We start from the raw sequence: 72,089 nt of genomic DNA on the forward strand, positions 1-72,089 counted from the left end.
GCAAGAGATTTTCCTTCGGCAGTGCCTCAATTGTGATAAATACGTAATGATCCTGAATACTTTTACAATCACCTTCACCTTGTTCCATTACTATGACTGTCTGGAGCTGTGTGTAGTCATGACATCAGAGATTAGACAAGTTGGCGATGTCAGCACTTTAAGCTCCGGCTGTAAGACTCGGAACAAAAGAGTCAATGGGAGAGAGGAGGACATCGTTATGCATGTAGAAATGTATGTTTCTGAAGGGTCATATGTCAGATTTGTTTGTATTGACTAGATAGTTTATGGACAGTTTAGATTCATTAAATTAGACAAAGAAAACATGTTCTGTGTGCACCAGTACTTTTTTTAGAAACTGCTTACAGGGATATCTACAAGTCCACCCACGGGTAACGTTTCTTTCATTCACAGAAGTTTGCCCTCTACAGTCAAGTGCATTTTCAAGTCAAGCACACAATTTAGTCAGCACATTGAAGGTGTTGCTGATCTGCTCTCCTGTGGTAAAAAAAAAAGTGGTAAACTCCTCTTAGAATAGGAGATTACAGCCTCAAATCCCAGTTCTGCATGTATGTACATTTCCTTTAGTCAGCTTTACCCCTCAGTCATTAAACCACTGATGCCCGCTCTCACCGCTTCCCTCACCTGCCTCCCATTAATAAGAAATCAAACAAAACCTGCATGAAGAGGCTGCTGCTGCTCATACCTGATCACACCTCCGGATGGGACGAAGGAGACCTCCCTCCTTCAGCATGAGGACAATTGGGTCACTGGGATGAAGAGAGGGGTGTTGGGTAATGATGGGAGGTCCAATTGATTACATTTTGTAATGAGCTTTGGTGGGAGATAATCATCGGTGAATGACCTGATGACATCAGTTGGACTATAAGTCTTTTAGCTGCAAAGTAGAGGAGAAACCATTCCCAGCTGAAACCCCATAGATCCGTCAGTTACATACAAATGTATAAAGTTCTGTTTTGCGTTGACATGCTGGATCACATCATTTGTAATAATATTTTTCATAAATTTGTAACCCATACATGTAGAGCTGAGTTGTTTACACTACCTCTGTGGATTTTTTTTTAGCTGTAGTACCAAAGGGTCTCAGTTCCAGGGGCTGAGCACCAACCTCCATACTTTTATGGCACTTACTAAAATGCTTCGGTACTGTCTAGTATAAAAAAATTTGCCTTGTCATTCAGTACCAAATTCCAATACCTATGCTGCTTACACACTGACACATGTTCCTTTTTAAAACCCATAACGTTTACTCTGTTTATGCTGGAGTAAATCTCATGAGTGAGCCATAGCATTTCTTATTCATAAGATGTACTTGTACCGACCGCCCACATAGACAGAATCACTCATTTCCATCGAATGCCGTATTTCACTCTTCTTAAACTCATTTTTGCCCTCATTGTCTCACTTGCGTGCTTTGCAGGAATAGAAGGCTTCCTATCTGCAACCGGCAAGCTAGTGTCTACTGATAGCATGTGAGGCGTTTAGGGGACACATATTAATTGTAGCTAAAGAAAAACGCTCTCCCCCTCTAAACTGCATGAAAACTAAAGCTTTGTATGTACTGTATGTATGAATGACACCCAGCTCTTCCAGGGTCAGTCACTGTAGAAATCTACTTTTGCGTTGATCAGCATACAAAAGTAAAGCCTGTATAGCCCCAGTTTTTTTCAGATCCTGACATTTTTAAATGTGAAACTCATGAAGTCTCGTTTTATTTTGTCTAAATACCAACAAGTTAGAAGAAATGTTTCAGTTTCAGTAACAAGCTCTAGTTTGTGCAACATGTAAGAATCAAGCCAAGAACATCAATACTGGATGATCGTGCAGAACATGACAGCATTCATGAAAATGTCCTTTTATGTCGCGTGCCGATGCATTGGCATTTTTTTCTTTATCTTCCGCAAAACTACACATCAAGTCCTTAGAATTAAATAAATTGCATTGTTTCTATAGTAACCGCCTTGCAGGATAGCAAATAAAGGTTTTTTTGAATCTGGTACTCCTATCAGCAGGGAGATGTCAATTATCTGTGGTTTCCTTAATTGTTATAACTCACTGCTGCAACCATTGTCTGAGTTTGGTTAAGTTTGTTGACTTGGTTAGGAGAAGATTCAATTAACTACTTGGGTAACATGCTCTGTTGAAGTTTGGAGAATTTTTGGGTCCTGTTGACAATAATAATAATGTGGTTAAGGATAGAAAACACTACCAATGTTATTTGGAGTAAACAGTTGTTGCTAAACAGTTTGCTGCTCATATTTTCCTCTGTTGGGCCTGAGACCTAACTAGATAAATCATTTGAACATAAACAGATGCTCTTTAATGTTTATCACAGGAGGATTATGGGTACAGTAGGGTTGTGGCAACCCTTTCTCCTCCAGGGTGTCAAATACTGGCACATTTAGTCACTACAAATCATGTGGTCAGAAGTGAGAAAAGATCATGGTTTGGTTAAAAATAAGTAATTTTACGTAAGTAACATCGTTAGTAAAAGACCCGTCTTTATCCAAACATCCCCGACTTCATCACTTCACTGTTTTTACTCTGTTAGCTTCTTTGTTTCGGTGGCTAAAGAGAGCCCCCTACCTTGTGTGTATCTCTGTGATGCCAACAGCTTTGATGAAGTGGCAGTATTTGATGCCCCTGGAATGAGAACGGGCTGGTTGGGGTTAAGCAACCGAAACACTTGGTTAAGGTCAGGAAAAGATTGTCAAACGCTCTGATCTCAACACCGTTTCTGCCTCTGTTGGCACTGGATGTGAATTATGAGGTGCAAAAGCATCCAGCATGGCTGTAAAGACCTGTGTTACTTACTGGGCTGGTAGAGATGGAAATTCTCGATTATGTGTAGAACCCAATGCAACCAAAAGAAGACAGTCACACTACCAGTCACTGCTCCTAGCATGTTTTTAGTCAGGTAAATATGGATAGCCAGGGCTGCTGCAGAATAATCTGAAACCAGAGCTTGAGTTTGGATCTTAACTGTCTGCAGAAAACATCTGCCTTTAGTTCACATAGTTCAGTGTCATTGCACCAAAGGCCCAGACCAGACACTCGTAGAACCTAGTAAAAGTTGTGTAAGACTACACAGCATCTCTATGTTATGGCAGAGACATTTACAGTCAAATTGAGCAACGCAACAGTCCTGCAGATTGCAGATGCTGTTGTGGATGGAAAGGTACTCTGGAACTTCTGAAATCTTCTCCCATCTGGAACAAATGTAACTACACGTTTTATGAGTGGCTCTATATGGAGTCAAATTAGGGTCATAAAGATTTTGTGCTTGTGAAATGATGTTCACAAATAATTTCACAGTCTGCACTTGTATTTCATGTTTTGTGTGCTCGCAAAAAATAATTGCATGCTCGTATCTGAATGCATAAGCCTCTTGATGGAATAGCAGCTTTAGTAACTAAAATCAACCAAAATCCAACACTAAAACATTTTCTGCTAACAGACGTCCATCGAATCATGACTTTGAATCTTTAGCCAATTGTCCATGAGTAGAAGAACAATATAAAAACTAATTAAAAGGTCTCCGAAGTGCATAAAAAACTATTGTTTTTACGTGATTTTTTTTTTCCTTCAAAAGCCAAAGACGATGTGTGCCAAGCCAATCCTCCTTTTAATAACTCAACAGCAACCCTGTGATCCTTTCAAAGACACTAGAATTTCTTCATTCCAAAAAACACTTTATTTGTTTTGGGAAATTGTTTATTCGTGAGAATGAGTACAATTTGAAACACCATATAATCTGCTCCCAAATTGTTGATTTCATTGCTTTGACTGAGACTCACAATCGTCTGTATTGTTTGGCTCCTAAACTAGAAAGCTTATTCTTTGCATCTTCATGTCTCCTTATAAATAATGTGAAGTATACAGTATACTTGTACTTCACACTTCACTTCACACTCGTGCTACTCTGTGCTCCACAGTAACCTCTGAGGAATTTAATAATGACTGATTTATGTCTCAACCATGTTGTCTCTGGTATGTTTCTGCAGCACTGCATAATTTGATTTGTCTTTGACTTGTCTCTGCAACTGCTTTTCTGTGTTTTATAATTCTAACTGTTGTTACTAATATTAAATAAAATGGTGCCATAGTGATAACAATCAGAGAGGTTTAACTGTGAGTTCATCCTGCATCAGCGCTGCACACAGTTGGAGCCATTGTAGTCATGTTTTTAGACATCTCCAGCATCTGTTCTGCATTAGTCCCGCCGATAATTGATTTTTGCCATCTAGTTAGAACAACACTTTGTGCAGTGTCAGTGAAATGAGGAGTTTGAGCTGTGAAAGCAGCATTGTTATCGACACACGCACACCTGGATGCGCTTTTTTGTCATTTTTTATGTGTTACCGTTTGGCCACTTATCCCATATGTTAAAGATTTAGGTCCATTTGATACCTTTGTTCTCTCTGTGCTGACTGAGGTGTAACTCGTCTGATCAGAAAGCAAAATAAGTGATTGTGGATTTGATCTCTGATCAGTCATCTCTGACTGAATTGTGAAAATGAAATCCTAATAGTTTCAGAGGTTTCTCATTGTGCCTCAGTTAAAAATGTAAAGGATAAGTTTGGTGATAATATGTATCCTTGTTATTATCAATTAAATAAAAAAGCTGACCATGTGGCACTTAAATTGTGGCATTCAATCCCAAACTGACTTATTAAGACATACATCCTGAAAAACGTGTCCCCAGGACCTGACATGATTTCCGATAGCAATGGGTGTCTATAGTTTCTATAATGTTGAACAGTCATGTCAACCAGTACAACAATGTGGCTCACTAATGTGCTTTTAGTAGTTTTTAGACAGTAATGGATCTCTATTGCACAGGGGAGCCAGAGAGGTTTGGCTACCCAGACGATGCTTTTTACATGAACCAGTTTATTGTTGGTTTTGGTCTTTTAGTGGATCACTAGTCTGATCTCAAACCATTACTTAATTTGACCTCACACTCTGTTGAGTCAGAACGTCCGCTGGGGGATTTCCAACTCTTCAGTGTAAATGTAAAATGCAGAGGCTACCAAACTAAAACTGTAACAAAGCTTTTTCTCAAAGTGGCATTTTAGTGATTCAAGTTTTAAACACAACAAGAGGAAGATGTTAATAAATAATTTTGCAATGGCTGCTACTGTACAACAACTAATTAATGTCTAAAGGCCAAGCCCGGTATCACACGAAAGCGTGTAATACACCCTTCAGTCCGCTAGAAGATACCGTGGCAGTGTCACGTTTTGAGTTGCCTGAACGTGAAAAGTACACACGAGTATGATCGAATAAGGAAGTCCTATGATGTTTTTTTTTTTAAAGAAATAAATACATTTGAATAAATCCAACCACATGGTTTTGGTGGGTAAAGCTGTCACTTTACTGTTCAAGCTTGGTGAGGCAAAACATGACCTTGACTCAGGTCTCCTGTGGACTGACAGCTGTGTTACAAACTTTGTTGTGGTACCAGATTGAACAGCCTTTTTAGGGAATGTATCAACCACCACAACTGAAGGTCAAAGCAGATTTTGAATGAGGACTGTATTAAAGCAATGCAATATGACATAACATATGAACTGTACTCTTGGGCACCATAATCATTTGAAATCAGTATTTGTTTATGAAATGTTTCCAAGTTTAAGAAATATAGGTTTTTATTAAAAGGAAGAAACAAAAACAGAGTAAAACTTGGTGAACAGAGTCAAAGTGGTCTGTGGAAAACCAAACCGTTTAATTTTCTTCAATTTCCATCCGTCACTGCCAGCAGATTCCACACAAGGAATTTCACTTTTTTGTTTGTCAGGACTGTCTCCCAAGAGGAATGAATGGACTTGCTGTGCATTACATCATAAACGTTGTGTCAGTTGTGAACACAGTGTAAATGTATACGTTTGGTCACAAATCTCAAATCTGTGTTTTCGTCTGATAAGAGTCATCTGTGTCATTAATGCTAAGAATTTGGGCTCCATATTGGTCAGCAGGACAGGACAGGTCCCTTCAGCTCTGTCATGTTTTAGGTTCACCTCCCCCCCACACCCCAAAAAACAACATTTGCGGCAACTGATGTGTGTGAGTTACCATGTCCTACCGCTCTGCTCTGCAGCCACACTGGTCAAGGCACATGTAAAGTCTTACTGTGAAGCACCTTTGCAGCTCAGCTCTATGTTGTAGTCTCAAAATGAGTTCATCGCTTGTTTCATTCCTTTTTATAGACATGGTTTTTTTTTTCCTTTTGAAGAAGACTTTCAATAAATAACACAAATATATTCATACGTCATATATAGATAGATAAACATGTATAAACTACATGCATTTCATATAACTTAAATAATTTATATGTACAGTTCTCCCTCTCACGCTCATCCCCTCCCTCCCCAGACCCTCTCAAACGAGTTCTTCCGTAACAGCAGTGCTGCCACAGCTTGTGGATGTGCAGCACGTCAGCGTGAAATATCCTTTAAATGGACCCCAGATTTCGTCATTCAAAGTATAATTTTATAGCAGAGTGTTGCCGTTCACCACCGTGACACATAATCCTGTGGTTGGGAGCACTGTGAGCAGGAAATTAAATCCTATACAGGAAGTAGAATTCCAAACTGGTAATTCCCCCCAGCAGGGCCTTGTTTACGTCCTGTGACGTTTCCTCGACAGTGCGCAGACACAGGAAGTGTCTATGCGTATCCACCTCCAGCCCACTGAGTTGTGATACTGCGCCAGCGCTCGGACGTACGTCTGCGTCGTCTTGCACTGTGAGTTCCAGTTCTTGTCGTCGATGCCCCTGCAGCCTCCCTTGAAGGGCCTCGCGGTCCGACAGCGCGTCTCGTAAAAGTACTGTTTGATGTCCTGCGTGGCACTGGTTTTAATTTTGGCCAGAACAGTCACGTGGTCCCCCCTGGTGTCCACCGCGTGGGTTTTATCCGTCACCCACTGGCTCTCGCTGTCACACACAGAATATTCCCCACGGTAGCTCCTGTGCTCTGCGTTGCGCTTCTTTCGCGTCTTGTTTCCCGCCGCCGCTCCGTCCGCTCCGCCGCTTACAAAATCATCCGCGAGGTACAGCGGCGGCGGCTGCAGCGGGGGCCGGTCGCTCAACAGCACCCGGGGTGAATTGTACCGCTTGTGTTGCCTGAGGAGGTCCGAGTTCAATAGCATCACCTGCTGGTCGATTAAACCGTCACTGCTCCCGCCGCTCCGCCCCCCCGCCCCCCACTGCTCCGCATTGCCCTGCTCCTCTAAAGGAAAGGTCGCACTCAGGAGAGGGGGAAGTGTCTCCTGCGGCTCCGTGTCCCTGCTTTTCCCCTGCTGGCTCTGGTTCCCCCTCGTCTTCCCCCTCATCAGGTCAGCCTGAAGCAGCTGGATTATGAGAGAGTTTAAGGGGTCAGGACTTGGCTGCTGCTGTTGCCCTTGGCGACCGCGGTCCATGTTGGTTGCCTGGATACCATAGAGGTACACAAGGACCATCACATACAGCAGGATGGACATCACTAGATTCACCTGTAATATCTGTGGAGACAGAAAGAGAAGAACTTTTTAAAGATGCTGTGGTTTTTGTCCTTGTGGTAAACAGATTATTTCCTTTCTTGATGACCAACATTAGTCTCCCTACATCAGAGGATCTGTAAGGCACACCTGTAGTTTGGCTGACTCAACCCACTTCCAACAAGATCAGGGGTCGTATTCACAAACATTATGAAAATATGCATCCTTCTAAAAGGCGTGATTACTTGTTTCAGAAAAAAGGGCAAGTTGTGATAATGGGCACAGGATGGACGTATGAAAGTAGTTTTGTGTCTTTTTTATGCAAGCTTAAAAAAAATATCACAATAAAAAACTACTATCACGTTTTTATGTCAAAATATATGAACTGAGAATCAAATTATTTGGATTGCAAACAAATTCTCTTACAGTTTTGCTTCGTTTATAGACTTAAGAATTTTGCTCGTCACAGAATTTTTTTGCTTGCAAATCAAACCTCTTTGCTTGCGAGTCAAACGTTTTTTTGATTGCGAGTCGAGTAGGACTTAATTCCCGGGACCTCCACTGATAAAGGAGACAAAAGTTTTTATTGATGGGTTTGACTTGGATACACACCTCATATATAGACACATGGTCTTTACAAAGGGAGTGACGTGTGTGCAGTGTTTACAACCATGCCATGGATCCAAGTAAAACCCACCAATAGGAACTCCTGTTTCATCCATGAGCGCAGGTCCTGCCCACAACATCCGACTCGACATGTAACCAAATATTTGTGACTCGCAACCAAAGAGGTCTGATTTGCAACCAAAACATTTCGTGACACAATCTTAATTCTCAAATCTGTGACCAAAACCAACAAAACTTTAAGGTAGAATGTGTTTGCAATCTAAATGATTTTATTCTCAGTTTATATACTTTTGCTTACAAACTAGATTATTGATTGCTGTAGAATAAATTTTGTCTCAAAACAGTTTTTTTTATGCTTGCTTAAAAAAAAATAAAAAAATAAAAAATAAGACACAAAAGTACCTTCATAGAGTGACATCCAGGGGAAATGAAAGGAGTTGTGTCTCAATACAAGGCTGGAATAGCACTGGAACTATTTGTGCGATCACTCTGCAGATGGAAAGTTGAAACCGTCCCGAGTCATCACTGTTGAGTTTTTCCAGGTGCCAGATATCTTAGTGCTGTCATCACTTTTATGGCGTTATTGTGTCATGGTGAGATATGAATGTGTTTAATAAAATCGACTGCAATCATCATGTCTGCATGATGGCATTGTTTCATTAACTCACTGTCATTCAGCATTTAAGAATCTTCCTCTTTGACTTTATGCCATTTTCTCGTCTGCTTGAGAAATTCCTCAGAAAGTCTTCCTCCCTAATATCTAAGATTCTTTGTGAATCACTTTTTATCTTCGCAAGGATCTAAATTTACCTTTTGAAGGGAAACGGTCATAATTCACACACCCAAATTATTCAAACATTTTCTTCAATTTTGGTCATTGAGCAACTCGAGGAAGTTTTATGAAAACGACCCCGGCAGTTGGAGCTGCAGTAGTGGCTGCAGTAGTGGCTGTGATACTTCAAAACTCTCAGAACTCTACTGTCTCAATTCACGTTATAACCAATGATGTCCATTTTGAATAATGACCAAAACTCTGCTTAGAAATCATTTTAAAAGACACTCCTCAAGTCCACACTTTACATACTCATGGACAGGGGTAAGGGTTGTTTAGTTTTATCTCGGGAGGGGAGGAGGGGGGGTATACGCTGTCAGATGAAAGTTTTTTTTAAGTCTGTAAGTCTCCGTGAGAACCCTGGGCTTCACCTCAGCCCCCGACGCCATGATGATCAGCAGAAGCAGGGCATGTTTGCCTTTGACTAAATACGTTATTGTGGGAACTGACATTCTGTAACATGCACAATTTACCATGCTTCCTTAAAACACACATAATTCTCTCCTGAGCAACACATGGAAACACTTGAAATGAGAAGATTTGCATAAAGCAACCTCTCCGTCAAACTCACACTCGGTTGTGTCCCCATAAGTTGTCTCTGTTTCCTCATATTTGGATTAATCTCTTCTTAACTAACCAACTGAAAACCCGTTGAGCTTCAAAAGTAACAATTATTGAGCAGCATAAAATAGTACATTTTCAGTGTAGTTTCCATGGTAGAGAGGCAGGTATTGTGATTGCAGATTTGCCAACTTACATCACCGTACCTGCAGCATGACTCTGAGATGTGAACACCCTGCTTCTTTTGAACACACTCTATTGCATAACCATTGTATACCAGCATTGTTGGATCATTTTAAACATCAAGTTCAAATTGTTTAACTTTTTATTTAATAGCAAGTCTTTCCAGCACACAAAGAGCTTCTCTACAAGCGTTTACGCCAGCTGGGTCAGTAAGTTGGCTCATCCTACTTTACTTATTTTCTTTAAATATCTCCTGCAGTCTTTATGATTCTTATTTTACGACAGTATCATCACTTAGAAGTAAACTTTCCAAAATGATCAAACACACTTTCATCAGTACTTCTGGACAGGTTAGTTAAAGATTGTCTTAGAGCAGTCATGATTGTAGTAAAGTTCGGTATCACACCAAAGCGAGTAATAGACCTGTCAGTCTACGAGAGGTACCGTGTCAGTATCACGTTTTGCCTCACCGAGGTGTGAAAAATACACGCATGTCAGAACACGGTCGAAGGAGGTCATGTGATGAAGTAGAGAGTGATAAAGTCCAAGTAAGGTGAAACTTTTGGCGACCAGTATTGAAGTCAACGTAGATCTGTTTTCAATAACATTCACATAACATAAAGTATTTAACTTACATTACATGACATACTTGACATTACTTGCATAAATTACTTATTTTTACCCAAACCATGTCGTTTTGGTGCCTCAACGTAACCAGGTTTTCTGAAACCATGATGTTTTATTAAACCTAACATCTGCTCTTTTTGGCAGAATCACGTTTGCTCTTTTCATGCCCACACAAGGCAAAGCATGACAGTGACACTATATCCTATAGAGGACTGATGGGTGTATTACCTTGGCGTGACATCAGGTCATCTTGTCATATGGCCTAAAGCAGAAGCTTAAAATGTTGCCAAAGCACAACCTGAAACACCAACATCTGTGCTTACTCCCGGATGTTATTCATGGCTCAAGTTCTGTTGTGAACTGCATTGACTTTGGTCACACCCAATCATCTGCTCAAGTTAAAACTAGTTCCAGCTTCTTGGCTCTCACTTTGGTTTTGGGATGAGTTTAAAAGCCCCATGGTGATTATCGAGATCTACAATTAACAGAGAGTAACTTAATGTAGAAAATGTGTACGTATGCCTGTATATTGCCACATGCTTATTCCCAGCAGTGGAGGTGTGAGCCTCAGGGAAGAATTCGAGCCACTTACTGGTTCTCAGAAACTCTCAGAAAGGTTTCTCAAAAAAATCTAAGTGACGAACCCTCATTCATAAAAGTCCACATTAACAGCCTTTAATTGCAGTCACCGTCTTTGACTATTAGACAAGAGCTTTGCTAACATGTTGGGAGTGTTTTCTGTCCGTTTTCCCACCCTGCCTTTTCCAGTCATGGATATTCCTCCAACATTTGAAGAGTGTGTTTGCGATTAGCTTTGCATAGTGTAAAGACGAGAAAGAGGGAAACGGCTAAACCACCTCTGTTCAAAGGTAGCAAAACCTCACTTGGCTGCACCAGACTCTCGCTCACAGCTTCAAGTTTCTTTACTGGTGATTAGAGGCTAGTCATGCTGCTCTTATTAACGTTCTCTCAGCCACTCTGAAGGGCAGAGGAATCAGCGTGCGGGTTAACCATTTTTGTCCTGCCCCTCATTCATTGTGTTTGGACAACTGGTGACAGTGACGAGCGCAGCAATAAAAATGTTCAACTCCTGCTGACTAGAGAAAAAGGCAGAATTTAAACACTCAGCCTGAAATAAACGGTTAGCTCCTCTTTCTGCTGCTTCCAGTTTCTCTTGATCATCCAGTTCACAATAACTAAGCAATGGGCTGTCAAACTCCCTGTTTACGAAACACTACTGTTCCCTCTAAGAAATATGTGTAGAATCTATGACTAAATCAAACCACAAAAATAGACATCAGCATGCTTTTCTTGTGTGTCACCAAGAGTAATCATAGTATTCCTGCTGATAAGCAGGGGGTGATGAGTATTTCATGAAAGACTGGAAGCTGCAGTCCAATGCACACACGTTCACTAAACCTTCAACAAACAAGTCAAGGTTTAAATGTTTTTCAGAGAGGAAAGAGGTGACAGACGGCCATGAGCAAAAAGATGTGATTTGTTGTTTTGGCTGAATGATACAGCTGCTAGATAGGGGCGGTGGGGTATGTTCAGAAAACAATATCACCTTACAATCAGTGGCTCATAAAAGACACGCACACAAATGTACATACTGATATCACTTAATCACAAAAGTTGTGTTGAGTACCAGTAGAAAAGTTTCTCTGCAATATTGCTGCAAACCTGCCACTAAAGGTCACACGGAAGACGCAACTTCAAACTCCCATTGTTGGAAAAAGTACGAGCTTTTTTTTTTTTTTTTTTAAACCTTCAGCTATGCAAGCTATGGAACAATATAATTTTTGTTTTCAGCCCCAGTGTCAATCTTCCTCCACTTGAAGTTGCGGCAGACTGGACACAGCATCAGCATCCCTGTTAATCTCTACATCGCACTGAAGCATAGGAATGTCCTATAATCACTGTAATGTAGCATGGTAATGTAGGTCAGTTACTAAATCTGGCAACACTGCAAATAAGCAGCACTTCAGACATGTTGTGCTTGAAGCAAAAAGTCAAACAAACAGTCAAAGTAACATTGCTACATCACCTAGTTGGCACAAAAATGAATTTTCTGAAATGGAAATCTGTCCAACAAAAGATAACATTTGTTTAAGAGCCCATCTTGATGCGGTATCCAGTAATACTTATTGGTATTTCCTTTAAATAGGACAAGTCTGTTTCTAAAAGTCAAAAAACATCACAATGTTTAACATGACATTAACTTAACATTTAAGCTTTCACTTGTAATTCAATAAAAAAAAATGTGTGAATGAGGATCTCTTTGTAAAGCAGGCACCTGGCCCGTGAAAACTACATCTGGCAGGACAAATTAATTTTCCCTCCTGCTGCAATAATCAGCACCATAAAACCCCTCGCTGTAGTTTATGATGTTGACATTCAGACTGTCGGAGGGTAACGAGAGCGATAACTTTCTCAGTGTGCCGGTTGATACTGAGACGGTGTGCGCTGTCCTGTATTTCTTTTTGTATTGTAGGAACAAATGTCCGCACAAGGACGCACTGTGACGTTATTTTCGGCTCGGGTTTAGGGCTAGCTTTATTATTAGGTTTTGGCAGCACATAAGTTTTAAATTCAGGGAATGAATTTAGTCATTGAAAGTCAAAGTTTGTGTGCAAGAAGGAGGAGGGAAAAGAGAAGGAGGAGGGAAAAGAGAACAAGGCCGACATGTTAATGCGCCCAGATGATGAAATGCAATCAAATATATTATTGTACAGCCGCAGATTGTCAGGATATTAGTCCACCTGCTTGAAAGGCATCGAGGTGACTCTATTTACAAATTCTGATTGCTTTTGATTGTCTGACCACTGAACCAAAAATTAATGACAAATTCAGTTTCGTTGTCTTTTATCCCACGTTTGTGTCTGAATAAGAAAAACAACGCATTAAATTCTGATTTGTCTTTTTCTCTTGTAGACAACACTGAGAGTTTCTGTTGGCAGCAGCATGGCTCCTCAGTGCTAACATGGAGAGCAACAACCAGGTAAGTGGGAACACAGATGTCACTGTCTTTTATGACATCTTGGCCACGCAACGTTTCAGCTGTGTTTTACAGTTGTCCGTTTCACGTGCATCTGGCGAAACACACACTTTTACTTTAATAAATGAGTTGTTTACACAAGCTGTATAACCGCTCCTGTTTTACTCATTCTATATAAAGTGTCATTTTTATGCTGCAAGGCCATTTTCTTCCATTACACGTGCGAGATGACAGTAGATGTGTATTGGGTTCAAAGTGCTGCCAAAACACAGGTGACCTCAGACTGAGCCTGAACCTGTGTAGACAGAGAGGGGACTAAAGCGACCGATCTCGCTACACCTCCTGTGCAGACACAATAGCTCCTTTTACGCAGCTTGTTCGAGATACACAGTTTATGCTCCTCTATGTAAAAGGTAAGAACATGACAATTGGGGCAATTTTGTCTAGTCTCAGAGACGAATCAACGTCGGAGGCATCATGCAGGTTTTGTTTGATTCAATGTAAGAAAGAAAAGCCAGCATAATGGCGGGTCTTCTTTATTGTAGGATCTTTGTTTGAAACAACATCAATTTTAAGTGTTTGTCAGATTGTGTAACAGCGACTGAAACCCTCTCCTCACACGCTTTTGCGATGTGAGCGTTTGCTAAATTTGAACTTTCCCCTCAAACTGTTTTTGAACTGACCTAAGCTGGTTATATTGTCTGCCTGAACTGCATGTTGGATGGTTGAATAGCGTCAGGAACACTAACACCTTTCAAATGGTGAACAGTTGGTTTCTGAACCCCCCCAAATTCGTGGCCCAGTTCACACCTGACATTCTTCTAGGATGAATCAACTTAAGCCTCCCAACAATGTCAGTTCCTTGTCTGTGTGACAAAGCATTGCAGAGAAAATCAACTTTATATTTGCATCAAGTTGAATGGTCATTACACTGACCCCACTGCATCTGCACTCCCACTTCTCTTGACTGAATAATCCCCAAAGTCCTGATTGCTTCCCAACATGAAAATAAGCAGCAGAACTTACCCTTTCTGATGATACCTGTCGTCTTTCTGTACAACAAAGCTTTTTAAGCCAATCCGGTTTTGAAATCTGCACCTTTTGACCTCTGCATTGTCTCCAACATAGGGCTGACATTAAAAATCTCACTTTGTAGGAAACACTTTGCAGGCATCCAGTGCAGCTGAGTTATTAGAACATATCACAGGTGCTTATGACCTGTGTGTAAATTTCCCCGGCCACGCAGAGTCATTCATGACGCTTATTTTCCGTCAGGAACTAAACACATATTTTATGGTTTGGATATTGAGTGAATAGTTTCACATTATTACAAAGGCCCAGATGCAGGGGATGCATGTTGAGATCGGCTCTCAATGCATCCTCAATGTGTGTTGGGTGCACTCACATCTGTACTGCCAGGTGTGAACAGAGCCTGTTTCTGGAACTAGTGATCCAACATTCACACCCACTCTGTGCCCTGGATGGGCAGCTGTGTGAAGGTGAGGATAGAGCCGGGCTTTGAGTGATATTACATTCAGAATAACTACATTTGGTTTCCAACATGGTAAGAACTAGTTCTGAGCGACTATTAGCCCACTCCTAGTCACTGTGTGTGTCTTGGGAAGATCAGATATACCTGCAGTATCTAATAATTCGAAAGTGAAGTGGAACTGCAACAGTAAACTGTCTGTGGAAGCAGTAAAGGGTCTGTCCCCTGTGACCACAGCTGCTGAAGTTACAGTGAAATTAGCTTCTCTGTCTCTTGAGGCTGGACGAAAGAAGGCTGCTGCAGTGACTTCTACATATATGACCTCAAAGAAATCTCAGGAAGTTTTTTGTCTGCTCCCGAATCAGTTTTAACATTGAATATATCTGTGACAGAGCCATATAAATGAGAGTCGGTGAGGACTTTTCTAGTCTGTGGTCAGCTGTTACTTTATGAAGTATTAGGTGTGCTAAAAGTAAGTCTACTGAGACAGACCCAGCCTGTGGCACAGGTGCGATTAGGCGAATAAAAGGAGCGCCATCCATCCATCCATCCATCCATAGGGTGGCCCAAAATTAGGCAAATTTTAGTGTTTAAAAAAAACCATTTTCATGCGAATTATGTCAAAATATTACTAAAAACAGCATCACAACCCCACCTTCCATTACACCTGCAGCCAAATTCAAATATTATCTCAAAAAGACAAAAGCGCTCAGTGAAGAGGAGGAAAAACTGGAAAACTATTTAGCCTATACTTAAACTATTCAGTAAATGTACCCTTAGATTCCTGAGGTAAAATTGGAACGGCTACTCAGGTGTTTGGGACATAATCGACAATATAATTTGAGAAATCCACCATTTTCTTTCCAGTGTGGCACACAAAACATCCGCTGTCTGCCTCAAGAAACGAGGCAAACATTTTTCTGAACATCTTCGTCTAGTTTGCCAACGTTAGCCCTGCTTATAATAGTCAATTGAAATACATTTCCTTTTCCCCTTTTGTGATTAATAATGGTAAGCTTTTGCATTTCAATTAGTCTTATATGTATAACAGTATGCATCACGAGAGAAGTGCTCTTTGAATACTCGTTTTATGCATGAATGCTAGATGTCAATACTCTTTGTTTTGTGTTTAGCATGATTCCTGTTCAAATTTAAAAAAAAATTCAATATTTTAATCCACCCTTGCCAATCCTGATGGTGGTAATGACTGCGAAGAAAGGGGCACGAGCTAAACTGTCACCGAGGTCACCAAATTGATCAGGGACGGCTCTTTGATAAGAGGAAGGAGGAGCTCATATCTATGCCGAAGTCAACGGCTGATTTAGCTACGTGTTCGCTGATGGTGGTATGCGAGAGACCGGCGGCGAAAACGGAGAAAGACGCTATTGACTAGCGAAGTCAATTGGGCTGCCAAGGTCGGCATGTGAATTACTTGGCACGCCGAGCAAAAAGTTCCATGACGGGTAATGCATCTCGTGGTTTGAAAAGAAAGACGTCGGGCCGATTTCTCAGTTTCCAACGACTTTTCCTGGAATTTAATCCACTAAAACAAGTGCCGCCTCTAGCTTGTTGTTCAAGATGTTCCATTAGCCAAAAAGGTCAAAGCTTTTTCTCAAGCCACAGATGTAATCCCCGAGTTTGAGGAGTCCCGGTCTGATTCAGAGTGTGCCGGTCACCTTGATGACTAAGTGTACATACTGTAAATTACTAAAAGAGCGGGTTAGGACAAGAAACATCTGAAGCCTCGGGGAACTGTCAGAGGATTCCTCACATTCAGATCTTGTGCCACTGAGTTCACGACAGGAAATGATCAACTATTGCTCATTGCGAGCCTATTGTTTTTTTTGTAGGGTGAGGTTACCACCAGGATGTCTTTAATAAGTGTACACTTTTCCCTGATAGGGCTTACCTCTAAAACAAGAAGTGATTGGACTTAGCAGTAGGCATTTTTTACAAGATATTCACCGAGCCTCTCAGCTCTGTTCTTCACACTTAAATGGATAATTGCTCAAGGAAAATATATTTTTCATGTGACATTCAGATGTTACTGGGCCCTGAATATAGACACAGAACTGGGTGAAACTGGAATGCAGGGTTTTGGGGCTTTGTTTCCCTGAACAACCACAATGCCTCATGTGACTGGCATTATTTCAACATGAATTTTGACTTGTTATTTTTTCCTTTAATTTTCTGTTGCCAGTTTACTTATCTTAAATGATAGTTTCATTGCAGTCCTCCAGCCAAAAATCAATAAAACTAAATACATTTTAGGTTTAAAATCACTCAATCTGCCTCAGACACTCCTGTGGCATAAAAATACAAATAATACTTAATCGTTCTAATAAAAAGTTTTCATCTTCTACATGAAATCAATACATGAACAAAAATGCTCAATGAAGGCTGTGAAGGGACAACACCGCTTCAAATTCAAGCCAATTCAGAAGTACCTTCCTGAGTCAATAAATGTATTGCTTCCCGATCAGTGTACTGAAATATGGAAATGATTCCATATTTAAATGGATATTAGGCCTCAAAGAGAGCACATTATTTTGATTCAGTTGTGATATAATGAGTGTTACTTTGTTGTCAATTTTCGGCAAAATATAAAATACATCTTCCACAGTTTTACTTTTCATAAGCTTGTTTTGTTTAGTTTTTGGGTTAACAATAAGTATGGCTTGTTCGGTTACTCATACTAACAGGCTTAAGGGGGAAAAAAAATTGTTTGTTTGTTTGTTTGGTTCTTTATTTGTTTTGTAAGTTTGCAATTGTAGCATTTGTGTGTTCAATGCATTTTGGTCATTAGCTAAATGTGCATGTTGGCTGTGTGCTTCAATCAAGTTTTAGTGTCGCTTTGGAGATCCCTTAATCATTACTGCTGTCCAAAATGTTTATGTCGAGATGCCTGCAAAACTAATAATCATCTTCAACTGTACATCTGCAGACGTTAGCATCCGAAACAGCCTTTAGCTCAAAGCACTGCTTTGTCCGAGTCCAGTTGATCTATTAAAAATTGCTTTCCAGCAGTGTGTGTTGATTTTTTTATCAGCTGCTGCTGTGTCCAACTAGATTTTGTATTGTGCAGGTTGCAGATCAAGACAGGGTGTATTTGTTGGCAGCAGAACACAAATAAAACTACCTTAGATGCTCTATATCCAGTCAACAGTAACTTACAATATTTATTCTCAAACACAATTTGACTGCACCCTGAAAGTTAATTTAATGTTCCTGCTTCCATCAGACAAAAAAAACCAACAACATACAGGACAAGTGCAAGGTTTCTGTTTGTCAGTTGCGTCTCAGATGACTAACGGGTTCACAACAGTTCCAGCTCACAACAAAGTTTCCATCCAACAATACTGCAGATAGATAATGTGTCAGACGCTGTTTAAAGGAGTCTTGTGTTTTAGCCACTTGCATCTTCCTTCTTCTCCACTCAGTTAGTACCCACAACTCATGTTAGCTGAGCTGTAACTTGTAAGATCAGCCTTAAGACTTCCTGCTCAACATGACAGTCTGGATAAGATTGTATCGCTGCAGATGCTGAAGCAACTTGCCCCTCACACTTAGATCAGCCCTCATCTAAGCCTCTTCAGAACTACATCATCAGTATAAAAGCACAGATGCAGTCCTTTATTTCTACACGGCCCTACTGACATGCAGGTTTGAGGTTTGAGGTTTGAGGACAGGTCAGGGCTTGATCGAGTAATTCATATTAGTGTCAGCTGAAAAACATTCTAAAATTATAGATATAAAGGAACCAATCCTTAGTTTAAATGTCAGCATCATTGGGTAATCTTTTCACTTGAGGCAGTGAGTTAGGAGAAGATGGGAAACGATGAGTGGAGAAAGATATGAATTGAGAGTGAAAATAGAGAAATGAACAAAGCAAACAGAAATGACAGAAAAATGTTTAACGTTTTGTATTAGTGGAAGTGAATTGTACAATCTAGTTCGATGGCTCGTGTTTGATTGGGTGATTTACTGTTAGTTTTTTACTCTTGGACATTGTGAAAAAGCTTGTGAATGAGTTCATATGTGAATTCAAAAATCTTTTTAGTTTTCATTCTGTATGTGAAAAGGTATTCATGTAATCTTTGTAGGAAGACTTATGAAACTCACTCCGACTAATGAAAATTATGAGTTTGATCATTTAAATGAATCTTATTTGTTCATGTTCATGACTAAACCTATTTTTTTATTTGAATAGAATTTTAATAGTGGGAGATATGTTGAGTCAATGTCAGATATTTTTCTGTGATCGGTTACATGGTTCATGTTTTTTTGATGGTTATTTGCTCTTTTTAGAGCCTTGTGCATCACTGCACTCCTATAAAACTATCACACTCACTATGGGCATTTTAAACAACATATTAATTCAGTTATTGTCGTTTTAATTCTGCACATCCTTCATCAAAGCCTGCCACCGCCGCTGTGGTAGATTCAGACTGCCAACCTACATAGAAGTAATTTACAATAAACAATGCAGCTTGTAATTCAGTGTTACTGTTAGTGGGTTTATGTCAGCCTCACCATGTACAATTCCCTCCAACATCTGTGTCAGACCACTATTGAGGTAGAAAATGATCTTTAATTTTAAAACATCTTTCACATGTTTTTTTTTTTTTTTTTTTTTTTTTTCATATATCATTTATACCCTGATTTAAAAAAACATTTTATTCCAAAAAACTTTCTTTTTTTTATGGCTGTTGGCAGTAATTTCTGATTTATGGAGTGTTAAAAAGAGATTTCCAAAATATCCCCGAAGAAAGAACTTTGATTAATATGTCAACAAACTGAAACAAGAAGCTTGGTTTATCCAATGTTCATATTAAAGTAGATGATACATCTACATATTAAAACACCATTTCAGAAAACTTTAAATAGAAAAAACAATTGTAAATATTCTGCCTTAAGGATTTTAACTTCAAACTCCGACCCTGTTAAACTAATATTAGTTTAACCCCACCAGCAATGGAAAAAAGTAATGACAGAAAAAAAAAAAAAACTCACCCATCCTACAATCACAAGACCTGCGCTCTACTGCATATGTCAATAAACACACAAAGTTAAATAATTTGTACAATTACACTCCAACATTTGCTTTCAAGACGCACACATTTGCATGGGATGATAGTGTTGTTTTCTCTTTCAAGGTAACATAAAATGGTCCGAGAAGCTTAGAAGCTTTTTGTGACTTATCTAAATGATTACATAAGACATTTGTTAGGACTTTACATCCAAATTAAAGGATTAGAAAATTTTATTTAGTTTTTAGAGGAATCCAAATTTGCGTTAGCAGTGTTTCTGTCACTCATTTGACCCCTTCATAACTTCTGCTTTCCAGACTCAAGAGCCATGAAGTAAGTGTCCATCGTGCGTGACCTTCTCTCCAACATTATCCCCTTTACATCCACTCATCATCTCACCCTCCAATCATATTCATCCTCATTTCACTCCTTCCTCCTCTTCCTCTGTTCTCTGTCCGCCTGGGAGTTCCTCCTCGTCTAAAGCCTTATTCACGCACAGGAATGATATTATGTAATTTGAAAACAACCCACCACACACTGCAGCCATGATATGAATGTCACAAGATTGATTGCCGACAAATATTTGTGTTCATCTCTGTAAGCGTCATTTTTCATGACACTGTTTCCGTAAGTAAAGTAAGAGAGGAAAAGTTGCGCACTAAATTTAATTTATAGACCTCCTTTGTTTTGTGTTTTGTCCAGCACAATCTCCACAGTAAATACAAGTCAGTGGACGCACCTGACTACTTCAGTATCCTGCAAACAGAGTGTATCCGTGTACATGAGTGTGTATGTGTCTCACTCTCTGAGCTGTCCCTCCATCAGTATGGCCACCTGTGTCCCGTCCCGTGCAGTGTCTAAAACACTTGTCCTCATCCAACTCACAGAAAGCAGGGCTTGGGGAAACAGCCAAGATCCTGGTTCCACCTGCTCTCCACCCTCACTGAGGCTGTCAATGCAGTACAAGCCTGTGTTCAAACACAAAGCTGCAAATACATGCCAGTGCACACAGGAACTTGCACAACTGTGAGAGGGGTGACAGGTGAGTAAGGTGGAAGAGCTGCCAAGAGATCCTTTTACAAAAATGTACATTTGCATGCAATCTGTGAGAACCTGAGGTTGTAGATGAGGACTCTTGCCACTTGAGCTTTTAACACCCGAGGGATTGGCAGCGTGAGCACTCACAGGACTCGGGTGAAGTCACACTGACTGCGTCACTAAGTGTTCAGAGTGTGCTGGTTACTGCAGGTAGTGAGGGACATCAGGGGCCACAAGGAGCTCCTTTTACCTCTTTAAGCTGTTTAAGAACTGTCCGGATGTCCGGATTACGTGTCCATAAAGCATTTAGTCACGTTTAAGCTTCAGCGTAAATGATCTGTGCCAGAGCTAAGTAGTTTATGGACGTCAACAGTGTTGGGAAGGTTGCTTTTGAAATGTAAGAGGTTACAGATCACTATTAACTAATAATTAATAATTATAACTATTTGAATTGCTTCTTTGAAGTAATGTAACTTTTTCCATGTGATTACGTTTTTAACAATTGTTTTAAACTGGATAATAAAAGCTGAAATGTCTTAAATGTAAAACTAGACACAACAAAACTCAACACTGATTATTCTCAAACTTTTATTAAAAGTTCTTCAAAGAACTAAAATTCTAAATGTTTTGATTTTAAAGCACAACCACCAAAACAAATCATAAGTATGAAGATCACAACTGACTGCGTTGAAGGAAGAATGTTCCCATATCCTCAAACCAAGTCGACATTCAGGTCGACTCCAGCTGAGTGATGAGTACTGACAAGGCTGGGTACTGGTCACTATTTTATGACACTGGTTTCTGAAAGACTTTTTTATAATGTTTCCTTGTCTTATCCAACGATGCACATCAATTTGATTGGCAGATTAGAGGCGGTGCAAATTCAAATAAGAGAACAAATCAAAAATTTGGCTCAAAATGTTATTTTTATTACGCTGATGTAAAACGTAATCTGTATGAACATTAGTATTATATTATGTACATAAAAGGTGATCTGATCAGCTTCAGTCTTCCACAACAGAAACAAGACTTAAAATTGTTCAATGAAGAACAACACTAAGGTTGCTCAACAGCTTGGCTTCATCTTACACTGACATATGAATTTGCTATCTTTGTGTTTTGATTGTGTAAAGAAAACAGTAAACCACACGATCACTAAAACTGGAATGAAATAAACTAAAACAAAACAAATGGCAAGTGTGTGTGCGTGACTCTTTGTTGTTCAAATGCCAATGCCAGTGGAGCTTGAGGCGGTTTCAGTCCCATCATGGTGTCTGTGTGCGTGCGTGTGTGTTATTGGTAGTATTTAAACTACTCTCAAAGCCAACTATTCCCTCGACCTTGTGCCAACTTAACCAAAGAGTAATAGATGAATCAGAACAGAAGGTGTGTGTGTGTGTGTGTGTGTGTGTGTGTGTGTGTGTGTGTGTGTGTGTGTGTGTATACACACAGCTGTAAAACAAGACTTACTGCCAGTGTGTGCATCTTTTACCTGCACTCATGGTGCTTGTGAGTTAGCATGTGTATGCTTTTTGTGGGCATAACGGATCATGAAGGATGGAGACAGAACTGCAGGAAAATTCTAATATAAAAAAACAACAACCTAGCATCGACCTCATCTCTTTAACGAAAGCACTAACTGCTCCGACGCTGCAAGCAAATGAAAAAATACACAGAAATAATAGTAGAGTTTTTGTTACATCTGTTACATTACATTGCTCCATTATCAATGGGGGGGGGGGGGTATAGATTACAGTGCGTTGAGAAAGGAGGGATGAGACATGCAGATTTAACCACATATCATTCGTGTCATGAACAGATCGTTAGTGACTACTAAAATAAAATATTCTCCAACTTTTCCAAAGATGCATAAACCGAGTAGAACAGGGCCTACAGAGACTGCTTATGTTATGGGGCCCAGACTTTTGTGCTACACCCTCGTGTGTGTGTGTGTGGTGAGTGTGACTGGCTGAGATCTGACAGATGTAATATAACCTCACTGGTGCGAGATGGAGACGTCATGCCCCAAATTGGTACAAATAATTGAACACACCCCTTCAAAATCCATTCTGTTGAATTTTGGATTAAGAAGTACATTAAAAGGAAAAGCCCTGTTTACCGGGCAGTAACGTGTTCGAGCAAGACAGAAATCTGCCCATCTGTCTGATTAACATGGAGTAACGGACAGAAGCAACTTCTGGTAGAGACGGCACGAAGAGAACCAGCCGGAGCGGGTATTTCTAGTATTTATATTTATATGTGAAGCAAAATTGTTCCGAAATAACAAACAAACAAACAAAAATGGTCACATTCAAATGTTGCCGCACCAAGGACGACACGTGACACTTTATGTGCATTAATTAAGCATTGGTTCAGCACCACCAATGATTGAGTGACAGTCAACTGCACTTTCAAACCACGTCTTTCTTACAGGAGAATAACAGACATAAAGCAGACATGTAGTATAAAATGCCTTATAGATATAAATTGGGCAGTCTACAAAACTACAAGCTGTGACACAGACAGGTGCCGAGATGTGGTAAACATGATTTAAACGTTAGATTATTCCAACATTCTGATCGATGTGACAGAAAAACAAAAAACAGCTAAACCCAGAGGAAGCTTTGGTGAAACAAGCGTCACGGACAGCTTGTCTTTTAGTCACTAAATAGAGGAGAAAGACATCTGCTGTTGAGATCCAACCTCGGTAAAAGCGGTCGCTCCGCTTATGAACAAGGTCTTTACACAATGTGACGGTGCACAGGATCTATAGTGTATTGACCCTGGATCTAAGGTCTAAGATTCAATTTGTGCTTTTGCTTCTAGGCTAAAAACAATAAGGACACCCACTTAAAACGAATTAGCGAATAACTGCTGCATGTGGAGCAGCAGAGCTGCACAGGTGAGCCCTAAACGCCGGCACCAAAGAGGAGCCATCCTCCCAAAGTCATTTTTAATTTGAGCAATCATAATCTCATTAAACATGAGAGTAGAGCTGTGGACAGTAAATCTCATCAGTTCAAAACAAACTTGTCACCTGATTTTAGCAGCTGCTAAATCCAGAACTTTACTCTGTATTTATATAATATATTATTTTGCACCCTTGTTCTGTTTTGACTGCATATCCTCAGCTGGATGCTGTTTTGCTCCAGGTGTTCCACTGAATCACTTAAACAACAGATGCTTTCAGGAACGCAATCTGATTAGTTGAACCAGTTAAGGACAGCTATATCTGCTCCCCGGTAGCTCTGCCAACTCCTGCTGTAATTTCTTCTTTTTTTTTTAGTGGGTGTTTTCTTCCTAGGAATATTGAGGGAACTAATTACATATGTTGTTCATGACTGCATATTTTCTTCAATTAAATATTCACGCCTATGTAGCTGCTTACAGGCTGCTGCTTGCAATGTTCAAAATCAAACATAGCTGTAATTAAACAGACAGCTTAGTATGGCAGCAACAAACAGGAGCAGTGTTTTTAACTTTATTCTGTTAAATGCATGTTTAAAGGTGAAATACTGAGAAAACATTAACAGTAAAAGACTGGATGCTATAAATGTTTAGTAATACCTGTCATGTTAATTTCTGTAGAAGCTGCAGACTTCACACTTCCAAGTCATGTTAGTGTTACACGTGTTTAAAAAAAAAGAAAAGAAAGAAAAGCAAAACCGATCCGACTTGAAATATGATGGATAAAAAGAACAGTTTGGCTGCTAAGAATTATTTTATTGTGCATTGTTGTTTATCTCTAGATGTTAGATTTTCTCTATTTATTGATTGTTTTGTCTTTAAATGTAAAAATACATCTTGGAATATCCAACAGGTACATTTTTATATATTCTTTGGCATTATTCTACATTGCCTATTTAAAAAATGAGATACTGGAAAACTTTGAATTACAAAATATACAGACTTCTTCATATATTGACCAGTGCACAGAGTGGTTAATGATGCAGACTGCTGCCTTTCTGTCTTACATCCAAGCAAAGGACATCAGTATCTTACAGAGGGTAGTTAAATAATTACAATTGATTATCAATATAGTACATTTTTTGTCCATCGACTAATTATAGACCGATCATAGCAGCTTTTTAAGGGTCTCATTGTTCAAACCTTGTTTGATAGGGAGAAAACTGTTCAGCTATCCTGGCTTCACCCACCTATTGCTCACAGCTTCAGTTGTCACTGCCATTATAGTTTGCATGAAGCCACTCCGAAGAGCGGACCAATCAGCGACCAGTGTTGGTGGCCGACTGCGATGATGTTAAAGTCAAGCGTTTGTTTCAAAGTGTTGTTCTAACAATGGCGGTCGAGCTCGCTGAAGTGATACACACAGTTGTAGCAACGCTAGCAAATATTGAGGAAATGAAGCTGAAGCAAGAACATTTCCTTGTGTCCCTAAATGTCTTTTTTTTTTTCCCATCAGACTTTTTCCCTAAAAACTGGGAGGTCGGTACGTTACACCTTGGTGAATTTTGGCGCATAACATGTCATATGGTGCTGATTGGTTCAAGCTTCTTAGTTTCAAACTTAACCTTAGGTCTACACCTATTAGGATGCAACGTCTGCAAACAATGCTCATTGGAACGTGGCCCAACCCATATATGACTGCAGTGAATTTGGGTCTGGAAATACCAGGCTGGCATTGACACAAAAGAACAACACAATGAGGGCTGCCTCATCAACACTTAGAAGTGAGCTACAGTCCACACAGCCGCTAAAATACAGGTACACTGAATGGATCAGCCATCTTTCAATTTACCCATTATACTGAGAAAAACAACAGTTAAGATGTTAGAAATCAAAACAACAGCAATGCCATTACAATTACGGGTTACGTGTTATTTACACCTATTTACATTTAAACAGAAGACTAGAAACACAATATAAGATAATAAGACAGACACTTGAATGGAACACAAACATCGTGGACAAGATAGAAGCAATGTTACAGAAAAAACACGGATTAGTAAAACAGAATAAGAGAAGACACAATATAGAAAGTTCCATTTGTTGTCAATGGAGTTCAAATAACTGTGTGAATAAAACACAAGTTAAATATTAATAATAAGGGATCCTTGGGAAGCAAAAGTCTGCTTCCTGTTTGATATATGTTTCCCCATACCTTCACCCTAACCCCACCCAGTTATGTCTGCCTAACCCCAAGATATAGGATCTAAATATAGATTGTGACATTACAGGTTCCCTCTGATAAACACACTGAGGGATGTAAACTACTGCAGTCTAAACTCAGTGGGGCAACTTGGATAAGTACTGGTTTTCCATATTAGTACTGTAATGGCCCGGGTCAGTCTTAAATATGATCAAGCACGATTATCCAAATGATGAATAAAACCACCCCTGACCCATGTGTTTGAACGTTTCTCCTCTGCGGGGCTCCTGCCAGCTCAGGAAACCACAACCGTATCGATCTGAGACCGGGGCAATGATACTGTACGGTGCAGTTACCGTGGAGACCCCAGTGATGATGCAGTCAGGGACGCTTAGAGATAGGGCTTAACGGAGCAGTGTGCCAAACCAGCAAATCCTCCACAGGGATTTTCACCCAGCAATCTCTGAGCTCTAATTCTGTTCAATTGACTCCAGATGTTACGGCACAGAGAGACAGGGAGAGCGACAGAGACACCCAGTCTGGTCTGGGGCTCAATTTCCAGCTGAGTGTTTGATCAGCAAATTGTAATTCACCAACACTGAGACACTGAACAAAAAAATGTCAGAACACGATCTTCAGTGCCCCTCAAATACAGAGACAGGAAGATTTCATAGCAACAATCACATCAGTTTCAACTCACAGATATGCTTTGAATCAACGGTCTGCTGAATGGCTCCATGTAATTGCTCAACTATTTACAAGTTGCTTCTGTGGTCCTGAAATTACTGGAAAATGACAAAAAGCCAAAGAGTGCTTATGGAGCTCAGAGAGACCACACAAAAAAACAAAAATGGGAATGAACTTGCGTAGAGTTGAATTAAAACACAGGCGATGTGAAGCATGAGCAGGAAGTCGATTACAACAACTCATCTATCTGGATTGTTTAAGACTCACACTCTGCCATCTGGATCTGGTTTGTGTTGGTAAAATGATAAACAGCCAGAACGCGGTTGCAGGTTTTCCACTGATAAAGGAATTCCTGAGATATCCAGGAATTTTCTAGCATTACAGTCCGCAAAGGGAAACGCATGTTGCAGGTTAGAGATCACCAGGGCGGCAGGTTTTTTGTTGCATTTGAAAACTTGAGTGGAAAATAACATTTAAAATACAGTTTAAACCGATTAAAAGTGCTTTGATATACAGAAAGGTGTGACAAGGTCACGATGAGAATCCTGAGCTGGACATGTGAGGAATTATGTCACCATGATGCTTTTAGTTTTATAAAACATCGCCCTGGCTGAGAGCAACATCGGCCTTCTCAGCAAAAATGTCGATGTTTGAAAGTAATATTTTATGGTATGTTATAGTTTATATTTCCTGAATTTTGCAGTTTTTTTTGCTGTCTATAGGCACACAAGTGACCGTAATTACCACCACATTTTATGTGCGTGAACGTTATGAACGTGAAGGCCCACATTACACGTTGATTTAGGTTGCGAAGATTTGTAGTTCATCCTCTTCGTCGTCCTTCACTTCCCATTTCGCTCTCTTTTAACCCCCGGGGTGGAGGGAAGGGCAGAATTCCTATCTTAACAGTGAATTTCTGTCTGAACATTTTGCTGCTGTGAGCCAGGTGACTCACCTGAATTCACCGTGATTATTTCTTGACAAAACTTGCCGTGCGTCTACGCTTTGTTGTGGTGTGCGTTTGTGTGTGTGCGTTGAAGAGAGGGAAAGTGATGTTAGTCAAAGTGTGAGCGGTGATAAAAGCTCTCCGTAGAAAGAAGCAGTGGAAAGTTTCCCGAGCAGGTCAAAGTGTTGCGTGTTAAAGGGAGTCGAGTGTCTGTGCACACCGGGGCTGTAACTCATGCGTACATACTGTATGTATATACCTACAGGTACACATTCCTTCACCTGACAGAGAAAATCAAATGAGAACACACACTTCGCAGCGAGACTGAGTACATAACCCACGGAGAGAAGGAGGAGAGACACTATTCCTGTGAAACACAGCAGTCCAGTCAACTACTACTATTCCCAATGCGTGTATCTACTTATGCAATTTGTGAATATTTGTCATTGTTAGATATGTCCATACAATAAAGGTACCCAAACAGGTTTTTTTAGCGCTTGCATTTTTTTCCACAACTGTCTATATTTTTGACTATAACAAGAATAGGCCCAAACCTTGTGTACAGCTGGACTGTGTATGAATCACTGGTGGACTTTTCTTTTCATTAGGTTAAGAGGAGCGGCAGCAGTTATGCAATCTCTGTTTTATCCTTCACCTACAGTACGGTCGTGAGCTGTGAGATCGCAGAGCAGCTCGGGATCCACAAGGACGAGCTGGAGGAAGTTGACATCTGGCCTTATTTGCTTTCTGTACTGCCACCGAGATGTGCTTTCAGTTTGACAGTCGTAGCATTCAGCCGACCAATGGTGCAACGTCAGTCAGTCATGCGACAATCGATCAACCCACGAAACCACGATCGCTTCAGCAGGCAAATCGAATTTGATTCTCAAATCAGATCTTTAGGACTAACTATCTGCACCGTTATTTGCACGTTAACAGATTGGATTTGGTGTGTCCAGACATCACCAACCTATTTACATGGGTTGCTGTGGTAACAACGTACGCGCAGCTACGCTGGTGACGTGGCTTCCTAACACAGAAGCTGCCGGCACAGAGGTGACAGCAGACAGTTAATTTCGGCTTCTGTTCGTGGAGTATCGTTGTCCTCTATAGCGCCAAAATCTACACTTTCTGATAGCTGGGATTTGGGCTAGCAGTCTGACAATTGCCTTAGTCACTCAGTCAGTGAAAGACATTTGCGTTTATAGGTTTTGGCCTCACTGCTGCAGTCCAGGATAAAAACAAAAACAAAAAAGTTGTTTTTTAAAAGTGAAAAATGTTCAGTGTGACCCAGTATAGAAATATGTCATTGTAGGGAGACAGTGGAGCAGGGAAAACCTACGATCCGTTTTTACTCTTACATTCTGTTACTGCCAAGCAGATGGTGTCATATGCACTTCATTTTTTCTTGTCTGAGTGAACCCACTGGAAGACTATCAGAGGCTCTGGCAAGAATCTGGACCTTCTAGGTGGTTTCTGTCTGTCAGCGAGTCCCTCTATTAGCTGAAATTTGTGACAGCCAAGCTCATATTGTTACTGCAAACATTACACACAAGCACACAAGTGTCAAACAAACTTGATTCTTCTTGCTAGGGTGGCTTCCTTACAAACCCTGTTTTCACTCATGATACTTTTCAAACTAGTGAAGTTGCCATTAAAATGTAGTTGAAGAATTTCACTCCTCAACATGGACAAAACAACACAAGTTAAAGCAGTTAGCTGCTCCAAAAGGCAATGAGTGGTAACAAAATAAAACACAGTTTTAAAATCAATAAACTGCAGAAAAACGCTGCTCCTCTGTCCACCAAAGAGGCCACTTAAATTTACTCTGTGGAAGATGACTACTGGATGACTACTACCTCTGCAAAATGTGATTACAATAATTAACACAAATTCAAGTAATCTCCGTAACATTTGCGTGATCTTACAATTTTGCAAAATTCAAAAAAGAAAATCCGCACAACAATGTCGTCAACAGGTGCTCTGCTGAAATTATTCCAATTTAAAGTAATCTTTCCAAACAAAACTTGTTTTATTAACAAAAATAACTTCTAATTCATGGTCAGCACGGTTCTACTCTCCTCTTATCAGCAAATACCAGAAAAAAACAATCAAAAAAATTAAAAAAACAAAAGGACGGGGTTTGTGGGAAATGTGGTCTTATCATTAAGATGAGGAATGCTATTAGTTGTATACACTCTTCCAGTTGTAAGAGACTGCACGTTGTTTTTGTGCATGCAGTAATTTTACACAAAAAATGCACTTAAAACTACAATCACAATTTTTCTGCTGCAAAATGAAGCCTTTTTGATCGCAACAATAACAAAACAAAAAACTGTGTAAAATCCTGAAAGGGCTGTTATAAGACTGGGTCCCCGTTTTGTTTGTTAGGGATGCACACAGACACATTACACGGCAACTTAACATAAACTCAAACGATACAAGTTTCAAAATTTTAAAGAAAATTGAGGGCTTAGAGGTCCCCGGTTCGATTATGACTTGTGACCTTGGTTCTATGTCACTCTCCCTCCATCTCTCTTTTTTTTTTTTAAATCTCCAATGAAGAAATCCACCAGTTGTTTTGTTTGGAATATTGGGTCTTGAAATAATAAATCAGAGCAAGGGAGAGATTTACTAATCATATTTACTTTTAACTTGATAGATTTATTGTATTTTTACATTTAAAAACAACTTTACTGATTTAGTTAGATTTCCAAAAAACTATAAGACTCGTGAGACAAATTTAAAATGTAACAATTTAAATTGAGGCTGAAATTTCCTGACTTTTAATGTTAAATATGCTTCAAGCTCTTAAAGCGCAGAATCATACATTTCCCACAATGCAATTTGTTGCTGTATGTTGTAATACCAGCCAGGGAAACACGCAGCTCTTCTAAACTCTTCGTGTCCAGTTTGTGACGGTAAACTTTGATCAAATTGGTGAAATTGTCCTTTAAGTGCAGCATTTAGACTGCGTTAAATGTCAGACAGATCAGGGAGAGTGCAGCACTGACTCAGGAACAGGTGACTTATGATACAGCATGAAGTTATCATCATAATGGACCACTGCATCCCTGAAACATGGTTTAGTTTATCAGAGCCTTCACACTTCAAACAAAGACGTCGATCTGAACCAGCTGCTGAAGTGTTTGGGTGGCGAAGCACGCTCGCAGACTGCTGACCCTACGTGGCTCATGTTTACCCCTCCTTGATTTATTGGATAAATGAGTGCAGCGATGTTGACACATGCCTGTTTAGTCCTTGTGTGAAAGAGGGAGAGGAAGAAATAGAACAAGAAAGCTTCTATCCAAACGGGTCTTACGCCAACAGTACCGGTCCGTGTTAAGAGTTCTGTGGTCTGCACCGCGAGCGAAGGAAAATAATCCTTTCATACTCTGATGTGGTTTTTCATTGAGTCCTACATCTGACAAGGTGGGATTACACACACAAACACACTCACACGCTCAGTAAGGTTTGTGGTCTTCCCTCCAGTTGGCCTCTTTTCTTTTCTTTTTTTTTTTAATCAATTTTCTGCCTCCTCTGTCATCTCTAAAGCACTTTGTGGCATGTTTGTTTGTTGACAGGACTCTAGAGTTACATCAAAGTAGGCATCGCTTCGCATCGCAGCGTCTCCGCAGGCCAGACACGGAGCATCGGGAGGAGAGGGAAAGGAGCCGAGGCACCGGAGCAGGTTGACAACTGAGAACCGCGTGATCGGCACACTTCGGTGAGATTTGTGGTAAATGGATTGTCAGCGGCGGTTGTGAGAGAGTAGTAAGATAGACGGAGCAGTAATAGGTTACCAATCTAAATCAGATGCAGAGATCAGAGCAGCTAATCTGATGTCAAGCCTAATAGAATCACAGACAGGAATAGACTGCAGGGCTCAACAGTGGCTTTGACCTTGCTTCCGTGTGGGAGTGTGTGTGTGTGTGTGTGTGTGTGTGTGTGTGTGTGTGTGTGTGTGTGTGTGTGTGTGTGTGTGTGTGTGTGTGTGTGATATAGTATTTGTGGATTAATGGAGCTAGATTGCCAGCAAAATGGGCAAAAGTGGCTGAGACAGAGACGTCCAAGGTTTCAAAAAAGACTGACTGTAGATTTTTGCATTAAACTACAGACTACAAGACTTTGGGGCATTCATAGTTACCGTATTTTTCGGACTATAAGGCACACTTAAAATCCTTCACTTTTCTCAAAAATTGACAGTGCGCCTTATAATCCAGCGCGCCTTATGTATGGTTACTTGTTGTGCTTATTGATCGATTTTATGTGGTACAATGCGCTCAAAAATCTGTCGAAATGTGTAAGTACGACTTTGGTAAGCAACGAAGCCGCTCCGCTCAATGGATATTCGGAGCATTACGGTACGTTGAGTCACCACCTGATCGGCCCGTAACAGGAATGTAATGTCTAAACTAAAAGTGCATTCATGCAAGGCAGCCCGCGCCCAGAGTATGCGTTAGCCACAATAAACCAATCAGAGAACAGTATTTAGTACGCTTACCCCCTCCACTTTTTATATGTACTGTGCTTCAACATTATATTACAGTACATTTGTGTGTACGTAAAAGGACTCCAAAAATGGTACCTGTTAAGAGGCATGCTTACGAAGCGGGTTTCAAACTCCAAGCAATTAGCTACGCAGCAGAACATGGGAATAGAGCAGCCGCCAAAGAATTCAACATCAATGAATCAATGGTACGGAAGTGGAAAGTTTGATTTACCGGACTGTGTTGTTTTGCTTAATGCGCCTTATAATCCGGTGCACCTTATGTGTGAACACAGACATGTTAATTCACAGTGCGCCTTATAATCCGGTGCGTTTTATAGTCCGAAAAATACGGTACTGTGTTGATCAGGCTATTGGTTACTGTTGTTATGTAAACATAAGAGGGTGTAACCTACACCACTGATCACACACATGATGTATTTGATTACAAGTAGGGATGGGACACGATTTTTTTTGATATTTGAATAGTATCAATATAAAATATTGATTTGTTTGTAACCATCATTCTTCCTTTTTTCACATTTTTCCCGGCGCCCGGTTGTACTGCGTGACTCCCGTCCAGAGACTGTATATAAAAGTGGATTGGTTGTTGAAAACAAGTCACAAATCACTCTCTGAAAGTTACAACCACTTTTCTTTCTTTTTCTTTTACATCTGGTGATTGATTGAGCTTGATGTGTTCAATCGGCCTCCCCCGTATTGCTTATGGACTTACAATCCACCGTCTACACAGATTTTGTGTCCGTTATCTGGATTGTTTCTCAGAGCTTAGATATTTACAGACGAGCTATTTGTGGTAAAAATCTTACATTGAATTTTGAAATGACTTAAAACAAAATACACCTGAGCAGACTTGACTGTGGCCAAATTGATACGATAGTTCCAGGGCCGATCCTGTCAGCGTGCAAAGCAGGAGAATGTGTCCGCCTACTCAAGAAACCAAAGTCGACCCACCAGTTTAATTCTTCGTCCACACAAATACGTTGTCATTTTAAAATAACACAAAAACAATCATTTTAGCAAAAGTTTCAGAAATATTCTCCGTTCATTCAAACCTGCCGAAAAAACACGCGACCATTCAAATACACTGAGCAGCCCACACATAACCTGTGGTACGCTGTATTTGGTGACCCATCTGATTCTGTGATCTGCAGGGTTGTTGTGTTGATTCAGCTTCAGAGGAAGGAGAAGCTTCGGGTAAGAATATCAGGACACATCACAGAACCAAATATGGTTCACAGGAGGTTTGTCTTCTTCTCAGGTGCGGCAACAAAATTCAGACTGAAGGCTTGCTAGTAAAAAATTGTGGTGTTCAGTGAAGCCCCTGATCATTGACTAGGTGCACCTGTAGAGGAACCCATACACAGCGTGACTGACTTCATCGGGCATGCTTTATTTTGCACTGAAGAAAGTCCAACGTGGACTGAAATGTTGACACTTTTTGCACATTTTTTCACTGTCTGTTCATCCCTGCAATGATTTTGATAGAAAAATGTTTACCATCAAAACTTCAGTCTGGATTTTTTTGGTTCTGAGTACTCAACTTGCTTTATTGTCACTCAGTAATAGCGCTCCATGTAGGGCTGATAACGCTGCGGGACACGGGAATTGTCACAAATGACTACAATCGCTTTTCTGCTGTGCACGTAGACAAAATTATAAGATGCTGAATTACAACACAACAGCTGCTAATATATACAACAAGGTCAATTCATTATCTATGTTTAAGTAACCCCTGTTAGGGCCAATGTAGTTTGTTTTCTTCCAGAAATGAGTTTGTTTGATAAAGGCTCGACGAATCAGGGGAGGAACATGTCGGAACTGTATCGGAGGTTAAAAAATAATGAAGTACTTTGGACGCGAGCAGTAAATGTAGCAAGAGTTAACGCGTTTTAAAACAATAATGTATCTGGATTGGGACCTCGGTGTAGTTGCTTACAGGTTTACAATCTGTGTGTATCTGTTTGTTAAACCTTTATTATTTCAGTTTTAATGTGTTTAATCATGTCATCATGCAGCAGATCAGAGACATGGTCATATTCAACTGAACACATTGCACAGATTGAGAATGGGTGTTAAAAAGGGCAGGTTAGCTTTTCCAAGTCCAGGTTAACCACATGTTACACCTTTTTCAAATTGGATTAAACTCTGAATTTCTTTCCTTACATATAATAGTGCATCATTCTCAGTCCAAACCATCAAGTAAACACATTCAGATGAAGGAAAACAATTAAATTAATCATCTGATCATGCCAAAATACATCGTAGTACAAGATGAATAATTGCAATATGAAAAAATAATGAGGAATTGTAAGAAAGAGAGACAAATGCATTGAGATGTTAACTACAGTAAGAGTCTGTCCAAAAAAACAATCAAGGTACTATTTGTCTTTGTTGGTCTTCTTTCTTTACTTTGCCTACACTGGTGATCCAGTGACCCAAAAACATAAATAAAATCTGCTCAGTTGAATTTCAGTAGATTCACCAGTTATCAAAAGGTGTCCAAGTTTAAATTGTACTATAACTTATTGCATTCATACCCTACAAACCTAAAGTTATCTGTACACTTCCCAGAAGGGAGAATCCAAATGTTCAAATCAGTCGGACTGGACTTTATCCTGCCAGCTCCCGAGTACAAAGTCTGAGCAGTCTCTGATTGAACCTGTGTGTGAATAGGGCAGGTCATTGTCTGGAGAATTCACAGCGAGCGAGTGGGCGTGTTGACAACGTTTCTGTCATTCAATTGGCACAAAACGAACGGCAATACAAACCTCCAATGGTGAGGAGGAAGGACAACTTCCACTAAGATGCCAAGGAAATGTAGAACTGGAAACATGATGAGATTAACTTCTTTTGATTTCGACAAGTTCAAGGGATGACTACAGATTCAACTGTTTGTGACCAAATTACTGTGAACAAACCACTGTGATTTCCACAGCATACTTTTTGTATCCCTGTATATCCACAGACTGTATATAAAAGTGGATGTAGCTTCTAGGTCTGAAAAACAAAGTCGATTCGGAAGTGCCTTAAACTGCAATACCAGCGAGTGCCACTAGAGGTTGGCTCCTAAAAGCCTCCGGCTCCATAGACTCCCATTTGAACTGCTCCCATAAAATTCAAAGTCAATAAAACATTTTCCGCTCAGTTGTGTTAACTAAAGTCGCTCCTTCTTATTAGTTTTGGCGGTCCATCTGAAAATGATTAGAATATAAGCCTCAAAAAGACATGTTTTTGGGGGCGTGTCTGTTTGATTGACAGGCCTGTGGGGCAGTCAGGTTACAGCCATCGGTGGGCAGGACTTAGTATCATTGGGTTTCCAATCAGATCGAGTCAGAACCACCGCTCGCTCTTCCCCAGCTCGTCCAAATATGGTCACTACCGGCTCCAAACGTCTCCGAACTAGCAAGATGGTGCCGGCCAACATCTGAACTTGAGGCTTCATAACGGCCGTCCATAACTGTTAGTTGCCACTCAATCATATCCTGCCTCCTGTACGCTGTACCCAAGCACCATCCCTCCCCTAAGCTAAACAGAGTAGTTACAGTAGGTCAGAATGGCTATGTATGACTTGTATTGTCATACGTAGCCATGCTGTCCTTAGTGGGATAGGAAGTACCATACAAATTAAACAGGGCGTGAAAGAAAAATGACAAATGAAAATGCAGACTGGGAGACACACGATAGCTACAGTATATTCTATATTTAAGTGGTGACAATTATATCACACCCTCATTTTGAGATGAAACATTTTATTTATTAGTTTGTTGATAGACTATTAGGCAACAAATGTAACAACTGACTTCTTATGATTGTGATATTTATCCATTAATTAAATTGTGATGGACACCTTTTTTTTTTTTTTACTTTTTCTGATATTTTACAAACAAAATGATTTATCTAAACAATAACTGGCAGATTTATCCATTACAAATGTAAGCCCTACTTTGATGTGCCCGGGTATTTGCTCATATCTCCACTGGTCACTGGTTGGATTTTGCACAATGCCAGGTTTGTTCCACCTGATGGTTCTGTCATAGAAGTTATCACATTTCATGCAAATAACATAGAGATAAACTGTACTCCTTGTCAGCATAAGTACAATGGTAAGTAACACTGTACTGAAGAAAGCAGCGAGTGGCAGTGGTGTTTGGAGGGTTTGATGCAAAGTCCTGCAGACTGAAGAAAAGCTTTGATTGATGCAACAAAAACAAAACACAATTAGATAGCCGGTAGCCACATATTATACAGAGCGGGCTTGGAGAATGTGAATCACATGATGCGATGAACCTGTAATTTAAGTAGGACTTTCTTTTAAATGCAGCTTTCTTTTTGTTGGTGGTCTTGGAGTTTTCTGTTGTCTCATCATTCAGTCTTTCCCCCTTTTCAAAGAACTTCTCCAGAGACGTTTGTTTTTTGCTAATTTTTGCTCAGGTTAACTTGTGGGCTTATCGGTGCATGAAAAAAATTGCGTCTGAGACAACTGCGAGAAAGAGGCGTGGACGGAAGTGGTCATTTTTCAAAATAAAATACCATACAGCCTAATGTAAATAAAATAAAAAATAAATACGTCTTTTATTCTTTCTGTGCGGCCCGGTACCAAATCATCCATGGCCCGGTTGTTGGGGACCCCTGCACAATATGACATACAGACACAGAGATGGATCGAAAAAACATTTCTCAGTCCTACTGTGTGCAAAATAAATATACAAAACAAGAACAGCATAAGAATATGCAACAACAACAACAACAACAAAAAACAATAAAACAGACAAAGTAGTGCAAATGTGTGTCCACAGTGCAAAAGTTCAGAGTTTATGGGGTGAGGGGGAGAGAGTTCAGCATCCTGACAGACTCATGGGCGAAGCTGTTCCTCAGTCTGGAGGAGGTGACGGAGGCTGCAGTACCTCCTCCCAGAAAGCAGGAGGCTATAGAGGCTGTGTGAGGGATGGTTGAGTCTCCCACCATGCTGACTGCTTTGCGGCTAAGGCGGGTGTTGTAGATGTCCAGGAAGGAGGGGGAGTGGGGAACCAATGATCCTGCCAGCTGCCTTCACTATGCGCTGCAGGGTCGGTGGTTGGAGGCGGTGCAGCTCCCATAGCACACAGTGATCAGCAGGTCAGGATGCTCTCCATGGTGTCTCGATAGAAGGAGCACATGATGGGTGCTGGGGCTCCTGCTCTCTTTGATTTGCGGAGGAAGTAGAGGCGCTGCTGGGCTTTCCTGGCCAGTGATGCCGTGTTGTTTGTCCGGGAGAGATCCTCGGCGATGTTCACACACAGAAGTTTGGTGCTGCTCGCCCGCTCCACTGCAGAACTATTGATGGTCAGAGGGGGGTGTTGGGTGAGGGTTCTCCGGAAGTCTAAAACAATCTCCTTTTGTTTTTGTCATGTTGAGGGACAGATTGTTATCCCTGCACCACATGGCTAATTGGTTCGCCTCATTGCTAGTTTGCCTCATCGTTGTTGCGGATGAGACCCACCACAGTCGTGTATTCCGCAAACCTTACGATGTGATTGGTGCTGTAGAGCAGTGCAGTCATGAGTTAGCAGGGTGAAGAGCAGGGAGCTGAGCACACATCCTTGGGGAGCCCCCGTGCTTATTGTTGTGCTTACGATTATTTACCGTATTCAAGCAATTTGAATTTGCCATGAAACCTTTATTTGCCTTCATACAACATCTATTGACTGTTCTGCTCCAGTCCCTCCACTTGCACCGCAGCAAGAAGTCATGCCATCCAAAACCAAAATGAAATGAGATGTTTTACTAATTGTTTAAGCAAACTATAATTTTAAGAGATGTTACACAGAAGTTCAACTAGCTCCAAAATTAGTCTTCCTTTGAGTGTTTATCCTCCGTCTATACCGCACACATACCCAAGACCATTCACGCTTTAATGGGAGAGAAGAGAAACATAACAGTGCAGTTTAATTAATCTGGTTTATATGGTGGTCCACATTCAGGACAGTTTGTATCAACATTTTAGGAGTAAAAGGACTAAAAGGCTGTATTTAGATGGAAGACAAATACAAGTGAGATTAAAGGCCCTAAATAACTGTAACAGACATTGGGATCTAATGCTTTGGCAAAAGCTAGCCCATAGATCCAACATCCAGTCACCCATCAGTTGTGAGCAGGACTATTAGGCTATCAGCAGTTGAACATTACTGTAAACTGAGAAATATATCCGGCAGAGACGCCAGGCAAGGCATCAAGGAGGAGAAAGGAATATGAAGTCAGTTCTGTAGCACACAGCCCAGAGCCTGAGCAGCGCAGTACCCTTCACAATTATAAGTAGCGATGGTCAGTGCCAACACAGGGAGCAGGGTGGAAAGCAAAGGTATGACAGGCTTGTCAATTTATCATCACATATGTAACAGAAAGTCAGAACCCATGAATTGTTTGCAGTCATTGTAAAACAGCTTGGTCGTGGATCATGGATGTAGTTGTGGGTTTTTGCAGGATAATCCCACAGCAGCATTTTTGTCTGGTGAGAGGGGGAACACGACATGTCACAGTTTCCAACCAGTGCATTAACACAGCATGCAGACAGGATTTCCAGTGCATTACCAGCCAAAATCAATTTAAAGCCCCCCTCCACTTAAACTGAGCTTTGCTTATACTTCACGTGAATGTGTAAATGATGCACGATGCTTGAAGGCTGTTTTCACATTTACCTGCTGAAGGGAAAATACTTCTGTGCTCCCTTTAGATCTGAGTGTAAAGCCCCATATTCACAGAGCTGCTCTGCATCTCATCGTTCAGTGGTGCAATCGACATTCTGCGAGACAAAGCCGAAAGAAAGCCCAAAGCCTCCCCGGGGGACTCCTCCCTCTCTCACATTTGTCATAACTCAGTCAAATCATGACACGCAGACATGAAACGTATATTGATAACTTGCAGTTATCTGTACAACTATGGCTACTTTGCGAACAAGACATGCTAATCGCTAATTCTGCATACTTTTTGTTCCAATTTGGTAAAATGTAAAAAAAAAAAAAAACATTGCCTCATTTAAAACTCAAAACTGTCTTTAAACAACAGCCTGATTCATGAGGGGTTTTTTAAGGTCTTGCTCCCCTGATGATAGCAATACAAGGTATACGATACGCATGTTTTTCCCCATCCTTGTATTGGTGTTTTAATATAGCTCGGTATCACACCTGTCAGTCACTAAAGAATACTGTAGCAGTGTCACATATTGCCTTGACAAGGCGTGACAAGTATATACACGTATGACCAGGGGCTAAGAAGGAGTTCATGTGAAGAAGTACAAAGAGTGACAAAGTTCAAGTCGAGAGGTGGTTGGAGGTCATTGAATGGAACAAACGCAGGACTTTCACCTGGTCGGCTATTGTACGTGTCCGTGAGAAAGCAAGTCATTGTGAATTTCTTTTAAGTTAACATCACATTAAATATTTGCGTTACATGATGTACAGAATTTTACCCAAGAGAAATTACTTTTTCCCCCAAACCATGACCTTCTACTAAGTAGTTTTTGTGTACCAACCCGAACCAAGTTGCAGTGTTGTTTTTAACTAAAACCATGATCTTTTCCCAAATCTAACCAAGTGGTTTTTTTTGGTGCCTTAACCACGTGCGTCCTTTCCTTGCTTAGGCGAGACAAAACGTGACACTGATGTGGTATCGTCTATTGAACTGACAGGTGTGCGCTCTGGCTTCATATCAGGTTGTTTAATATGTCAGATTTAGAAAGAAATTTTTTGACTTTCTCTGTTTTCACTCAAAAGCCAAAATTTCACACTCAGCTGACTTTTTAAGCAGAAAAACAAGCAGTTATTATTGCATAGGTCTTACAACATGTCTGCAGGGTGTCTTTAACTTGACATAAGTTATTGAAAAGTTTATATGGGACCTAATGTGACAGTATGACAGCAAACTTCAAGCTCTAAACCATGACCGTCGTAGTGTGTATAAATATGGCTGTCTATGAAGAAAACATTACAGAAAAATGCTCGAACTCCGGTTCGATCCATAAGCTTTACACCACTGAAGACGTCTCTTTGATCATTCCTACGCGACCATCAGCCAAGTTGGGGTTAAGCTTTTGGCCTGTGGGTAAAGATTACATTTAGGATTAGTATTAGGTTGAAGTTCCAGTTAAACCAAATGATGGGACAAGTAGAGGGGATTGGGTTTGTGCAGGAATGTGGTTCAGACACCAGGCAGCAGGTTTCACCCTCGGGCCATCCGAACATCTGTCAGCTCAAATATCAAAGGTGGCCACATCAGTCCCTACAGGTGTCACCTATAGGCGTCTCATTCTATAAGGAGAAAATGAAGATGGCCGCTCCCGAGTATTTGAGCTGCAATTGTTCAACAGGTCGCTCCAGCTGGATCATCGCTAGAACTGCATCCTTTTATTTCCACGACTGTTAACATTCCTACCTTCTCCTGTGTCCGCTGTACCAACATTGTAGCTGAGAGGTGCTTTTAATACAGCATGTCTGGTATTACTGTGGTGAAGGGTCAGCTAGGTGACACAAGGAGAAGAAACTCAACAGCTCTCATTTGATCAGAAAAAATTTTTTCCTGTACTTTTGAAGTTTAAAGAAGCGAAAGATAGAAAAATTGGTGGCAAAAATAGCTCAGTGCCATGTCTCTGCAAATCATATTATGCCCTTTTTACTTTGCAGCACTGAGAAGCTTTTCAGATTAACAACAAGCTACTCAGATGGTATAAATCTCTGCTGAAGAAAAAGTACATTTGACTTGACTTTGGCTTCAGTTTGTCAGTTACATCTGAGAAAAAATAATCGCCTTATTGGTGAAAGCCTCCAAATCTTACTGTGATATAATCACTGAATGTAATCCAGCTGCAAATTGGATCAGTGTGACTCCCATAACAGATTTAATGGAAATGTGTAAATAATTTTTTTGGACACTCATCTGACAGTCGGACTGACTGACAGGAGCATGTGTCTCTTTTTTTGGCAAAGGGTATAGAAGAGCAGCTGAATATAGTATCAGTGGAACATAATTTACTAAATGAAAACGTGATGTTTGTTAGATTGAGACTTCACATTAAAGAACACAGGATAAGTCTATAAATACAATACATAAGGTTAAACCAGCAATTACCAACATTTCTGGTTTGTTATAACATCCAAAAAGTCACATGTATGGGGCCATTTGTCCCGTTACAGATGTCTCCACAAGTCTCACGTGGTTTCATTCAAAAGACTGTTCAGGGCCAAAAGAGATATAGCTGTACTTTTACTATGCATACCTTTAAACTACATGTTGCTGACAAATACCTTTACTTTCATCAAATGATGATGAGTGATGAATGCTGGACTTTTTCTTGTAATGGAGTACTTCTCCCCGGCCGATACTGATCAAACTTAGTGTTTCTTACGTGGATCACAATTACATGCACAAAAACGAATTAAATGCAGGTTAAAATGTGAAGTAGCCTGATATTAACAGACCCATATTCACTGTGAACACATGGATCTGGCGACACTCCCTTTAGGATTTGTTTCCATTTGTTGCGTCCTAATCGGGGTAGACCTGGTTGAATTTGAAACTATTGGAGCAGCCTTTAACTAATCGGCGTTGACCACCATATAACGTGCTCTGTGCCAAAACTTTACCACCGCCACCATTTTTGGAACTAATCGAATGTCATCACACGTAGCCACCCCTACTGGTCTCTAACTGGACTGAGCAAACCTTAATGGCAACAGGGTTTCCAGACTATAATCACAGCAAAGACTGAAACTGTGAGCAATAGTTGGGCAGAACCAGGTTGAATGTGAATCCATAGTGCTCAAATGTACCCTACAGATGAGCTGAAATATATTAGCGGCAAAATCTAACTGGTGTTGCCAGGAAACTTGCAGATCAGACAGGAGACTGTCATTTCAATCAGTTACTTGCTTTCCCTAAATGTACTGTCAGTGAAGACAGAAGAGATGTTTGCTGTCAGTTTAATAGGATCTGAGTGATGCCAGGTTAGGTTAGGTGCATAGCAATCTGTGTTAGTCAACCGCAAATAAAAAAGAAAACATTTCTGTATATTCTGGATGGATACACTATTTACAGGACAACAAGGTAGATAAAAAGCTAATTTAATCTCTCCATTAAGAATCTATATATAAGTCTATAAATGCATATCTGTAAATGAACAATAATTAGTCAAATATGGGAATTCGTCTCCACCAACACTATCAGAGATCAGCTGTATCAGGATCAGGATGTTATCAGGAGGTCACCGAGTCTCCTTTTCGATGTGGAAACAGAGAGAGTGGGAAAAAAAAAAAAAAAACACCAGCCTTGGTGGGTGAGTGGGATGTAAAGAGAGAGGGGGAAAAATGAGGGACATAAAGATCCAGACGGGATGTGAGGGAGATAAAGAAAATCGTTGAGACAGAAAGGCAGATTACCGGCTCAAAACGGACAGAAAGAGGACGGCTGAACCGTCATATGACCGAACTGCTGGGAAGGCCGAGCCTCACCTTGAAAACCGCATGATCTCTATCTGCTTTATCTCTCTGGGAATTGTGGGAAAGATAATAAAAAGACGAGCAGAGAACACTGTGTTGTTAGAAGTATGCCGCTAAGGATTTTGGTTTAGAAGTGTTTCCATCGAGGTACGAGATGAAGTTACAGGTTAAAGGAGTGAACGTCTTAAATGAATGTGGTGCATCGTGCTGTTCCTGTTCTACAGAGCAGAGGAAGCTGTCTATTCCACATCCTTACAATATGTTTTCTTCGAACTAGAAGAATGTGCAGCGTATAAACACTCTGCTAAATGTGTAAACCATCCCGGAGCAGGCAGGACTGTGAAATAAGATGCGAGGAACAGCATGAACCACACAGAGCAGCGGGGGAAGTACGGAAATTTCCTCTACCAGCCTTTTAGTATGAACCCTGCAGTTTACTCGCATCACTTTTTGACTTTTAGAAGCATCTTTTTGGTCTCTTCATGAAGCTTCAGTGTCCAGAGATCTGTTAAGATGACGTCAGAACACTTGTGTTGACTAACCGAGTACAAAGGACCACACCACCCCGCGTAGGTGCTTGACCCCGATGGTCTCGCAAACACCAAATTTGACACAAATCTTTGAGAAAAACCACTTGAGCGCCACTTGACTTTAATTACAAAACCCTTTAACGTTGTGAAAAGCAGAAACAACCCACAAGAAACATGTTTGAGAGCTTTTGGAGCTGTTGAGTGACGGGCGTAGCTCAGAGGAGGCAAAAGTTACTGCTGGTGCTTCTCAAGGTGACATTTCTTCTCCTGGACTTTTCAAGACCTCTTGGCATCTCAGTAAAATTTAGATAATAAGCTTCATGATGTGTTCTGCCTGCTGGCTCATGGTCACACTAAATTTGTTTTCATCCACTTATTTTATGCAGTTTTTTTTTATTTTAAAAAGAGAGGAAAACACTGGATATTCAAAGAATAAAAGAGTTGTAAAATTTTACAGACGTTTTATTACTTGGCCGAGGAGAGATGAGCAATGAGGGGACTGCTGATTTCCATAAAATAATGCAAAACAACAAAACTTAATGACATACTGTATTTCCTTAATGTTTTCTGCACGGTTTTCATGCACCCTCTCCTTCTGCAATGCTTTAATCCATCATCACTCATCAGTACAAATACAGGCCAAGTATGTGTACTCTGCTGCTTTGTTTTGAATGGCATTGTTCCTGACTGTACATCATTTGAAAGTACACACCCTCATGGCTCAAAACAGTCTGAACCGCTTTAAGACTCCGCAGCAACAATAGTTTGTTAATTTGGAATAGGAGTAAGTAAACAGGAAAATGGTAGTTTCTGTCATCTGTAGGGGCACAAACTTGTTGAACCAACAGATAAAATGCTTCTAAGTTTGACTTATTATAGTAAAAAGAAAAAGAAAGGAAGTGACTGTTTGTCACTTCTGTTTGCCATTGCCAATGGCCCCGACTGGAGAATTAGCCCAGCCATCTGTTTATCTGCTAGTTTTGCTGACAAGCTGTTTTAAAGGATGATTTTTAAGTCTCAAGTTTGGGATTTTCCAAAGTGTCCCTAAATGCAACATGAGTTCTATGTAGCTCTACAGGATCAAATCATCTAATATTAACTGTTAGTTCTGGATCAGCAACTAAATGTAATGACCGTCAGGTCAAACTTGAGCTCATATCTTAGCAGAAACAAACATGATGGGTATAATTATCACTTAAAATTTTGAATCTGTTGTCTGACTTATGAGCTCTAACAACAAGCGACCAGCTTTTGGTCGGGACAGATTGACCTGTCGGGTGAGGTTGGGCTGTTGTGCCCTCCACTGAACACCCTCTGTGCCTTGTGTATGGACCGTATTGCCTCCAAGCTCCTATTAAGTTCAGTGAAGACATTAGTAATGATTGAAGAATCCGTGTTTGTAAAATTGCGATTGAAGTCAACTTTTTTTAAGAAACTGTGAGCAAAATATTCACAACTTGTTGAAATGGATAAAAGACTGAGTTGCAGTATAAGCTGATAATGCATGATCTTTTATAGTTACTGTTATATTTAAGTTTATTTTGCAATTAGTTAAAAAAAAAACACAAACAGCTCACATTTAGAAAACGTTTTGTGGCCCCAGGAAAGTTGCCATATTTGTCAAACAGGACTTCTGCTGAATAATTCCTCAACAGTGAAAGAACTATTCCCCTTTAATGTGCTTTGTTATGTTTAAATGTGATTTTCTGGTTGCTGTGGTAATAATTGTTCAAACTGAGAGACACTTTTTGGACATTTAGCCTGAGTTCAACACTGATGTTCTCCCCATTAAGGTGTCACATATGTCTTGTTTTCGGTGCTCTAATCAAACTATTTTTACATTTAATTTAGGAAAATCTTGAAATGTGGAAATGTCAACTGTGAATTGAATTTGGGGGTAAAGACACAGCATCAGAAAAAAAAGTGAAACATCACATGTTGAGTGATGAGATTTCCAGAAGAAGGGCAGTTCAAAGACACAACAACTTCCAGTCAGTCCCACTGGAAATGTCATGAACTAAAATGAATGAAACATCTGGGAGCGAGTACCTGGCTGATGTTCTGATCCAACTCCATCCAAATATAAGAGTTAAACAAAACAAATGAAAAATTCAATTACATGATTTTATTTGTACCTCTGACTGGTCAGGGAAAGTTGACCAAGCACACTTTTCCCACAATCTCCACTTGACAGATGAACACTTTTACACCGGCAAGCCTCTCAGCACAACAACAGAAAGTAACTGTTGACTTTATGCCTGGTGATACTTCCAATATTCAATGATAAGGTAAAATAAATTCTGTTGAAATGAAGTTTACACTGATCGGGATCTTTGACCTTCGAGTTCTGGCAGTCGTCCTTCCTCAGAGCTACTTTGATATTCATGCATTCATATTTTCTCAGTCTGTCTGGGAAATGAAACCAGTAAATTACTTGCTAAATTTCCTAAAGATTGATGTTGTTCATTTCCGGCATCTGATGCGGCAGACAAATCCCACAAGATAAAGAAAAAAATTAAAATGGGGACATCAAATGAAGCAGGTACAAGAGGGGAAGCATAGTGCAACAGAGGAAGGGATTTGGATATGCATAGAAGCATAAAAAATGCGCCAATGGGGACAACAGCATCGTAACATTATCAGTTTTTTTTAACCTGATCCACTGCCCATAATCTCTTAACACCCCTCACTCCTCCTGCAGTAATAAACCGAATGAACGCTGTTATACTGAGTAGTTGCAGCTGCACTGCGCTGCCAGTTGCATGACATGCACACAACGGCTCCCAGCTGTAGTAGTAAGCTTCTCTCACAGCGTCTCGGAGGCCATTATTGACTCTTGTGCCCAAAAAGAAAGTTACAGAATGGAACCGGTCCCTCTCTCTCGCCTCCTTCCATGCGTCCTAATTGTCTATCCCTGCTAAGTGCCTACACGTCAGGAGGGAGTCTGCGTCAAATCCGCGGTTACAACAGCTGCTCTGGCGGCCTCTGCGCGCTCGCACACACTCCAAACACATGCAGGCACACACAGAAATGGACTACAACAGCAGCAGGAACGCATCCACCACAGGCTCAAGACGCCCACTGATGCGCGCCATTACGCAAAGCTGCCGCGACCACATGTCCTATCACACTTAACCAAACTGCTCCGCGTCTCCTCACGCAGGCGTCCATTCATTTTAACAGACTCCACACACGCGCGCAGGCACACAGTATTTTGGGGGTTATTTGGGGGCAGCTCCCAACATTTAGTTCCTGGGATCTGAAGGGGAAATTCACCTTTGCGCAGAGAAAATAACAAGTTTATGAAATGTGTTCAAGTGTGCACACACACTATCTCCAATGGAAAACTTTCTTTTCCCTGGGGAAAGTTTTTTTTCCCCGCTGGCAAGTCTTTAACTTTCAGTTTTTAATATACACGATTTATATCTGGTTGCTATTGGCACATGTATCATTACATTTGTTCCAAATTATTTATTATTTCAAGAAAGTTTGGACTCTTTAGGGCTACAGAATACGTTAAAGACGGCCTCCTTGCGCACAGACCGCTCACCCTCTCCAACCTCAGGCTGTACTCTGTATACATACACAAACAAACATGCACGCATGCACACGGGGCGAGATACGCGCTGGGATGGAAACGCCGGCCGATTCAACGCAAAGTCCGCCTTTGTTTTGCGAGTCATCTGTGACATACCAGCTTTCACACCCACTAACTGCAGCCAAGGCACAATTAGCGCGTGGGTAATCCAAAAATACAATCCAAACCGCACCGTCCCCGTGCGTATTCAGCCAGATCCGCTCCCTCCAACACGCTGCACACGCCTTGGAAAAGAGCAAAACTCCCGAGTTCATCCGAGTCTCTCGTGTTTGTGTCCTTTAGCCTGCTTTAGAAGTACACAACCTGTTCGTCTACCTGTGCGCACCGCGAGAGAGAGCCGAGTAAAATAAATGAGTTTGTCCACGCTGGTGTGCCTTGAGGCAGCGCGCGGTGCGTCTCACATTCGACTTTATTTTACCTCCCAAAGCTCAGAGGAACAAATAAGTCCCTGAATATTTACGCAATTCCTCATTCGTGCAAAAAGTACATATTTGTTATGGAGACGCAACTGTGGTGCCAAATGGAACCATCCCGAAACTTTCTAAAGCTATTTATGCAAGTTGTAGCTCCAAACCTATTTTCCACAGGATATAATACACCTAAAATGCAAGTTTTAGTCATCTTGTAAAATCTGTTGAGAATATTTCACACTCTAGCAGATTCTCTGTCACTCTTTTAGAGTCAGTTTCCCCCAATAACCAAAGAGTTTCCCAGCGACAAAAAAAATGTCCCAATGGAGCACCAAGAGAAATTAAGTAAAGGGTTTTCCTACCGTAATAAAGGTAACCATAGCATCGGCGGGTTAGTATCCAACAGAGTCGACATGAAGGTGATTAATTTTTACATAGAATCCTTTGGCGAAAACTTCCCACTTTGTGAGGGCTGCCGTCTGCCTGTGCGCCACGCTGGTTCTGAGTGCAGCAGATCAGGGTGTGCGTAATGCTCTCTCTCTCTCTCTCTCTCTCTCTCTCTCTCTCTCTCTCTCTCTCTCTCTCTCTCTCTCTCTCTGGACAACATAATCTACGCCGCTTGCTCTGTTACAGGACAGATGGCTCTTGGCGCATGTTGCTGCAAAGACCTGCATGCGGCCACTGCCTGTCAGTGGAGCAAGCCTGCTGAGATGAGTTAGGACATCGAATTAGGAGCGTGTGCGTGACTAATACAATATTTTATGTAGCTTACAATTGACAGGTTCCTCAAGACTGAAAAGTCAAATAAAGCTAAATTCTGAAGAAAAGAAAAAATTCTGAGGTATACTATAGCCATAACAGAAAACATAATCCAAATTAGTTTACACTCACTCCTGATGAACACAAATAGCTAAAGCTACACTGAGTACCGGAGTGAACTAAATTTGTAAACTGCAGTAGCAGTGACAGTGTCGCTCCTTAAACGTTAGATTTATAAAGTTGTAAAGTTTTTTTTATCTGTACAAACTGTTTGGTAAACCATTGAATTATGGGCAGTGTTAGTGTGTAACCAAATATAATTTGCAAGTTAAAAAAAAATAAAAAATCCCCCCACACCCAATGTGTCTGTGGTCAGAGGGAGCCAACGCTGTACTACAGCATCAGCTTGAAAACACGGACTGGAGTGTTGGACTCTCAGGCCACCCTGGACTTTCACACTAATATAGATTCCTGCGACTCCTCTGTTCTAGACCATATAAACACCAGCATCAATAATGTTATAACCCACAAACATTTTACAATATTCCCAAATCAGTAGCCATTAATGACCAGGGAGGTCAACCTACTGCTGAAGGCATACAACACATCTGGTGATGAGCAGGCCTGCGGTCCATCCAGGGCTAACCTGACGAGGGCCAAACACAGGCACCAGCTCCAGGCGAAGACCTACGACACACTGCCTGCATGGCGGGTGCGTGACGGCTGCCTCGCTGCACGGCTGCGGCTCACTTGTGTGTGTGTGTGTGTGTGTGTCCACACTGCCAGCAGATCTGCTGCAGCACTGCTACAGCCAGCCCTCTTTCTCCACTGAGTTTTCGTTAGATAATGATCATCAGTAATTTCACGTTTGTGGTCTGACAGGTGAAGCGTTTTAGCTAAAAAGTAATGAAGTGATTTTTGTTCACCCTTGTTCAGAGCGTAAACAATCTTCATAGCTCTATCGAGGTTGGAGGTTCGTTTTCTTCATACTTAGATTTGTCCAGGTTTAGAGGACTTTCAGGGAGTGTAACATTAGAAGTCCTGGGCTCTTATCAGCGGCTTTATGAACAAACACGAAAAGAATCTGTAATCTTTCCCGACTTATTTAATCACTGACTTGACTTCCACAATCAAACTAAGTGACAGTCTTTACAACAGAGACCACAGTCCACATCCTGTCTTCAATCATGGCCATAATCCATAATCTAATGGATCTAGTTGTCCACTCTTTCTGAATCTTTGACGGTCTAAATGCAGGAAGGCGATAACAAAGACCTCTTTTGTCATGAAAGTGTCGAGTTATTGCGCATGTTGTCCCTGAGGTATCAGAGCAGTAAACACTTGCAGCAGCTGTTCTGGAAAGCGATAATAAAAACACATTTCCTTAAAAATAAAAATTGGCTGAAATTGGGTTTCTTTTCAAACAATGTCAGTTTGCTGCCACTGTATCTGTTCACTGATGTCACTTGTTGTTGTGAACACAGCTGATTTTCCAATAGACCTCCTCGATGGCGTCACATGGCTGCAGCAGACTTACAGTCAGAGACATCATCCTGTGTCGCTCCTCCTACTTTATGTTTTCATTGCATGGAAGTGTGTTGGAGCAGGATCGCTGTCCATTTGGACGAACTCCTCTTCTGTTTCTGAACCCATTTCACAACCCAAGATATTAAAACAGACTTCTCGGTGCTCTGTTCGCTGCGCATCTGGTCTTCGCTCTCCTCCATCTTTTCAATCTTAAAAGCACATCTGGTTGAACTATGAATGCTGTCTCAGTGCACACAGACAAGACCGGACCTGACGGATAATTTGACAATTGAGTGGTAGAAGGATTAGTATTCTTTAACTTTTAACAGGAGTAGGAGCTAAAGTTGGATTTAGACTGTGTTCCTGGAATTTATGTGGCGTAGACTGCAGGTGTGAACTCTTTGGTATTTGGACTCAGTCAAATTCTCAAAATGTTAAAGAGAACCTGTGTAGTTTTAGTTGTCCAATGGCGCTATGAAGTATGTAGAAATATGTGCCATGTCAGCACATTGCCCCTCCAAAAGACAAAGGCACAAAATTAGCTCATTCAGAGTTTTGTGTGATTGATGAAATTACAGAAAACAACTGACATCCAGTGAATCTAGGCCTTTTGGGCCTTTGTGGGGTCTGAGGCCGGTGGGCACCTTGCCCGGGTGTTAATCCATCCTTGGCTGTGGCCGTCTGGATGGTGTGTTCAATGAGTGGAGGAGCGCAGCAACATGTTCAGTCGACCAATCAGTGGCCAAACAGAGACGTCAATTAGCTGTGAATATACGTACATGATGACGAATCGATGACAAATGATCAGTATTGTTTGTCCAGGAATTTTATTTTTTTCTTCCATGACAGAAATTTGACAACAGTGAAGTTGTATCTGTCCTTCAATTCAAAGGTGTCATATTTTTAATTTTTAAGGTCTTTTATTTGCAGTCTTGATATCACAGGGAGATGTTTTTGTGGTTCTAGGTAACAGAAAACTATCTCAATAGTGTCTTAAAATTCTCTCTTTGGCATCTCTCTCGAGGTCTACCAACAACAGGCTGTTTTGTCTTTAAGATGCATTCATGTCAGTGACTCTCTCTTCTGATTGGCTGACTGTTTTCTGAGTGATGTACACCCAGGTCAACCATAGGTTTTATTCTGTGCTGTAGATCGCTCGCTCCGTGATTAAGTAATTGCCCGCTGATTTCTTCCACCTAAAAGGCTGTATAGTGGGCCGTGCTGAGGGAAGACATATGACATAAGCGTGAGGTTGTGACATCACAAACTTATTGAAGTCGAAACGGTGCAGTGCTGAATACTGTGGGTTGGTCTGTGGAGTATTTTGACACTTTCACAGTATTTATAAAGCAACTAGACCTTCCATAATAAAAGAATAATTGAAAATCTGACTGAATGCAATATGAGACCTTTACAAGAAAATGAGTGCAGGTTTAGAAAGGGACAAGTTTTAGGGCTCAAGGAGGCTTTACCCTGATGTGCAGTTGGTACTTCCCTCCTGATGATTATACTGAATCAGTCACGTTAAACACAGAGTAGTTAAAAGCTGTTTTGTGTGGAACAATTTTACAACACCACAAAAAAGGAAGTATGGATATGAAATAGCAAATATATATATATATAGATATATATATATATCTATATATATATATATAGATATATATATATATATATATACATTCAGGCAGTGCCCATGTCTGGTAGCTTTTCTTTTAACTGGATCTCTGCTGATGTTTCAAAAAAAAAATCAACCCTCGTCAGAATGATACTTGAAACCAGTTTGACACCACTGTAGGAAAAGCTGAAAAACAAACAAATATCTTGTGCATTTATGACTTAAAATGACTCCTAACTGTAACAGTTACCTGCTTGACTTTCATACCTGCAATTTGCCCAGCAGCCAGCACCTGTATAAGCATGTTACAAAACCAATATTACATTTCAAGGTAAAATTCTGACTTTATTTTTTTTATTAATTTTCATGTGGACTTGAATCAACTGTTACCTGCCGGATTTTTCTTTACATCTTCTGAGCAGGAAGTAAAATGTTAATTAGTTATTTTCCACACCGTCTGCAAACAAAATGCAAAATTTTATTTATACTGTAAAAAAATGTTCCCCTCTCTATGACTAAGCATTAGTCATACATCACCCGAGGTCCCTTAATACCTGACTTTCGAACAGCATCATCACTGTAAAGGACTTGTTAAATTTTTAATCAGCACAATGGCAACGCACATCTCCTTCAGGTCCCTCGGGCTCCCCACGTGACATGACAACTGTGTAATTATTATCCTGGACCGCAGTGAAATCATCAAATATGTAAGGAGTGAGGGAGAAGGGGGAGGGGGGGTTAGAGGAGAGAGGGGGATGCAGTGGCAGAGGACGAGACAAGAAAGGGAGGCTGAGGAAGAGGAGGATAATCTGGGAGAGAGGAGTTGAGAGGAAGTCAAGATGGAGGGATGTGAAGGGAGGAGAGACTGTAGAAAATATACAAAAAGAGAAATATTAAAGGGGCAGAGTGAAAAGGAAAGTTGAAATAACCTTATTGTATTTTCTGATGGGGAGCCTTTTGTACCAAAATTAGATCATTTTTGCTTATATTATACTGAAAAAGAGAATATTCATCTTTTCTTTCTCCACACACCACAACCGGTTGAGGCAGACGGCCGCCCACATCTGATGCTGCTTCTGTCGAACGTTTCTACCTGTTAAATGAAGGTTTTTCTTCCCTACTATTAAGAAGTGCTGCTCAAGGAGGAACTGTTGGGTTTCTCACTATAAGATTTGAGGTCAAGACCTCACTGTGTAAACTGTCCTGAGATGACCTATATTCTAAATGTGGCACTATGTAAATTAAATCAAATTAAATTGAATAGAAATTCCTGTTTATATTAAGTTTTGTCAAAACTTAATTTGTGACTGCTGTCTCCAGCCTCCTGCACCATTATATACAGTGAACCTTTATCCTTGTGCTGTCTTACTAACAAATACTTCACTTTTGTAGAGACATAATCAATTTAAGCAAAACTTTTAAATTGAGGTTACGGCAAAAATAACTACAAAGTCAATGTATGTTTAAGATTAACCTATAATATCATATACTTAAGTCAAGGAAACAATTAGGTTGTGCTTAATTTAAAAACAAAATGATGTCTGAAGCACTGAAGTTTTTGTTGCATTTTTATTTAACAGTTAAACCACTTACAGGGACGAATTCACTTTCCATGGGAATTATGCCTAATCTGCTGTTCTTTCTGCCCCTGCTTTTATTTTGTATGTTATAGTTTTCATTGTGCCTGTCCTCATGTTTGTCTAAATCATTTGGATAACAAAATATACAAAAAGAGAATCACAAACACATAAATATGACTTGTATTGACCTGCCCAGAAACGAGAGTATTAAGAGTGGAGTTGCGACATAGAGGGTGAAACATGACACCATGTTGGGATACCCCGGATAACTTTCAACAAATAGACTGAGTGTTCTCTGACAGACTAAATCTTGATGAGATCACAGGCAACATCCCAAACTACATGAACCTGATTAGTTTGTTTGAACAGTAAACTCCATGTGCTTCAGCTGCTCGTAAGCATCGCGCGCTTCTTTCTTTGTTTGCGCTGCCGTCAGGATCACTGAAACGATCCCAACCACCAACAGCAAACTCACACATTTCTGTTGAAAATATCAACAGCGGCTGATTGACGGTGTTTCTGTCACGGCATTCTGCGTTAACGTGCCGCTCTCGGTTCCCTGAAAAATTAAACAGCAGCGTTGATGGACACGTATATTAAAAGATGAATGCAGCACATGCGGGCTTATTCAAACTCAATAGCAAGGCAAACACACACATAAATAATAGAGACAGATATGTCCCAGCACACACAAAACAAACACAACATGAGAATGCGTGAGGAGAGGAGTTAAGGATAGAAAGGAGGAGATAAGGAGGACTGAGAGGAAGGAGGAGAAGGAAGTCAAAGAAAAATGGGAGACTTGATGAGGGAAGAAAGAGAGGGTTTGAAAAGAAGGAGGGTGAAGGAGAAGGTGAAGAGGGTTGTACCACTTTGATCTACTGCCTTCCAGACATAGACAAATAAACGGTGGAAGAAGAGAGTGAAGGCTTGGGGTTAAACACACAATCTGTGTGTGTGTGTGTGTGTGTGTGTGTGTGTGTGTGTGTGTGTGTGTGTGTGTGTGTGTGTGTGTGTGTGTGTGTGTGTGTGTGTGTGTGTCATGCAACCTTGATTTTGACAGAGTGGAACATGCAAAACATGTCGGAGGAAACAGACCTCCCATGGAGAACATGTGTTTGTGTTGACAAAGTCACCCTCTGATTATGGACTACTGGTCTTCTCCACCATCTGCCCTTCGACTATTCTCATCTAACTCCATGTTTTGGCCAACCAAGTTACAATGCTCCTGTATAGGTCAGGGTGCTGTGTTTTTCCTAACATGTGGTGTTGTTTGTGTTTACAATAGCTGCTAACGTTATAGTGTAGGATTCGTATCCGTAGCTTAATGATGAATAGCCACCTTCGTTTCTGTCTTTTGCACTCAGCACACAATATCATCTGTCTGCTGAGACATGGCAAAGGAAACCAAATGATTTGGGGGTTAGTTGTGAGAGGTTTGCGCTCAAGGCATGCTGCTACATGTAGGCCCTGCCAGCACAAGTCCACAAGCAGGAAAACTCAGAAAAATTAAGCTTTAGCATTTAACATTAACATTTTTGACTTGGTGTACGAGGGAGGATCAAAAAGTTTGTGACTTCACCCGTTGCACATTAATGGAGCGCAGCACTGTGACAAGCACAGAGCAGGGGGAAGCTATAACCTTTATAAGAAGGCATTCTAAGTTTTGTCGCTTGTTCTACATCAGCATCTGAGTTACACACGTTTTTGTGAGCACTGGTCGGGGCGCATCTGCTATTTAGAAGAGAGCACACCTTGACACAAGTTTGTGTCAACTTTTTGGGGAACAGAGAGAAGTCGCAGGGAGCCAAATCCATCGAGTAGGGGTGGTCGGGAGGGACGATTATGTTTTTGCAGATGAGGAACTTGCACTGAATGTTTTCCCTCAGACACGTCAGAACGTCACAGTAGAAGTCGGTCTTGACGGTCTATTCTTCTTCGACAAATTCATGGCGCACAATCCTACGAATGTAAAAGAAAGCCTACCTGATGGCGCTCCTGACCTGATGCGCCTTGAACGTTAATGTCACTCAAAACACCTCTCAGGTCTCACTGCTTCATTGCCGTAGTCTTTCTGAAGCATTTTAAGGGTCGAGATCACCGATTCCCTGAGTTTGACACAAAATCTGATTTGCATTCTTTGTACTTGTCCACAGAGAAATTGCCCTGCGCCCACAGCAATGCTCACAAAAACGTGTATTACTCAGGTGCTGATGTCGAACAAGCAATAAGACTTGGAATACTTACTCGCGAAGGTTATAGCTTCCCTCTGCTCCGTACACATCATGGTACTACGAACTGCTTTTTGATCCAGCCTTGTATAAATGACGGCTTCATCTCGCTCAGGGAAAAGTCCCACATTTGTGCACGTTTGTCCTCTGTCATGTTTTACTGGGACACTTAATGTAGCAGAGCCATCATTTATACACTGTGCTTTCAATATAATGAGAAAGTTAAAATGTCTGCCGTCAGAAAATTCGCTATAGCACGTGTTGAAGAACGGATTGCTTTTCAGCCGACTACATTTACCACGAACACTGAGTAGACATTGTTGTTTTTAAATAAATAATCCAACTCACCATCAGCTGTTTTCACCTTCGCATCATCGAGGCCGCTATACTTGTTCTCTCTTTGTTGGCAACTTCAGACTCACCCTTTTATTTAATGCTATATTTGTTTATATTACCAAAGTCACAAGTTTGTCTCTAGCGGCTTAAGAATCTATACCAAACTGCAAAAAGTATTTTCATACGTCAGTATTTTATGATCGCTTGAACACAGCATTTCTTGGTGACAGAAAGATTTTACTGAAAACCAGAAAAAAAAAAAGAAGAATCAGAGGAAAGCCCAATGATGATGATTATCAGAGCAGAACACTGCATTATTCATCCTGCTCTCTGGGGAGAGACAGAAGCCGGAGTGAAAGAGTGAGAGAAGATTACAAAGTATGTGAGGCAGGAGAAGAAGAAAAATTAGAAAATAGCTCGAGGAATAAAAAAGAAGAGGATTTGTGGAGAAGAGGAAGAAGAGGAAGGAGTAGATGTGTGATGGGAGTTGAGTCACGGAAGAGATTGAAAGGACAGAGGTGAAAAAAAGACACCAACGAGGACACAAAATGAAGAGGTTAAGGCAAAAGTGAAGGAGGAAGCATTATACTTGTTCAAAGCTGCAGAAAGCTGTTGTCTCCATCGTATCCACCGGCTCAGTGTTGGTTTCTGTCCACAGTAAATCTTTCACTTGAGACAAATAGTTCTGATTTCTTAAACCCGACCATACTTTCAATCTGAATTGTTATATGAATTAATTTTGAGGATGGATTTGTCTATCTGTGATGGACAACAAAAAATAGATAATCAAAGGAGGGATTATATTTGAACATTTGTGAGGGGTACAGTGGAATAAATCCACACATCTTGAAAAATGTGTCAGTGAGAAAAATGTAATGGTGAAATTTGCCCTATTGATATTTAAGGTGTATTAATTGATGTACAACTCGTTTTAATCTGCTACTGTTTGCCCTGTTAAAGTTACTGCATTACTTGTTAATACAAACACGTCCATTCTCTGTTTCAAAATAAAGCGTTGTGTTTCAGTCGACAGCAACCTTTCATGGCTTAACAAGGCTTTCATGGTGAAACCTTTGCAGGAACATGTTTTGACTGAAAACGGATAATAACACTGTAGATGAGTGGGAGGAGTGGTTCAGGGAACAGTGCCGGGAAGGTGTGATGAGCACAGCTGAGCCGAATATGAACTGATGAGCACAGCTGAGCTGGAGGTGAACTGATGAGCTCTCCCCTATAAAGGGGAGCAGGGAGAAGGAGGCGAGAGAAAGTGGGTGCACAGAGACATTGTTGTGTGGGCCGGGCAAATAAAGACATTTTACACCCGAACATCTGACTGAGCGCGTCATCTGTCTCAAAGGAAACCCCACGGTAGCTCAGACGTGCTACAATGAGGAATCCAGAACAACCATTGGAAATAGCCTGGTTATATTGTTGACTTTAGTACATTCATGTAAATATCTAGGCTTTAATATTTACTAATGTATGCAAACTTACCACCACAGTGGTTACACAATCTTAGAAACAGACTAACGCTCCGGTAATTCAACAAATAGCACAACATCCATGCATATGATGTACAGTGCATCCGGAAAGTATTCACAGCACTTCACGTTTTACACATTTTGTTATATTACAGTCTTATTCCAAAATTGATTAAATTCACTTTTTCCCTCAACATTCTACACACAATATCCCATAATGACAACGTGAAATAAAAAAATTTTAAATTTTTGCAAATCTATTAGAAATCAAAAATGAAAAAAAAAATCACACGTACATAAGTATTCACAGCCTTTGCTCAATATTTTGTTAAAGCACCTTTGGCAGAAATTACAGCCTCACGTCTTTTTGAGTATGATGCTATAAGCTTGGCACACCTATTCTTGGGCAGTTTCTCCCGTTCTTCTTTGCAGGACCTCTCAAGCTCCATCAGGTTGGATGGGGAGCGTCGGTGCACAGCCATTTTCAGATCTCTCCAGAGATGTTCAATTGGGTTCAAGTCTGAGCTCTGCCTGGGCCTCTCAAAGACATTCACAGAGTTGTCCCGAAGACATTCCTTTGTTATCTTGGCTGTGTGCTTCGGGTCGTTGTCCTGTTGGAAGATGAACCTTCGCCCCAGTCTGAGGTCCAGAGCGCTCTGGAGAAGGTTTTCATCAAGGATGTCTCTGTACATTGCTGCATTCATCTTTCCCTCCATCCTGACTAGTCTCCCAGTTCCTGACACTGAAAAACATCCCCACAGCATGATGCTGCCACCACCATGCTTCACTGTAGAGATGGTGTTGGCCAGGTGATGAGCGGTGCCTGGTTTCCTCCAAACATGACGCTTTGCATTCAGGCCAAAGAGTTCAATCTTTGTTTCATCAGACCAGAGAATTTAGTTTCTCATGGTCTGACAGTCCTTTAGGTGCCTTTTGGTAAACTCCAGATGGGCTGTCATGAGCCTTTTACTGAGGAGTGGCTTCCATCTGGCCACTCTACCATTCAGGCCTGCTTGGTGGAGTGCTGCAGAGATGATTGTCCTTCTGGAAGGTTCTCCTCTCTTCACAGAGCAACGCTGGAGCTCTGTCAGAGTGACCATCGAGTTCTTGGTCACCTCGCTGACTAAGGCCCTTCTCCCCCGATCGCTCCGTTTGGCCGGGCGGCCGACTCTAGGAAGAGTCCTGGTGGTTCCAAACTTCTTCCATTTACGGATGATGGAGGCCGCTGTGCTCATTGGGACCTTCAATGCTGCAGAAATGTTTCTGTACCCTTCCCCAGATCTGTGCCTCGATACAATCCTGTCTCGGAGGTCTACAGACAATAACTTGGACTTCATGGCTTGGTTTGTGCTCTGACATGCACTGTCAACTGTGGGACCTTATATAGACGGTGTGTGTCTTTCCAAATCATGTCCAATCAACTGAATTTACCAGGTGGACTCCAATCAAGTTGTAGAAACATCTCAAGGATGATCAGTGGAAACAGGATGTATCTGAGCTCAATTTTGAGTGTAATGGCAAAGGCTGTGAATACTTATGTACATGTGATTTTTTTTTTTTTTTTTTTCGTTTTTGATTTTTAATAGATTTGCAAAAATTTCAATTTTTTTTATTTCACATTATCATTATGGGGTATTGTGTGTAGAATTTTGAGGGAAAAAATGAATTTAATCCATTTTGGAATAAGGCTGTAATATAACAAAATGTGGAAAAAGTGAAGCGCTGTGAATACTTTCCAGATGCAGTGTAGCTTCAGTTGAACAAACATGCAAATATATGAAGTTGAGCAATCCAGTACTTTACACTAATTGCAGAGCATCCAAGACATCGCTAAAGCGTTTTGGAAAGGAAAGAGTTTGGTACAAGTCTGTGCAGGAATAATTGTGGTGATTTGTAAAGTATGATCGTTGTTTTATGATGAAGTGGTATTAAAAAGACACTGAAGAATAGGGAAAAGGCATCATGATTGATTGATGGTTACTGACTTTTCAGAAGGCTGCATTTCAGGCATGAATGCAGTTTCTGAAATCTCAAAATTCAAATAACAAGTCTTTTTTTGTTGTTGTTGTTGTTGTTGTAGGCTACTCCCTTCTTTCACATACATGGCAGATAGGCTGTTTTCAACGTTACGCCCAGCAGATAATAAAATATTGGTTTAAATAGTAATTGTATGAATTATTTTAGTTTTATCATATTAGCAAGAACTGTCACAATTTATCGAAAGGAAATGCCAATGGATATAAATTACAATGTGTTGTGACAATTTCAGACATTGCACCTTAATAATCGTGTGTTTGATTTTTCATTTTTAACTTAAAACCATTCATAATATGCCGAGTGGTTACTTTAAGCACTTTCAACTGAAGTCTTCTAGCCGAGACTTGCGGAATTTTTTCCTTATCCTGACGACGGAGATGCTTTTGTCCAGAGTCAAAGATGCGGTTATAGCTTAAAACAAATGTTCTCTACACATATAAAAGCTTTACATATTTAATTGAGTGTGTTAAAAGGGATTTCTCATTGTTTTAAGACTATTTCATCTTATCTTACAACCTCAGGCAGATCGGCTGGTATTTTAAAGGTTTCGGATTTTATTGCTTTATTCTCATCTCTGTTACTTGCAGTTAAAGTATATGCCTGGATGTTTTTTATTCATGAAGTTTAAAACAAAGGATTTGAATCAAATAAGTTACTCAAAGTGTTTCTTGGGGGGATTTTTTTATAAAACCCTGCAGGTTTTGTCCAACCTCCCTCATCTAGACACATATTGAAGAGTATGGTTGTATGTTTTAGGCTTCCAAATGACAGGTCATTGGATATAAGGATATAAGGACAGCATGTTTGTCCTGCTGGAGTCACTTTCAGCTGTTCAACTCGACGGCGTTGGCTATAAAAGGAAAAGAAGAGAATGTTCACTGACTAGAGAGGAGTAACACAAGTGTTAGTACAGCACGTGGAGGTCTCTTAAATAAACCTTATGCAAATGAGATCAAACAGTGTGTTCTTTCTGGACAAAATGATGAATAATACTGAGAATAATTGTATTAAAAAAACATGATTATTTATGTATCTCTTTTTTGGAGTTTTGAAAGTTCTGTTTTTCTCTGGATTGAGAATTAAATTTGGCAATAAGGTGTCAGGCAAAACTCCAGGTAGATGCTCCAACCCAAGGAAGGTTCCTGTGAATAATGAATTATCCATGGTTAATGAAAGCTTTTGAATATTTCAAGAGTCAAGTGGCTTTAATCCATCGAAAACCACCCTTTTGCTTTTTTGGATGAACGAGCTGCTGAATCAAGCGGTCTGTATTCTCACGAGATTCCAGTAAAGCAGTATTTCCTCTGCATGTGAATGCTGCTTTCTCACAGAGAACGTAACGTTAGAGACATGCAATCTCACTTTTTATTGCATGCTTACTAAGCTTCCCCTTTACTGGTTTACGTGTAATCAAGTCTTAAGAAAGGGAGTGGGAGAGGGCAGACTTCTGCCAAGGCCAACAGTCGAATCTTCCATGATAATCAAATCTTACCTGAGCCACTATACATACCTGGATACAGTTCCCAAACTATTAGCATCATGTTAAAATGTGCTTGTGCCCAGCTGAAGCCTCACATCTCGGCTGTTACCAGTTCCAATTCACCCTGATTAAACCACTCACGCTGAGCGCTCCATAAAGACTGCTTGCTGTATTCAGTTTGACCAACAATTCCAAAGATTACTGGTACCTGTGAATGTAGATTGGGTGATCATGTTTCTAGACTAGTATATGTTTAGTCACTACTGAAATTTACTATCATCTACTGAACTTTTCAATTCAATACAATTCAATTTTTATTACATTGTGCCAAATCAAGTCATCTCAGGGCTTTTTATACAGTAAGGCCAAGCCCTTACCGAGAGAAGCCCAACAATTCAATAATTTATTGTGAAAGGATTAGGCAGCAGTGGGAAGGAAAAACTCCCTTTTACCAGTAAAAAACCTGCCGAAGGCAGACTCCGGTGCATTGATCATTTACCACGGACTTCCGTTTAGGACTGTACTTCCTTCTTACTATCACCCAACCGGCCCGTCTTCCTGGCTGCTCAGGACCTACTGGGGGATGGTTAACAGGGTTATGTTAGGTCAGCTTCATCGACTGTTAATAAAAAATGGACGTAGCCTCCGGGATATCACCCATATATTTCCTAACGAGCAGTTTTGAAACTCAGTTCTGAGTGGCCCTTGCCGTCCCCATCTTCACGGTGCCTGACTCAGCCTTACCTGGATAATCCAAAAACGGGCAAATAAGTGATGGTTGGGTGGAGCCGAAGAGGACCAAATGATGCCTGGTTGCTGAAGCCTGCAGACAGCTCACCAACAGTCACAGCATCCACCTGTCTCACCCATAATTATGCAAAACTTAATAGAGTTTAAATGGGTGAGTTGTATAAAATTCACCCCCCATACGCTTCTCATGAACAGGGGAATTAGCTATAGAGACTTTTTTTTTGTTGTTGTTTTTTTTTATCAGGCTGTAAACCAGTTTATTTCTGCTTTAAAGTTGGGCATTTTAACACCAGGTCTACTCGCATTTGGAGCCAGCCTCAAGGAACTGCAGTTTTTGGCACTTCCGTATTTGCTTTGCTTTTTAGCCCCCAATGCTGGTGCTTGGTTGGCCTGCTCCAGCTATTAGAGCCAGATTAACGACTGCTGTTAATGGGTTATTTTCAAAGGTGCAGAGCTGTGCTTCCACTTCACTCAGCCTCAACTTCATTGCTGCAAAAAGACAACCTTTATTACAAATTCTATTATCAGTACAGGAGGCAGAAGAAACATGACACACTGAAGTGGAAAGAGAAGGAGACGCAGATTGGCTGCTGTACAGAGAGATAAAGTGTTGGTCAGCTAAGATATATGAGCTCAAACAAATCTGTAAACAGCAGCACAGTGCGTTGGCAACAGGGAATGACATAATACGCTTACTGCAACATCAGATGAGACACACAGGATCATTTGACATTTAGTTGACCAACTGCATGACCTGCCAGAGAGAAAGAGTATAAGAAAAGGCCCTTTGGTGTGTAAAAGCATGTGTGAATGCCTAACAATCACCCCGCCCCAACACTCAGTGTTGAAGTTCCCATGAGCAAAGGCATAAGGGCTTTAAAGAAACTGCTCCAGTTGCAATTACTGGGCTTATTGTATGTGTGCATGTGAAACAGGGCGGTGCTAAAGGAGCATAGGTGCTATGCTGTACAAACTTTCCCTGAGTAAATAAAGGTCAATTTCATTTCATATAGACATGCAAACACACACATGCGGTGCACAAAGGGCGGACAAAGATCAAAAGAAAGATGTTGCCTGTGCAGACATGGTAGGCTACTCCTACATGCACTGAAGACCAATGTAAACGACAATACTAACAACTGCGGGTATGTGTTGAGCAGACAAGGAGTGCATTTTACGTGGATTAGTTATTTAGTCAAATGAAATACAAGCTTTTCACCTATTTTATTGTTTTCAAACAGTTCATGCTGCAGTGACATCCCTGCCTTTTGCCCATTTCATACTGAGAGAGGCTCTAACAGGAATAAGCAGGGACAGACTGAACTGACAAACCAGTTATAACCAATTATAATTAATTGGAGTTGAGTTTTGGCCAATAAATCTTCTAATCTGTTTAAAAGTGTCACATACAAAAAACAAAACACACATAATTTGGAACACTGAGAAATAACTTGGTCACAGTGTTCTTTGTATTGCTCATAAGAAAAGCTGTTCTTTTGAAATCTGCTTTCCCAAAGGTGACATGCGTTGAATCATCAACTTAAATATATGATTTTATAAATAATGTTAGAATCATTGTGATGGCTCAAGAACAGAGTTTAGTCACTTTTGATCTTGAAAAAAAGAAATAAGGTTTTAATATTTTCTTACACATAAAAAACAGCCTCAAGTCTTTTTTTAATTGAAATATATATTTATCCTGACAGTATGTCTCATGGAAACACATCACATCCTCAAGAATACCTGCAATTCTCCAGATGAGCCGTTGACAGTATCTGGAAAGTTGTTTAATTTGATGTCCAAGTACGTGTGACGAGGTAATAAGGTTATTTTGAACGTGTGACAGCAGTATTGTCTGCAGACTGTGTTTTTGAACCAGTAAGGGAACAGTTTGATCACTGAAAACATTCACCAACTTAACTATTTAGCATTTCAGAGGAAACCTCTATTTGTTGCTCCACCTCTATTAGTCGAGTCAGCCAAGTTGCTTAAAGACACCAAGGAGCTGCCTGAAGAGAAAAACAAAATCTTTGCTTCACAGAATCACAACATCCGAACCAGTATCACGGTAAAGCGTGAAATAGGCACGCCTGTCCACTACAGCAAAATGTCAGATAGCCACGCTTTGGACTGTCTAGGTGTGAAAGTTAAAGTTAAGTTTTCCTGTATTGGATGAAAATGAAACCTACTGCGTGCTGTAGCGGACGAGCGTGTGTAGTTCACGTTTTGGCGTGATAATGGGTTGGAATATCTGTTTAACAATGTCAAATTAATGTGTGTGAGCAGAGGGTATGTGGTGTTCATGTGGCTCGTGTGCTACATATTTTGCAGCACGTCAACTCTCACATTTAGTGAAGTTTCTGCTGAATAGCAGTTTGAAATAATTGTGGAAGGTTCAGCACAGGCTGTTTGTTTTTTTCTCAACCTGCCAAAGATACTTCAGACCCTTTTGTTGGTGATTTTCATATTTCTTCTGCAAGTTCCAGAGAACATACCAGCAGAGCATTTTTGACCGAAGCCAGTTAAATGAATTTAACATCCTGATAACACCAGGAGCGGCACAAACAAGAGACTCCTTTCACTTTGAATGGTGAGTCACATCTAAGGCTCTAAAATACAGGTTTGAAACTTGTATTGCAGATTGTATACTAATATGATGTGTCAAAGAAATGGTTTTCATTTACATGACAGTTAACAAATTACTTCAGAAAGCTGACATTAATCCAGATACTTAATTGTATTTAGACATTTCAAAATAAAACTAGAATAAAGAGATGATCCAAGGTCAGTGGTATGGTTAACATGTTTTTACTCTGCACACCAACTTGTGCTGGGAGTTTGAGAGGATTTAAATCTGTATATAAAAAAATCTATCATTCAATTCAATTCAATTCAATTCAATTTTATTTATATAGCACCAAATCACAACGTAGGTTATTTCATGGTACTTAACACATTAAAGTCCTTACAGCAAGACTTTACAATATTATACAGAGAAACCCAACAATTCAACAATTCCCACATAATGAGATCAGGATTCAGGCTGAGGTCAGTCGGTTGTAATCAGTCGGGTCAAAACTTACCACATCAGGTTTTACATGATATCCTAAAAGCAAATATATATTTTAAGTTGAGGAAGCACGTCAGTTTTTAAGTTTTTTGATTTGATATATTTTTCTCTCCCCAACTCAAAGCTCCACGGAGTCCCGAAATGGTCACGGTGAGAATTGTTTTGGAGGACTGCTGCGTTACTTGGGAATACTTTCTCACTGAAATGATGATAAAATCAGATCACTTTGTAAAGGACTTTTTAACTGGTTGGAAATTTCATTCACATGTCAAATCTCCTCGTCTGGTTTTTATTAATGGGCTGGGTGTTGGCGTTCAATGTACCCAACTGGGTTTATGTGTGTATGCTTGCAATTTTGTGTTCTTATCAGCAGCCAAGAGGAGTCTTCTGCCCAAACAGATTCTAGTATTTGTGTAGCCGTGGAAAACTTCATGCTATCAAAGTATGATAGATGTTCCGTGTTAGTCAGTATCTTCTACCTATCAATCGAGTTAAAACAGGCCATTTTGGATGAATAGATTTCTGTCTGACAGGTTGTTGTGGAATTCGAAGGTGGCAGGTGGACAAGAACTAAGCAGAAGAAGAAGACATGACTTATTGCTCAGGGTAGAAAAGTGAAGCCGCTGCCAATACATCTGCTCCAACTGCCCAATGAGCTGTGCAACGATGTGTTTGGGCCTTCAAACATTGTTGAAAGTGATTGTTGAAAAGATAAACTAGTTCTATGATGTGACAGCACCATTAGATTAAATTTAGGTTTAACACCACCTCCCTTTTCTCTCTAGCTAGAGACCAAAACCATGTTTTGTAGCAGGCTAAAACCTGTTCATTTCTGCTGTAAAGTTGGGTATTTTAGCATCAGGGTCTGTGGGGACTGAAAGCCAAAACACACAGGCGCTGCATGCTGCACATCAAAATCGTTGCTCATAATATTTTCTATGTACAACCGCCACATTGGTGACAGCTGGGCGGGCATGGACAAACCACCTCGTGACACATCAGGCTTCTGTCCTATCAGGCTACAGCGCCTGCTTTTTTGTAATTTGCAGCTACCATGGCAGTTTATCTTCTACTCCACTCCTGCAGCTCGGCCTCCTCACCTCTTTCTCGTGCAGACACCAACTTATCCCTCATTTGTTTTTTCCAAGCTGTGTGTGGTCATCACTATTGGTGTGTTTTCAGCTTTACTCACTTTTGTAACCAGCTTCAAGTGGAACTGCAGTCTTGGAGATTCCACAATGGCTTTATTTTTAAGCTTTTGGAAAATGAGTTGATATCATTGCTTCGGTAAAGTTAGAGCATCTCTGTCATCATCTTCCCAATAATAACCACATGATTTAGTTAAAGTCACTCTTTACCTCCTCTTACTTCCTCCTTTGCTCCTGTTACAGCTCCTGCAGCCAATAGAGGGCTATGCTGACAAATTGAAATAGACACTTCCCTGGTAACATGGTCTCTGTCACTGCTACCTCCAACTGGAGGCCTGGGGAGGGTTTCCACAATCACATGTACTGGACACACATCACAGTCACACTCAGAGTCACCAGTGCAGCAATAAGAGCATCCCCCCCCCCCCCTCTGGCTTCCCACCTGTAAACTCTGCCTCACTCGACTTTGTTTTGATCGATTTGGTTTCTGTAATGAGTTCTAGAAAAACGTGTTTCGCTGCAAAGATCTTTATAAATTTGTTTGTTTTCCAGAAAACGCTTCAGCTGTTTACATTTTTTTAACTGTCCATAATAGACCAACAGAGAAATGTCATACACATCACTTCATTTGCAGTAAAAAGATTCCACAGTCCATTACTGTTGAAAAAGGAAAGCAAAACATATTCAACTTGCTGTACAGTTTGAACAGCATGTAATTCCACTTGTCATAATTCACCTAGATTATACTGGCTGAAGGGCTCCCATTTTCAGTGGTAGATTTCTGCAGAAATGTCATATACTGGTCTCTTTAAAGAACATAGGTAGCAAGTTAGCTGTAGTGCTATGACTGACCACTGCATACAATATATTGTATTATGTGACTCTTCAAACAATAAATGGCACCACAGAAATACAAGCAAGCCATAAAGCCACAATTCCTTCACACAAATTACAAACACTACTTTTTTTTTTCTTTTTTTAATAGATTACAGATTATTTGCCCCCAACCCTCTTCTCCCGTTACTGCATTCTTCTTTGTGTATGTGTGTGACAGTGATCCTTGGCCTGCAGCTGAATAGGAGGAGGTGATGCGCAGGAGAAAATAAAGAGGAAGACAGGAAGAAGCAGGAGGGAGGGGGGGGGGGTACATAAACGAAAGACGCAGGGGGAAAAAGTCCAGAGGATGAAATGCATAGAAAGAAAAGAGGGGAAAAAAGAGAAGAGGAAGAGAGAAGAAAAACAGGTGAGGCAAGGATAGAGAGGAGGAGGAGGAGGAGGAGGAGGAGAGACGCTTTTACTGCCATCTGGATCAGCTTTCTACCCAGTTTCAAGGGTCATCACTTAGCTTTTTACCCCACTTTCATACACACACACACACACACACACACACACACACACACACACACACACACACACACACTCATGTACATACACATACACATGAAACACGCACACAACATTAGTGTTTGCATCCAAGTTCACTGGTAAATAAATGAGAAACTCGGGTGACAAAAGCACTCATTAGTGAACAAAAAGGAGATTAAAACAATTATGATGAATTCTTTCTTGTTTGTTTTTAAAAGGCCTTCGGAATATATTTTTTTATTTATTTATTTCAATGTTCCCACAATGGACGAGCTAAAGGCACCTACAAGGGATTATGACACAAACAAATAGGAAGGAAATGAAACACTTGCTCTGTTGAAGTTTTCCCAGTGAGAAGTTTCTGACTTTTCCCTCAGGGCCTCTCAATTCCCTGGCTCAGTTGTTGGCTCGGTCTCATATTTACACTCTTCTAACACACACACTCTCACTCACACACTGCCTTTATCTCTCCATCTCTGCCTTTCTTTTGCTTACACACACATGCTCTTGCTTACATGAGCAACATTTCGTCTACGAGGAAAAACACAATCTCGCTCATTAAAGGCTGGAAATAGATTATTCTCCTGTTGTTGCATATAAACCAGTGACAACATACAGGAAGACATAGTAATACTCAAAATGCACACAGTGAAGCTCATTCACGTAATTAAAGTGTTTCGTTTTTGTATCAAACCACACACAAAAACACATCCATGTACATCCACTCATATGATCTTCTCGCAGGAATCTTCCATTCCTGTGGGGGTTTTGTGGCTTCCATATTTGTACACAGTGTTTCTAATATCTGTTACTTTCTCTCACTTTTGAGCATACTGCACCACCCATAGTGTTTGAATTCAATCTGTTTAGATTCGGTTCCTTTTCAGCCCTAAAGATGTAAATACATGAACAGAGGAAAGGTTTGAAATGGATTAGTCGGAAACTGGTAGGAATGCCAGATTAAGCACCAAAACTGAAAATTAAAGGTTTCTAAATAAGACTAAAGTTGGGATTCATGCAATCATCTTTTGAGTTATATTCAAAGACAAAAATGACTCCAAACATGAGGATAATTATCATTTCAGAAAGACAGTTCTTCATTTCAGGAAATGTACCTAATCTTAATCTGCACCTAAATTTAATCCAAATCCAATTAAGTCCTTTCCATTTGTTAATTCTGCTTGATGACCTGCTCTTTCTAGGACCAATAACTTCTCTCACTCAACTTCACAGACCATTTCAAACCAAAGGAGGAAACACCTTGAACTGATCTAAAACGCTTACAGATAGGTCTCCAGATTGTAGACAGAAAAATGTAAGCAGAGTTGTAAACTTTGAGCGAACAAAATATCATCAAAATGTTCATGTCCTAAAATGTTACCGATATTGTTTGAGAATTGCGGCAGCTGGCATGATAATTTCTCCGATCTGAGCTACACGACTGGCTCCATGGAAAGTTTTTATACACTAATGAAAACATAATTACGATATTATATTCCATTTCTGCCATTATGCAAATTGCAGTTAAAGTATTTAAGAAAAAGGGCTCTTTTTTTTTATTCCTGCTGACAGTTATATTTCTATATGACATCATTAGATTATTCATACTGAAGCAATGTGTGAGCAGCATGTTACTGTTGTAGCTCTTGAAGGTGGAGTTTGAACTATCCAGTTTTATAAACAGGGACATTAGATACGGATCTAGAGCTCTTCTCAAACTTTAGATATGAATCTGAGGGTTCATCAAATTATCTATTGGTGATGAAAGAAGACTTTTTTTTTCTTTAATATTAAATGTTTTGCTGTGATATTAGATCATTTAAACATTTATTGAAATAGAACCATGTGTGAAGTTTAGAGGGGGGAAATAAAATCACTATTAACAACTCCTAAACATCTGGATCACGACACCGCCTACACAATACTTTTTGTAACATGTCAGAATCCAAACACGTTGGAAACCACTGGTTAAATCAATCAATGTGTTGCATTTTAAAGCTTGTTTTATAATCCATTGTGTTCAATCAACCAGTAACTTAACGTGACACATAAATGCAGTGGTGTAGGAAGTATTTTCCCTCTGATATGCAGTGACCTGAAAGTATAAAGTACCATCAGAATGGTAACACTTAAGAAAGGTACTGTAAAGTTATACTTAAATTCAGTACTTGAGTAAATGTTACTTTCCACCACAGATATCAAGTTGTTGAGAAAAAGCCCAACACAACGGATGCAAAAAGGGTTTCATTTGTGGTGATTTGTGGTAAAAGGTTTGACATCTGCAGGAGTGACTCTTCCGAGTACAAAGTGAGGTGAAGCTGTACGTCTCTGTCACCGGGTGATCCCTGTTTACCGAATTTTCAGAAGTGTAAAAAAAGACATGGATTGCAGCCTTCGCGCATAAAAGCTTCATAGACGGCTCTTCTAAATCACTGACAGCTGCTGAAGGCATGCACTACACCCATAAACCTCCACCCTCAAGGAGCAGAGTATTGCAGCTTCAGAGAGGTGGATGTGTTTTAGTCCCTGTTATCACAATCATCTTATTAATCCGTTTATTTGCAGACACGCATGTAGACCTCCTGTTGTAAGGGCAAGTCCAATACCACGGATCGCTAACCTAAAGCGTGAGACCGTGTAGGAGGACAGAGAGGGAGGGAAAAGGAGGAGAAGACAGGTGGAGGAAGGGGGAAGGAAGAGGACAGAGGGAAAGAGGGGGGGTAATTCAAAGCCGGAGGTTTAGTTTACCTGTCGTAGCAGCCAGACGGCAGGAGAGCTGCTGCATTAGATCACTCTGCCAGATAGAAGAGAGGGTTTTTTCTTTTCTTTTTTTTTATTTGTGCATGTGTGTGTGTGTGTGTGTGTGTGAGTGTACGAGAGCGCTACAGAGTTGTCGGGTTAGATTGCCCAGTCCGATAACTCTGCAGTTCCCATATGGGAGTAGGAAGGTAACAGGTAACACTAGAATAAGTGGTCCTCCTGGAATAAATAAAGGCTTCTCTTCAATGAGAGGGGAAGGGGAATTGGGAAGGCAATTGAAACGTTTATAGAGCTGAGTTGAGCTGCTGAGTGATCTTGTAGTTTTAGGGGTTAAAGCAGCGAACAATAAGGAGAGTATTTTGAAAGTAAGTTATGTTTTTTTGATCAAAAAATAGTCAGTATTACAAACAACTCGGAAAATAAACAAAAAACAAAAAAAAAATATAGCAAAGTTAAGTTTGGAGGTGAAAAACTACTTGCCAAGCGATGATGGAGAGAAAAAGAACCATTTATAATTTTTTTACCAACTTTAATGTTGACTCTATTCACACCTTCCAGGGACTTCAGATGTGGGTATTTGGTTGTTAACCAAGTACAGCTACTAAACATCTGTTATCAAATCTAAATTAGCTTTAAACACGACTACATAAGATAAGAAAAATGTTGCTGTTGGAAAACAGGTGGTCCTTAAATGTTTTCTTTGGTCATTAAATCGAGACTGAGTCACACGATAACATGACACAGCTTTATCCCGTGGACAACCACAGGGCTGACCACTCAACACTTTTGTCGTCACAAAACACCTCTCATGTACATTCAGTCTGTTTGACGAAACATTAAACATCCAATAATAGCGTTGTTTGCTGCTTACAGCTGTTCCGTAGGAGTCTTTACCCTCAATTTATCAGAGAAAGTTGGCAGGGATTTTTGTTCTTATTGTTGTTGTAGGGCAAAAGTTCAATAATAACCTTTCAGTATGTTGTAATTCCAGTTGTGTGAGAGAACAGCAGACAACTGCACCTCCTCTTTGCTTGTAGGAAATGTAGGCAGAGACAGAAACTTGAGACTAAACACAGAACTTTTTAGTTCGACGGCTTCCAACTGGCTGTTCTACATATGTTGAAAACATGTTTTTTTCCAGTGTTGGTAAAAACTTGGAGACATTATTGTGTGACAGGATTTTACACTTTTTCTAGGTGAACACCTACTAAAATGACCATTTTTTTTTCCTTCAATAACCTCTCAGGGTAGGCTACCTATCCATTCAGGGAGTTAACTGCACCCCTCTGACTCCCAACCCACAACCACCAATTTAATTCCAACAGTTTGTTGAAAGTTGCCAACCCTTCAATTAAAGTAATTGTCAGGAGGTGCGACTGGATAGGACCCAATAGCAGACACAGGATCGAGATCAGGTACAGAACAGACTTTATTTTAGAGTGGATGAGTCTGAGGCAGGCTGGTGGAACAGCCGTGAAACAGACGTGGAGGACCCAGAGGCGGGACTTTGGGAGCAGCAGACTGGCTCGACTGTGTGGTTCCCTTGGTCCAACACAGGATGGCAGGCAGGATTATCGGTGTGGTTTCCCGCGGACCGACACCGGACAGCTGGCAGGATCGACTGTATGGGTCCCCTGGTCCGACACAGGATGGCAGGCTTACGTCAACTGGGTGATCTCCGTGGAACCCCAAAGGACGGCTGGCAGGGTTGACGGCAGGCTGCGGGCGAGTAGGCGTAATGAACCGACAACCCAGGGCAGCAGGACCACGGCTGATATAGTGACAGATGGTAATTAGCAGGATTGCCAGTAGCTCTGCAGGCTGATACGGGCATGGCCATGGGAGGTGTCTGCAGACAGGAAGTGGAGAGACACAGACCAAAACAAAAAGCACATGGCACACCACAATAAACACAGGAATGACAGAACACACCGGGGAAGGAGATCAGGGAAACAGAGGGAAACAACACAGGGCAGACAGGGATCCTGACAGTAATATGCAAGCCAAGTTTGAAAATAACAATTTACTAAGCATGATCGGTGGTGCCCTCCTCCAGTTTTACACCTCTGCAACAGTGATAGCAAGCTGGAGGCATTATGTTTTTCAGGTTGTCCATCCTACTGTTCGTCTACATCGTACGTACGTTCGTCCGTCTTCTTCTCGTGAATGCGATATTGCAAAAAACAGCTTGATCGATTTTTTTACCAAATTTGGCACACGCTTTCACTTGGCCTCAAGGATGAAATGATTAGATGTTGGGGGTCACAGGTCAAAGTCGCTGTGATCTCACCTCCTTGCCATAAATGTTATTTCTCATGAATGCTTCGAGATACTTTCTTCACATTTGGCAAAATCATTCACTTGAACCTAGTTTTGACCTGACATGGTTTTGGTGGAATTCAACTAAATAGATTTTGGTGGTCAGAGATAAAAGGTCAAGGTCACTTACCTCATGTCTTTCCCATTTTTTTGAAAGCGATATTTCAAGAACCCTTTAATGGAATTTCTCCACATTTAAGGACAAACGTTCACTTAGACCAAAGATGATCGATGGAAGAATTTGGTGGTCAAATGTAAAAGTTCAAGGTATATGTGTCCTTACGTCCGTCCCATCTGCCTGTTCCATTGTTATGAATGCAATATCTCAGAAACAAAAGGCAACCAATATAAATGGCCTGTTACACTTTACATTTTGCTTTCAAACAGGTTGCTTGAACTTTTAATTGTTACCCACATTTGGAAATTTGTTTGAATTTAAATTGGAAATGCCAACAGCAAAAGCTAAGGTGGAAAAATATAGCATTGCGGTGT

The 72,089-nt window shown here is 40.6% G+C and overlaps 1 protein-coding gene across 1 annotated transcript; it reads right to left on the reverse strand.

The window, feature by feature from the left end:
• Positions 1–6,366: 6,366 nt before the first annotated feature.
• ntf3 (neurotrophin 3) lies at positions 6,367–47,610 on the reverse strand. Its single transcript, XM_069156558.1, has 2 exons — positions 47,502–47,610; positions 6,367–7,518 (listed from the first exon to the last, which is right to left on the reverse strand). The coding sequence occupies exons 1-2, from the start codon at positions 47,517–47,519 to the stop codon at positions 6,640–6,642; spliced, it is 897 nt and encodes a 298-aa protein (XP_069012659.1). The 5' UTR covers positions 47,520–47,610; the 3' UTR covers positions 6,367–6,639.
• Between the last annotated feature and the right edge of the window lie 24,479 nt (positions 47,611–72,089).

The sequence above is a fragment of the Embiotoca jacksoni genome, unplaced genomic scaffold (assembly GCF_022577435.1).
Source record: "Embiotoca jacksoni isolate LCO1_2020_lvr unplaced genomic scaffold, fEmbJac1.0.p SCAF_21, whole genome shotgun sequence".
Taxonomy (NCBI): domain Eukaryota; kingdom Metazoa; phylum Chordata; class Actinopteri; family Embiotocidae; genus Embiotoca; species Embiotoca jacksoni.